General features: G+C 37.5%; 1 protein-coding gene across 1 annotated transcript; it reads left to right on the top strand.

The window, feature by feature from the left end:
• Positions 1-11,378: 11,378 nt before the first annotated feature.
• Positions 11,379-52,107, top strand: LOC149203583 (uncharacterized). Its single transcript, XM_089401926.1, has 5 exons — positions 11,379-11,598; positions 50,385-51,273; positions 51,639-51,721; positions 51,892-51,900; positions 52,013-52,107. The coding sequence occupies exons 1-5, from the start codon at positions 11,379-11,381 to the stop codon at positions 52,105-52,107; spliced, it is 1,296 nt and encodes a 431-aa protein (XP_089258052.1).
• The last annotated feature ends 19,982 nt before the right edge of the window (positions 52,108-72,089 follow it).

Here is a 72,089-nt window from a genome sequence, read left to right on the forward strand (position 1 = left end):
TTTAACAATACAAAACATATATCAGCATACCAGGGTGATTGTATAAAGGCTTGATCAGTCTGTGGAGTCGCCATCTCCTCTTCGTTGTCCAGTTCATTGATGTCAAGAGCTTGGAAATTAGTTTCAGTCATGAGTTTGGCTAGTCCCTGTCCTTTTATCAGTTTTGTAGGCTTGATCTCAATATCATATTCCAAGATGTTGGCTATCCATTTGCCGCTTTTGCCCTCAATTCCTTCTTGAGTTAAAATTTCTTTAACCACATCATTTGGGACATAGGCAATCACATGAGAGTATAGAATGTAAATTATGAAATCCTTGATGGCCTTTACCAGGGCATAAGCTTGCTTTTCCATGATCTGATATTTTAAGGGAGCATCCCTAAGAGCTTTTCTGAAGAAAGCAATGGGCTTCTCACACCCTTGGTCATCTTTTTGCAACAGGAAAACAGCAATTGTATGCTCAGATGCAAAGGAAAAAATGATGAAATCTCTATCAAACCTAGGACTTGTGAGGACTGGTGTGTTTGTCAAAGCTCTTTTGATGTCCTCAAAGGCTTGTTTGGCTTTCATGGTCCACTTGACTTTAGAATCTTTCTTCAGCATATTGTTTAACAATCTTATGAGCTCGGCCAAATTAGGAATGAATCTTCTTAGGAAATTAATCTTTCCAAAAAAAGCTTGTAATTCTTTGATGTTTCTTGGATGAGGCACTTGAAGGATAGCTCGAATTCTGTCCGGGTCAATCCTAATGCCATCTTTTGAAATGATGTGACCTAGGAGCTTGCCTTCCTCTAGGCCAAACAATGATTTCTTTGGATTCAATGATATGCCATATTTTCTGCAAATTAGGAAAACTTGCCTCAAGTGTTCTAAGTGTCCTTGGTCTGATTTTGAAAAGGCAGTAAGATCATCAAGGTAGACTACTAGGAAATCATGGATTTCTTTGGCAAAGGCTATGTCCATTGCTCTTTGAAAAGTGGCTCCTGCATTTTTGAGTCCAAAAGGCATTTTGAGATATTTGAAGGTTCCCCAAGGTGTTGTAAAGGCAGTTTTGTCTTGATCATCCGGGTGTACTAAAATCTAATTGAATCCTGAGAATCCATCTAACAATGAGATCCTAGAAGCTCCCACTACCCTTTGTAGGATATGATCCATTTTTGGTAAGGGGTAATGGTCTTTGAGAGAGACTTTGTTCAAATTCCTTAAGTCAACACACAGTCTTATCTCTCCCGTTTTCTTTCTAGTAGGCACTAGATTTGAAATCCACTCTGAGAACCTAATTGGAGCAATGATTCCTGCCTCATACATTCATTTAACTTCTTTTTCAATCAGAGGGAGAAGGACAGGATTCACTCTTCTAAGCTTCTGTTTAAAAGGCTTTTGATTCTCTTTCAAGGGTATAGTATGTTGGATTACTGAGGTATCATAAGATTTGAGGTCCTCATAACTCCAGGCAAACACATCTTGGAATTCCTTAAACAAGTCAATGTATTTCAATTTCTGATCAGCATGCAACGCCTTGGATAGTTTTACCATTTTGGTATTTTCTGTTCCAATGTTGCAGTCCTCAATTTCAGCATTCAGTGGTTGCATTTTTGGCTTCCTTGAAATATCATTTGAATCAAACAAATCCTCCAAAGGAGTTAAACCTGTGGGCATAAAATTGTCTTTTAGATCAATTACTTCAGCTTCTGCCTCAGCTACTTCATCAAAATATGTTTGCTTCAACTGTTGTAAATTCTTGTCATCAAAAGTAGTTGGATGCAAAATCAGATTTGCTGTTTCAGCAGATATGTTTTGTTCAATTTTGTGCCTTTGTTGTTGGTCATCCACAGTGCTTGTATCAATGTTCATGTTGGAGAATTCCTCTTTCAAAGTGAGGAAGTTATTTATCTGTGTATAATTTTCAAAGATCTGCCAATTTTTAACATTATCAGGGACAACAGGCCTATGTTTAATCTCGGCAGTGAAATGGTGGTTGGGCTCAAAAGGAAACTTGCAAGTGCTGGCAAAAGTTGCCAAGCTATGTGCATGTAAATTGAGCTTTCTAGAAATTTTAGTTAACTGAGATTCCGAGAAGGTGTCAAGTATTTGAATGGCTGCCCCTCTGTAAGCCCTCAATCTCAGATCATTTGTGACAAAATTTCCCTTCATTTGCTATATGATTAGATCTGAATCCCCTAGAATTGAGACTTTAGTTGCACCTAGATTTTTAATGAGTTTGAGACCTAACAAAAGGGCTTCATACTCGGCCATATTGTTTGTGCATCGGAAGTTTAACCTATATGCATGACCTTCAGCCTGGTCATTCTGCATGTTGTGAATCCAAACCCCTGCCCCTGCTCCTAATTTGTTTACAGAGCCATCAAACTCTAAGTACCATAAGATGTCTTGGTTATGATTATCCTTGAGAGGTTTAGAAGTTGGTTCAATGGGCAGTTTTGGGTCATGTAATTCATGTGATGTGTCATCCTCCTTTGTTGTATCAATCATATCAACAGTTTTTTGATTTTGAGCAGCAGATTGTTCATTCAAACCCTCTGTTTGTGCTGCTACTAGTAATTGGATGTCAGTTTTGGGACACATGTCAGCATTATATAAAATGAATGAATCCATGTCGGAATGTATAGCATATATGGGGAAATTTTGGGGCTTTTCTTGACTGCTAACCATGTATTTCATTAGTGTTTCACGGTAATCTCTTTGGCTGTCCAAAGACTGAAATAGTGGCATATGACATGTCTAATTGCAAGGATCCTTGGAGTTTAGCACCCCAAGATCAGGATAACAGCATACCATACTTGGGTGGAATGTCAGCTACTACCACATCCATCAGAATTGTTTTGGTTGGGTATTGGACTAGGGAAACACACAAATCTTTAATTAGGCCAAGACACCTGACTTGGCTTGAATCAAATGAGAACAAATGTTTGTATGGTCTTGTGATATCTAGGTCTAGTTTTTCCATCACAGATTTAGGCATTAGGTTATGTGAGGCCCCAGAATCAAACATTGCATTGTGTAACACTTTGTCATGAATGTTTAAACTTACATAAAATGGAGGAACTCCCCCATTAGCTGTTTTTCCATTAACTTCAGGACCAAAAAGTAATTCAGGTTGATCATCTAAAACATTTACAGCATCCCTATTGTCTGGTATTTGGAGTGACCTATTAATCTGCTGTCTGTATATCTCATGTTTGGCTAATTCAGAGAGAGGAATAGTTATTTTCATCTTACCTATTTCTGTTTCTAAGTTGAACAGTTTTTCTATCTGTGTTTTTGCATTATGGACAACAGATTTTTCCTTCTCAGCTGAACTTTGAGTGAAATTCTCTTGGTTACAAGTGCTGTTATAAATCAGATCTGTTTTGAAATTATTTTCAGGAGTGCTGTTTGAATTTTCTTCAGCAGGATAGGATGCAACTGGCTGCTTTTTTAAGGGCTGTACATCTGATATATCTTCCATAGAGACTTCCTTTGGGTCTGGGCCTTTTTTAGAAGAGGGTTCTAGTGGGACAGCTTTATCTTTTGTTTTCTTTGGTTGTTTAGTATCTTTTGGTTTGATAGTTTCAGGCACGTCTATGGTTCTGCTTCTCAATTTGTACTATTTGTGAACCTCATAAACTGCTGCATCATAGCCTTCCCTAAATTCAAATGACTCTCCTGATTTGGTTTGAAATTGATTGCAATTATGGGCCTCTTGATCTTATTGTGTTAAAAAGACTTGCTGTTCACTGTCTAAACCCATCAAGTTGATGTGAGGGTCCTCTATTGGTTCACTAGATGTCGAGGCTTCAGCATAGTTTTCTTGAAAAGGTGGTCTGATGTTCTGGTCGGGACCAGCCCTTCCAACATTTGGATTTTGATTCTTTCTAAAGTTTGGGTTTCTAGCAGTACTTGGTTGACCTTCCCATGATGACTTTCTTTCGATGGTTTCCACCCTATCCCCAAGTCTGTCCATACCTTTGATGATTGCATCCAATTTTTGTTCAAATGCTGAAGGTTCTTCTTTAAAAGTAGTTCTTATTTAAGCTCTTGCCCTATTTCTTTTAGCAATTAGGTTTGCCTCCACACTAACAGCTATATTTTTCATGTCTGCTAAGGTCAGAGGGGCTCTTTCCCTCAGTTGATATGCCATGTCAAAGTCAAATCCATCAGGGAATTTGATCAAAGCTAAGTCAGGTGGAGGTCTAAGGTTTTGAGGAATAGCATTGTAAACATTGTTGAATCTTGCACAATAATCTAGGACAGTTTCTTGTGGGCCTCTTTTTATGGTGTCATACTCAGATAGGATGTGTAGTGGATCTTTTTTCTTTTCCCATCTATTGAGAAATGATTGGTAAAGAGCATCTGGGTTGGCTATGGAATTTGCAGCAAGTGCTCTAAACCAAGTTCTTACTTCACCTGTTAGACTTTGGACAAAAAATTTCATTCTTACATCATCATCGTCTATTTCATAGTTCTCAAAATAGTCTTGCATTTTCTTGGTATGCTGTAGGGCAGTATATGTACCTGTACCATCAAAATAAGTGATCTTACTTTGATAATCCTGAGGCATAGCCCCAGGATTTCCAGGTAACTGTAAAGGAGCATATCTATTTGCCATATTTACAGGGATAAATGGGACAACAGGAAGGAATGGAACAGCTGGAACAACAGGGACAGCAATGGAGATTTGTGTAGTGGATGGAGGTGTGGAGAATGTGTTTTGAGAGGTGGATGAGGAAGAAGGAGAAGAAGGAGCAATGTGGGGATGAACTGAAGGTTTAACAGGGGTTGGAATATAGTTTTTCTGAACTGTTTCAGGGCTTGAATCAGCAAAATCCTCTTGTTTCCTAAGGATCTTTGGGATTAAGTTGGGATTGTCAAAAACAGTTGGCGGGTCTGGGTCAGGATTTGACCTGGTATAACGAGTTTTCTTTTTTGGAGCCAGCTTCCGAATTTGTTTAGGGTATTTTCTGAGAATTTTAGAATTAGAAAGGAACTAATCAAATTTTTGGAACAACTATCTGTAGCTTAAAACTAGCATGAAGATTGACTGAAGCAGCTTTTATTTACTCCTGTAAATGCAAAGCAAGAACAGTTTCAAAGGCTTCCTGGCTGACATTCAGGCTTCATCTGTAGCTTTAAGGAATAGACAGTGATTGCAACAATTCATTCAGGTCCCCAGTGGAGTCGCCAATGATGTTATCACTCAGGTTGTTCCCTGGCTCCTAAGGGAATACGGCCGAGGTAACCACTAACCAATCTTTTAGCTGCAGGTCCTAGCCTACCTGCAACCAGAGAGGGCTCTCTCTGTATAATTTAGCTTTGTCTTGGAATAATTTTACGCTAGTTATGATGTAATGGGATTTGTTTTAAATTTGGTTGGATGATGACTTCAGTCAGAACTGGTATGCAGCCTCAGAACAGTCTAGACCATTGGGCAATGGAGTCAATGATGGTGTATTGTTGAAAGTATTTCTTGGGGAAAAGGTAATGCTACAGAGCCAGACAGGCATCCATGGAAAAATTCTTCAAATCTGGAATATGATGGCATGAAATCAGGGAATGAAAGGCAGCCAAGGATCTTTCACTATGCTGATAGAGGGAAAATGTGGGAATATTATCTAGGAGCACTTAAGAATTCCTAAACAACATTCATAATGAGAGAATCAATACAAACATGAGCAGTTAAGAATTCATATTTATGATTAATTATGAAGAAAACACAGTTAACAACAGAGATTGAGCAGAGGGTGCATTCAAGCAAGTCCTGAACTATTCTTCTTCTCTATTGCTAAGATCATGAAACATATATGTGAATTTAGCAAACACAGAAAGACAAAACGTGGTTTAGGATAACTTATTGTTCCATTAAACAACACAGGAATTCTGTAGCAGAACGCAGATCATCACTTTCACATCCAAACAGTGCAGACACCATGAACTTCACCAGCCATTTGTATTATAAAGTCTGAAAATTTACAGTGCAGCTCTTAGAGAGAAAATCACCAACCCCTAATACGTTCTGTGGGGAGGTATATATACAAAAAATAAGATACAAAATATCTAGTTGATGAGTTAATAACTCATAACTTCTTTACCAACTCTTGAGAAACAGTAGCTGAAAGAGTAAATGCTGCAGTAAATATTAATGTATTAGTTGTCCATTTTGTCAGAGAATTTTTTACTTTTGGGACTAATTAAGTCGGCTGGGGCTGCGCTTTTAAATCTGCGTTTTTTTCCTTTTCGGGCTTGCTGTCCTAGCACTTTGCCGAGTCACTGCTTCAACCTGCTCTGCCTGTTGCTTTCATGCTGTGCCTGCTACCTGCGTACTTAACTCTGCTGACATGTAGACAACCTGAGGTTGACCAAAAAGAGAAAGGACCGAGATTACTTTGGCAAAATTTCTAGCATTGCTTGCCACCAATTTTCTTTAGGCAGTTGATGTCTTCGTATCTTTATCAATGTCTCATCTGCCTCGGTATACCTATAAAAATTGGGTGGGACCTCAAACAAGTGATTGATTTCATGCTCAATGTAAAATAAATTTTCCAGCTTATCATAAAGGCTCTGTCCTGATGAAGGTCCTGTTTCTTCTGAGGTACTTGTGGATGCTGTGATCTGATTTGAAATAAAGTTACTCATCCTAGTGGCATACTGCTCACGGGTTAGTAGTCTTCCAACGCTGGTTAATAGGCTGGGAAATCCTCTGCCTTGCAATGCTCCAATCCTCAGCTTGTAATCATCTACCTCTGCCTGCATTTCCTGACATTTTCTTTCTAGATTTTGTACAAAATTGCTTAGGGTCAGCACCTTTTTAGCTGTCAGAACATTATCTGTCCTGTTGCTGATATTTAATGCTGCCAACTCCTCTTTGGTATGAGTGTTCAGGAAATGGATCATTCTACTAGCCTGCTCAGGCATATTTCCCAATGTTGCTCTAGCCTTTTGATTCTCAATTTGAGCTAGGCCTATTAATTCAATCTGTTCATGCACAGTTCGGATTGATTTCCATTGTCTAGTGATAGAGTGGTCAATTTTGGTCCACAAAATCTTTTTTATTTCAGCTAGAGTCTTTTCCAAATTCAGCTCCTTCTCCAAGGCCTTTATTTTGTCGTTCAGGGCCTTAATTTCCCTTGTCTTTTCAGCTACTGTCACCTTGGACTTATCGTAGCTCACTTCCAGTTTGGCCAACTTTTCCTTAGTGTCTTTTATCTCTGTTGCCTGGCCTTCCCGCTCTTTGACAGCTTTCATCAATTCATCCATGCTCATGCTAGACTCAGGTACTGTTGTTGTTGTTGCTGCTGTAGTTGTTGGGATGACTGGAGGGACTGCTGCTGCTTGTGTAGCAGGAACAGGGACATCAGTTGAAACTGTTTGAGGTGGCTGGGAGGTCGACTCTCCCTGCTTGCCTTGGATTATTCTTTCCAATTCTTTCTCCATCTAAATTATTCTTTGGTTCATTCTCATCAATAGATCCATTATATCCTCAACATCTTTTTCTTGCACCAGCTCTGCAATTTGAGCGTGCACAATAGAAGGCAACCCCAATTGTTTTCTGAGGGCAGCAATATCATCTTATTTTTTCTTCATAAGGGCTCTGACACCCTTGGGATCCTTAGGATCATGTCCTAAGTCCACAATAATGTCCTGCAATGTTTTTATTCTGTTGTCTTTGGCTGTGGAGGACATTCTTTCCAAATCTAGCTGAGTATTTGTATTCTTCAAAGATTCCTTCGATTCATGGGCCAGCATGGCCTTGTCTGCTAAAGTGGCATACACCATCTCACCTGTCTGCTTATGCAACTCTATTTGATCCATGGGGTGAATGTCCTTGGCAAGGACTTCTAGATTTGTCTTCACATAATCTGCAACTGACTGTGGCTGCTGTACCTTAGGCTTGAAATGGCTAAGAATCATTTTTTCTTCTTTGAAATCATATGCTGCCATCAACCTCTGTTGTTTGGCAGGTGTTGCCTTAAGGAATTGATCATATAACTGTAGTCTTAACAACTCATTCTAAGCCTTGATTTCCATGAAAGCAGTTTTGATACCAGGTGGCCGCTTCCTTTGTTGTGTTGAGGAAGATACCTCCATACCACGTTGCCTCTCTTGCTCTTGCTGGAAAGAGTTGGTAGGTGTTTGCTGACCTGTTTCCCTATCTCTTCTTGGACTTTCTAGAACCTCTTCACTGACTTCCTCCTCAATTGGAGAGTCAACCTTTTGCCTCTTGGCTTCGGGCTGCTGGGTAGACCCACTAGCAGGTGTAGTTTCTTCTCGGTCTTGCTTCTTACCTCTTTCTTCATTAAACGGTGTTTGTAAAGCTTGCACTTGCAGTGCCTTTGGTTGCTGTGGAGGAGCTTGTTCTTGAGTTTGCTCCTTTGAAGTGGCAGGTTGTTCTGCAACTATTTCTTGCTCGGCATCCATCACTTCTTTTCCTTTTTCTGTAACTGTGGCTGATGTGGACGGTCCTTGGGCAGCTTGTGAAGCTGCAGCTGTAAATGGGCCTTCTCCAACTTGTGGTGGCAGTTTGAAAGTTACCTGGTCAAAAGAATCTAAGTCAAGAGTTTTTTCTAAATCTTTGACATTTTGCTCCATAATTTCTTCTTGAGTAAAACTCCTCAACTAGTGTCCTTGCCAGCCACTCATCTTTGTTGGAATATTGTTCAATTTGTGGAGTTCTACAGTGCTTATATGCTATCAGCCTATATTTAACTCTTCTGACACTGATAAAGCCATCCGGGTCATAAGGGACCCACCAGAAACTCCTTTTCAATTTAAATTTATCCCTCAATATTTGATCAGCATTCTGCTAGCCTTCTTTCTTGTTCATAATGAAGGGGCCTAGATGGTCTTTGAATTTCAGGTGAGATTTCTTCTTGGCACTATGAAAATGAGTGAGATCAGAACTAATGAGCTGCCTATAGTATTCCAAGGCAAAAAGTCTCATTGGCACATACCTTGGGAGCCTGTAAGGACAGAGCTCACAGCCATAGATTCTAATGACAGTGTGATTTTGGTAGAGATACCAATCACCTATTTTGTAACTCCTGGATAGCTGCAAGATCTTCTGTATGTCATATGATAATCTAGGAAGAGGAGTTATCATTAGGAGGCAGGAGACTGGGTATACAAATTGGTCAATAAACTCACAGTAGGAAAATGGAGAGTTTTGAACCTCATGAAAAACTGATGACCAAAAGATAACAGACCTTCTTTCACCCTTAGAGTCCAACTTTTTGATGGGGCATTGGAAGCATTCAGACTGGTAATACATGAACAAATGGTAGATATATGATGAATATTTGAAGACTCCCTCCCTATCCAGCTTCACTAGCTGATCATGTATTTTATTGGCTATGAATTTGGCATAGTTATACTTGTAAGCAGGGGGTTGTCCTGGACTATATGCAGACAATAAAACCAACACTGTTTCATCAATGAGCTCACTTGTTTTAAAACCCAGCATGGAGGAAATCATATCTACAAGCAGCTAGCCCACCTCATTGAAATTGTCATATAAGAAAGGAGGTGGCCCTGTAGGCTGGCGGTCTGCCCTCATGAATGTCTTGATAATTCTTGCAATCTCAGAGCCGGAAAGCTTGGAGCCTTCATCCAGCAAATAGTTCATAGATAAAGGAAACAATAGCTCATTCTGTTTGAAATTTAGCATTTGGTTGATAGAGTCAGGATTAATATGAAAAAGTATGCTCCCAGATGGAGACTTAACAGCTCTCTGAGTTGGTTCATAGTTCTCAGCACACAGATGGATAATCTCAGGAAAAATATTAACAGAGGGAAGGAAGTAAAAAGGAAAATTGGACTCCCATATACCATACATGTCACAGTTGTTTAAAAAACTGTTTCTCAATTGGCAGAAGGTCTGCAAGTGATTCCTACCTCCAACCAAATCTTGAATAAGGTAATCTCTATCAGCAAGAGGCATGGCTTCAAGCTCTTTGTTTGGTGGATTCATAGGAGTGATACTAAGAGCTATTGGAGTGGCCCTTATAAAACTTTTTTGATGTTATATTTGGACTGAAGTTTTAGAGCAGTAACAGACTAAGGATAACTGCTTATGAGGATTTATAGAGGGGTTGTAGAATGAGTTCAACTGAGCCCAAAGTATTCAATATCTGTAACTGTGGTGGAAAAGGCAAACTTTACAGAGTTTGGTTAAGGCTTTGTTTTCACTTTAACAAATTCTCTGGATTGAGGGACTGTAAGGGAAAAATGCAGAGGGGAAAGGGATTATTACAAATCAATGTACTGACATTTTTTGGTGGAATGAGGCGAAATGGGATAATGCCGAGCTGTTATGGAATTTTGTCGGGAACCCGAGCTTAAAAAATGAGTTTTCAATGGTAAATTTGCAAACGGGCGCAGGTTTATAGGGTTCTTCTTGAGGTAGGGGTTTATCAGTGGATCTTTGGCAACATTTAGGTGGGCAGAGTCGTGTTGTGCTCTACAACAACCCCCCATTTCATATCATGTTTATTCACAAAACTATCATATGAAATGGGTCCCTTTAGATTTTGATTGGTATCAATGTTGTATTATTTAAAAAGGTCCGTAAACGAAATGAAAACATTATATAAAAACCTTTTGAAAAACCCATTTTGATCAAATAAATCAATCTTTTATCATTGCGATAAAGCGATAGCAAGATCACATATCGCAATGACATAGGGAACATAAATAAATGGCACATTGGTTTCCGCCGATGCGATATCGCTATCGGCTATCGGCAATACTCTATACGCATTCTTAAAGCACCCCAAGCCATTCACCCCGATGCGATGCGATATCGCAATTGGCAATTAGCAATACCCTATGCATATTGTTAAGGTGCCCAGGTAATGCAGCCCGATGCGATGCGATATCGCAATCGGAAATCGGCGATATACGATCCATGTCACATATAATGCTTATACTCCTGACGCGATGCGATATCGCTATCGGCGGTCGGGGGTTTCAAATGGTGTCAATATAAGAGGTTAAGCTCCCCCGATGGCTGATTGCGATAAAGCGCAGATTTCAAAAAAGTCGTTAAAGTGGAGGGCTATTACGATCGAATCATATTTAAAGCTTGATCTGTTAAACAATGATTCACCTACGATCAACCGCCAAAACATCCACAGCACGCTTAAACAGGTCATTCGGCCGAATAATGATATAATGGGTATTTAAGGATTGGCAGGTTTTAAACGGCCATTTAATGTAATTGTAAGATCTTCCATGGATTCTATCCGCGGCCATTTTTAGAGTTAATCTCTCACCACGCTTTGATCAATATATCTTTCCCACATTGGATTTTCATTATCATTTCTATGTGTTACGTTTATTTTCGCTCCTGTGCAAAATTCTTCCAAAGCAGAAAACTCAAACAAAATGGGGAAGAAGTCCAAGAAAACTACAGTCGCTGCTGCTGCGCCATCCACAGCACAAGCCATCGCTGACCCAACAAATAAGAAGAAGGGACTGATATCTGATACGACATGCGCTGGTCTCGGCAGAGCTACTTGGAAAAGTTCCTACAACTTGATTGAAGCCGAAGAACCTGAAGTGACAACAGTCCGAGCTACTGCGGATTCAACCCGGAAATTTGAGGGTACTCTAAAGGACTTAGCTGACTCCTTCCTTCATCGGATAGCAGCTAGGGAACAAATCCTCCCATATACGGATGTGGTGTGGTGGTCAATTGAGGAAATCCCAATCATGGATAGGACTTTCAGCACCATAGATGGGAGAATTTTCGGGTCATTCAAGGCTGATGATTTGAGGCAAATGTATCATTTGCCTGAGCCAGAGAAGAAATACAATAAGGCGTTCCTGGAGAAATTCCGAGATGAGAACGAAGTTGAATCCGAACCCATCCGGGATTGGAGACAAAATCCGGCAAAGCACAAACATGAATCTTCCGGTAAGTACTCGGTTGATTACTTGGCTTCTCCTTATTGCTACGCTGGAATAATGATGTGTAGATTGTGGGGATTGCATGACTCTTCTAATTTCACTATAGAAATGGTTCCCTTAATGGAAGCGGCATGCAACAGTATAATAATGGATTGGGCCACTATTCTCTCAGACAAACTAGCAACAGCTGTGCTTGAGTTTAGAGGTAAAACCCGTATTTCTGAGAGGGTAATTCCCCCATTCTACTACAGTGCCTATATTCTAGATACCCTGTGTTTTAACTCTGAATTCCCTGTACTCGGCTGGAGGTGGACATCACAAGACCCCATGCCTATTCATATATATCATCAGAAATTATGGAAATCCTCTTATAAGCACCATTTGTACCAAGTCTGCAATGGCTTTATGTTGCCTATTTATTATTCCATTTTTGATAAACCTGCTCCCAAGATTTCCTACCAAGCGTAGATTGATTTAACAGCAGTAGGGAGATGGTTCGGGTAGGAGAAATTTACTTATATTAGAGTTTTCGGTAGCCAAGCCAAACCTCATGTCCTCCCTTTATACATACCTGATAAACTGCTGGCAAGGGAAATCGCTTACCAGATCATTGCTGAGAGTGTTACACAGACTCTCAAGAAAAATAAGAAGCAGGGCTGGCCCTCTTTTCCTTTGAGATGCGGTGTCTATACCTTGCATGATCTCAAACATGCAGAAAAAGAAGCTACAAAGATTCAATCATTAACTCTAGCAACTCTCCCTAATAGACAATTTGATCCAAGCAAAGTTGCCTATAATGCACTAAAACAGGCCAAATTGTCAAAATTTGATCATAAAGAAGATATGTTTCATGACCTGTTCTCCTCAGCTGAGTCAATATTGCAGGTTAAAGGATTGGCCCGAATGAGATATCAAGATGAAGGGTTAGTTGAATTCAATAGGCTTAGAGAGCAGAGGTTGCAAACTCTGCCTCTAGATCTATTAGCAACAACCCCAACAACATCGACAAGCGAGCCTGAACGGGAGTAGTCAAAGCAACCTCTGCCTACAACAAAAGAACAAGGAAAAACACAGGAGGAAACTCAGACTAAAGAAAAGGAGAAAGTGCAGGAGGAGACCCAGATGAAAGAGCAGAAGCAGACCAGCACTGAAATAAATGTGGATACACATATTGATCCCAAATTGCTCCAGGAATGGAAGCAATTTGATTCTACTATCAGTGGTCTGGAATGTTCAAAGAACACCGAGTCTTCAAGAGCAGCAGACACACAGGAAACCACTTCACAACACGTTCAAAGTGGAACCAGCGGCCCACCCATTTCAAAAGAGGTAGAAGTAATACCAAAATACCCCTCCGATCAAATCATTTTGCAGGTAGAAGAGATTCCTCCCTTGGATGTCTTCTACAACCCGAGTCATAAAGATGTAGTAAAACGACAGAGGAAAAGAAGAAGGACTGATCAACCTTCCCTTTTCCCAGAGCAGACAGTCACGGGCAATGTGGTTTGGAAGGAGGAATTCGACCCCTCTGATGACCTGACAAAACTGTCTCAATACGCTAGAGCCTATTCAGCAGCGACAATAGACAAGGCATCAGAAGTAAGCCTTTTGTTAAAAGCAAAGGACCAAGAAATCTTCTCATTGCAGGCACAACTAAATGAAGCAAAACAGAAAGCGGAACAGGCAGAACAACAACTGTTGACGCAACAGCAATTAAACAATTAACTAACTCAACAATTGCAGGCAGAGAAACAGCGGGTTGACCAAAGCGCAATCCAGAAGCAAAAAGAATTGTCAGAGGCCTTAGCACAACTGAAGGTGGCGAATGAGAAAATGCTGAAATCAAAAGATGAGCAAATTGCTCAACTATCAGCATAGATTGAAAAGACAAAGGGCGTTCCACAAGTAGCTGAATTCAGAATAGAAGCACTACAGATAAATACTGCATTGATAGCCCAAATTAAGCTTCTATGTCAACAAATCGCCCAGGTAGAGCCCCTATGTGAATTAACGGCATCCATAAGTAATAAAGTAGACAAGGCTAGGACTGAACTGGATCAGGCTGAAGAAATGATAGTTGCATTTCTCTACTGGCAAGATACTGATAAAGGACAAACGGCTAATTTACCAAGAATCTTAGAGTCACATAAAGATATACTCTTTACATAATGGCAGTCCCAGTTAATGAAAGCAGAGAGGGTAGTTTCAAGATGCAAATCAACTTCAAGCAATTTGGTTGAATTAGTTAATAACACCCTTTACTTGTCAAATATGATTGCCCAATGCACGCCAGGAAAATTTACAGCAGTAAAAACATTGGAGCAATCATGCTATCCAAATTTAGAGGAAAAAGGAAGATTAATTGCTGGAATTAACAGTTTAACCTGGGACACATATTGGTTTTTCTTGGTAAAACCACACACACAGAGAGCCGCCCTCAAGTGCCTTACGGATGCAATCGGGTATATTATCCCCGATATTCAGGATGCCACATACGCCGCACAGCTCAGCTCTCGCCTCAACAGACCACCCGAAGTGGAGCCAATGCTTGCTACAAGTCAGCTTAGATTTAAAGGCAAGCAACCTACTTGATGATTCATTGCCGCCGACTGCCAGATTGCTAAAGAAAATAGGATCAAAATCAATTGATACCAGTTTAGTAGGATTTCAGTTTTGTAGATAGTTATCTTAATTAGGTATTTATAGACCCTTTCATTGTTTTGGAAAGGGTCGTAAAGTTTTGTACTTGACTTAAAGACTAAAGTCACACTATTTTGCTTCAGCCATATTCTTTTATAAAACTCGACCAATTATTCTAATTTCAACATGGCAGCTTTTATGCAAATGTGCACTATTGTCTTTGTTTGAAAGCATCTTTGCATTGAAGGAAGAATCATAGATAGCGATTGATATTGGGAGTGTTTTATCAGCTCATATGGTACTATTATCTATGTCTGAGTCCATTCTTTTCATATGAATTGTTATTTGATTTCCTTTGCTATTATCGAATATATGTATGTGTTTTAACAGCAGTTCTGTATTCTTTCCACTATTGGATGTTTATGGTATGCTTTTCTTTTAATCATATATATGTTGATGATATAAATGAGAAGTGTAGTAATATTGCTTTAATCGCTTTGCTTAACTATTTAAGTGAAGTAATCCTTGAATAAATTAATGTCTATGTCTGTCAGATGGAGTCATCTATATGCCTGTTTGTAAACATAGATCATCAAGCGCTACACTTAGAGAAATATAATCATTCCCGGGATTAGTAGTAGTTAGTTTATTTTGCCAATAGATTAAGAAATTTTCCTATCGTTAGATTAGTCAATCAATTATCCATTCATCCCGTTTATCCATCACTGGGAAACTGCTCCCATTATCCCTAGTCGGAGCCACCATTCCAAACGGAAAAGGAGCTGTACTAAGGTTCGGACCGGGTGTTTATCCCCCAATGTTGTTGCAACGATTTTCGGGGCATCAACATTTTTGGCGCTAGAAGGAGGGCCTCAACTGTGAATGGCAAACAAACCCAAATCTGCAGGCCATTCTAAGAGTAATTCTCCCTCCATATCTCCTCGTACTTCCCAATTGCATGTTGGTTCTCCAGTATCCAAACAAGAAGAAGAGGAATCCATCACCACTGCTCAAACCCATCATACTCCAGAACAACTAAGTCTTGAATCCCCTGAAGTCCAGTCTCTTATCCACAAACTTCAGAGCTTCTCGATTTCCCCACAGAAATTTGAGGTATCACAAAGCAGTGCTACTTCGTAGTTCAATCTACGTCATCCTCTCACCAGACTTCAGAGCGAAAAACTCGGTATTGAACCCACTGAGTTCCCTTTACCCAAAAGTAAAAAGGAGAAAAAATATACTGAAGGATCTGATAGTGAAGAGCTTTCATCTACATCCTCCATTTCATCTTCCCCTCTGCGAAGTCAACCATCCACTCCCCCATTACATATTGTTGTTCATCAGGGATTAGGAACTCTAACATCCCAACCTGTTCAATCCTCAACATTATTTCCTTCCTAGACATTTGGAATTCCAACAGTAGTATCATCTACTACTGCTGTTATAATGGCAGATCCATGGACCAGGCCTGGTGCAGTCAACATGCCTGCACCATTGCATGCATTACCAGATGCTCCTGAAAAGTGGCTACCCAAGTTTAACCCAGATGATGGGACCCAAGCTGAGGAACATATCAATAATTTCATGTTGGCAGTCAACTTGAAGGGAGTAACAGAACAAGATGTTGTTGTTAGACTTTTCCCTTACACCTTGCAAGGATCAGTAGGATCCTGGTATTTCTCTTTACCCTCTGGTTCCATTACCAGTTGGAATACTTGCCAAGAGCAGTTTCTTACTAAGTATGGAGATGATAGGTCTTTGGCTACACTAATAAACGATCTCTCCAATCTTAGGATAGAGCACAGGGAACCAATTAAGGAATTTAATGCCCGATTCAATAAAATTTTGAATAAAATCCGGACAACCTCCAAACCAAGTGAACAAATCCGAAGCGAATGGTATATAACCACCCTACCTGCCAATATAGCCATTTTTGTAGATAGGGCTGGGAAACCTACCTTAGCCGAAAACATGAAAGAAGCACTTGTTGTGGAGAAGCGCATTAATGCTCTAGAAAAGAAAGCTGCTCTGGAAGACAGAAAAGCCAAAAAAGTTTCTTTCAAAGATGATTCTAGGAAGAAAACCCCAAAAGATCCATATGACATGGAGGGTCTGCAAAAGGTCCTCAAAATGTTGTCAAACGAAATGGTTGAAATAAAAAAGCAGGTAGCCGAAACCTCAACCAAAAGACCCTTTAGGACTTATAAGAAAACATAATCAAAGCCACCGAATGTCATATCTAATGCAGATTCAAATCAAGAAGAAGAAGAAGAAGAAACAATCTCATCAACTGATGCTGAAGAAGAAGTTGTTGAATGTCATGGAATGTGGGATTTTATACTGCCTAACTCCGATACAGATAATGAAGAAGAAGCTTTTCCTGTCACTACTAGGAGTAAAACTACCTCCGAACCTGTTCAAGCAACTTCAAAGAAAAGGAGTGCTGGTGCTGCTACAACAAAGGAAAAAGTTCCTACAAGAAAGTCGCCTGCAGCAGTTCCCCAAAACCAACCTTCAACCTCTAATACTCCCTCAACATATAAAACAGTAGTGGTATTCGATTCAATGGAATACAATATTGTTGATGACATGAAGAAAACTAAGGCAAACATTACCATGTTTGAACTTAGTAAATTAAAACATCAGCAGAAATTGCTTCTCAAAGAATTGAATGTTGTTCCTTCTTCACCTCTTCCCAGTGCTAAAGTGGCAAATGGTTCAGGGCAACCTCCTCCCGGTATGGTTGAAGCTACCGATGCAATTCTGATTGGAGATAGATCAAATTCTCATACCCCACCTTTCCTCTTGACCTATGAGATTTACAACAGAAACCTGCACAGCTATTTAATTGACTCAGGGGCATCTTCTAACATAATGCCAGCTTCAGTTTGTTCCAAACTGAACATTGAACCCCAGAAGTCTATTATTCATATTGTACAGTTGGACAGGACCAAAGTACATGTTTTGGGAGAAATTAATTCCGTAACTATCAGGTTATCTGCTGATCCCAGAGTAGTACAGAGGATTGATATCCTAATAGCCGATATACCTGAGTTTTACGGTTTAATTTCGAGTAGGGATTGGTCTGAGAAATTGCATGGGTATATTTATACTGATTGGTCACATATGTGGCTTCCCTACAAGGGTAAGCCAAATCAAATAAGGATCGATCGGGAAAAACATATGACCGATACAGTTACAGAATTCGAACAAGAAAACCAACCGGTGTCATTCAACAACAACATTTTGGGGAATTATTCATCAGAGTCATTCTTTGGCAACTTCGTTGCCCAACCCTCTCCTTTCTCAGTAAACCATTCTACATCTTAGATCAAAAATTTTTCACAAACAGATCGATCAAGATGTTTTAATGACACTGGGGAAAATGAAAATAAAATTGTTAATACTTCTTTATTTTGGTCTTCATATTTTGATGGCTATAAGTCCAGCGAGGGCTCAGGAGCAGGTTGTATTTTGGTTAATCCACAAGGAGAAAAAACAATGTTGTCCTGTAGGCTAGAATTCGAATGCACTAACAATACAGCTGAGTATGAAGCCTTAGTCCAGGGACTATATAAAGCAATCGGTCTTAAAGTGCAATATTTGAAAGTATTCGGCGATTCTGAAATTATTGTCAAACAGGTGAGGAATGCAATCCATTGTCTTTCAAATCACCTCAAGCATTATCAATCGCTAGTACAAGAACTTACCTCGCACTTTTCCGCATTCAACATTTCCTCCATCCCTAGGTCTCAAAACTTGGCAGCCGATCTGCTAGCCAATGTAGCTTCCAAGCTCCTACCTTCTGAAGACTACAACCCAGATAGATTTTCTGTAGAATTGCTTTTTAGGCCCTCAATTCCTGAAAATGTCACTAATTGGAGAGTATTCAACCATGATGAGGATATTTTACAATTTTTAAATTCTGAAAAGTCCTATGATGATCAAATTATCGAGGAAAATGACCATGACCTACAAATGAAAGAAACGCCTCAGGAAAATTCAATCCCTAAGCCTGTGGTAAAGCTGGAGGATCTTTATGATATCAAAGACAGGTTTAAACCTGTAACTAATGCAAAGCTCCAAAGTTCTACCCTTAGGTTTGAATTGATAAATCTGGGCACTGAGCAAACTCCTCAAAACATTAACTTAGGACTAGGACTTTCCTTGGAAGAGAAGGAGGCATTCATTAGACTGTTAAGGAAAAGTAAACAAGTTTTTGCTTGGAAATACGATGATTTGAAGACATATGATACATCCATTATCCAGCATACCATTCCAATGCTTCCCGATCAGAAACAAATTCAGCAGAAGTTAAGAAAAATACATCCAAACTTAGAGAGTCAGATAAAATCCGAACTTAACAAACTCTTGAAAGCCAATATTATTTTTCCTGTCCGACACTCAAACTGGGTCTCTAATATGGTGCCAGTCAGAAATAAAAATGGCGACATTCGGATTTGTATTGATTTCAGAAATTTGAACAAAGCGAGCTTGAAAGACAATTTCCCATTACCTACTATGGAGCAAATACTCCAATCAGTAGCAGGCTCTGAATTGATGTCCTTTCTAGATGGTTTCTCAGGATATAACCAAGTCCTGGTCCATCCTGATGACCAACTTAAAACCACATTCAGAACAAAATGGGGAACATATGCATAACAAAAAATGCCTTTCGGACTTATAAATGCAGGAGCGACATTCCAAAGAGCGATGGACATAGCTTTTAAAGGGTTGATTAATAGAACAGTAGTCGTCTATTTAGACGATATTACTATATTCTCTAAGGAGAGGTATAATCATTTGCATGATCTAAATCAAATCTTTCAACGTTGCAAAAGATATGGTATTTCTCTTAACCCTAAAAAGTCTTTCTTTTCTCTTGATCAAGGGAAGCTCTTGGGCTTTATTGTGTCTAAGGATGGCATTTATATTGATCCTGATCGGATCAAAGAAATCTCTGAAATCCCTTTCCCACATAATAAAAAATCCATGCAGTCATTTTTAGGCCAAATCAATTTTGTTAAAAGAATTGTTCCAGATTTTTCTCAAATTATTTTGCCACTTCAAACAATGATTAAGAAAAATTCAGTCTTTAAGTGGGGATCAGCAGAAAAAGAAGTGTTTGATCTAATCAAGCAATCAATAATCAATGCCCCAGCCTTAAATACTCCCAATTTTTCTAATCATTTTACATTGTATACTATCGCATCCAACTTGTCTTATGCCACAGTACTCACGCAACTAAATGATCACAATCTGGAAGCACCCATTTCATTCTTTAGTTCAAATCTTCAGGGTGCTGAATTGAATTACTCCGAAGTAGAAAAACAAGCCTTTGCTGTATTTAAAGCAGTCAAACATTATAGACCCTTCCTTTTGAAAACCCACACAAAAGTTATAGTTCCTTTCCCCGCAGTTAGGCAGCTATTAATCCAAAGAGAACTGGGTGAAAAAAGGGCAAACTGGGTCACAGCGCTTCAAGAATATGACTTAGAAATTAAGCCAGCAAAGATTGTTAGAGGCCAAGGTTTTTGCAGGTTATTGGCAGGAGCATCCAACATTCCAGAATCAGGTGATACAGATCAAACTGAAGAAATCAACCAGATAAGTATTATTGATTCTAAGTCACAATATGTAGATTTAATCTTTTATTTGAAAAATGGATATGCACCTCCTAACCTGTCTTACAAAAACAAAAGGGCCATTAGGTTAAAAGTGAAAAATTTTACGATTATTGATGATGTGCTTTTTAGGTAGAATTATGATTCAATCCTATTAAGATGCCTTGAGAAACCTGAAGCACAAAATGTTTTGCAGGAATTACATGATGGACCAGCAGGAGGACATTTTGGGGCTGAAACAACAACCCACAAAATTATTCATGCTGGATACTATTGGCCCACTCTGTTTAGAGATGCCCACGAGTATGTAAGGAAATGCCGCAATTGTCAAACTTTTAGTGGAAGACAACGAAAACCAGCTTTCCCTCTGCAACCAGTCAACATTGAACAACCATTTGAGCAATGGGGATTGGACATCATTGGGGAGATTACTCCACCTTCTTCCAAACAGCATAAGTATATCCTTACTGCTACCGATTATTTTACTAAGTGGGTTGAGGCAATTCCTTTGAAGATAGCAAATTCTGAAGAAATCATTGAATTCATAGATCAATTCATCATTACCAGGTTTGGTGTCCCAAATGCTCTTGTTTTTGATAATGCATCTTACTTCTCAGGAAATGCTATGTTTGATTTCGCTATTAAAAGAGGATTTAAATTGAAATATTCTGCTAATTACTATCCCCAAGGTAATGGTTTAGCAGAGTCTACCAATAAAAATCTGATTAAAATCATTAAGCGAACTATCGAACAAAATCATAAAAACTGGCACAAATCCTTAATGTTCGCATTATGGGTTGATAGGATAACATAGAAAGCTTCTATAGGATCTTCTCCATTCAACCTTGTGTATGGAAAAGAAGCAGTACTACCCACGAATCTTGTTCTTCCTTCTCTAGCCCTAGTTCAGTTCATTGAGGAAAGTCCTTCTTCTTCTATTCAGCTTAGACATGATCAAATTCTAAAACTAGAAGAGGAAAGAGAAAAAGCCAGGGTTATTCATGCCAAACATCAGCAAATCATCGAAGCCGCTTTTGATTCAGTCTCATCCGGTTCAAAACAATTCCAAGTCGGTGATTTAGTTCTGAAATGGGACAAAGCCCATGAGGACAAGGGAAAACACACCAAGTTCCAGAAGATGTGGCTTGGACCATTTCAGATCTGTGAAAAGATAGGCCATTCGACCTTTATATTGCAAGATTTATCAGGTTCGAGAGATTCTCTCCCTGTTAATGGCCTTATCTTGAAGAAATTCTTTAATTGAGAAGGTAACCCCTTCTCCTTTTTTTTAGTTTAATAGAGTTTTGTAGTTTGTAGGATCTTTAGAAAATAAAGTTGTAAGGTATCTCCCTTTGACCTTTGCTGGATTTGAAGATTGCTCAACAGAAGTAGTATGGATATTTGCTTTTAAATAATATAGGTCTCAACCAAAAGGGATAATTTCTAGGAAACTAGGTATCATTGTATTCTGAAACCACACTTCAAGTTTTGTGAACTCCTCTCAAAGTTTAGAAGTATTGTAAATCATTTTCTGTTTTCAAATTGGTCACAAAAGGTTATCAATATCAAGATAGAAGCTAATCCAACTTCAGCATCTTCAACTCCTACCCTGTCATCCATTTACTCTTAAGGAGAAAATTGTCCATCCCATTCACTAAATTTTATGATTACTCAGAGTGTAATTCTAAAATATTTGATATAAAAGATAAGAGGTCTTATTACAAGACTGCTTACCATGATCATCGGGAAATAGTTTAACCGACATTACCAATACTGCATACCATAACAGGGTAATGGCTTAGAATTATAAGACAAGGGGTCTCATCACGAGCCAGCTTGTTCGGTTAGATTACTACCGGTGAATGGCATTGTCAATAGCTGGCCACCAAACCAGGATAGTGGCTTTTTATCTTATCAATAACAAAAAAAGGAAATGAAATACAAAATATGAAAACATGTTTTGAATTCATTCTGTTAATCACACTCTTAATTGATGGAACAATGGAAAATAGCATGGTTAAAAGGTATCCCTGTCGAAACTATGAACGTTTGCTGGCAGCAGAGGCTCTACCTATGACAGACGAGTTCACTATAAAAGCTGATTTGGAAAGGTTTTCTGTTTTATCATTATAAACCAATAGAGGCCTATTTAAAACTTAGAATGTATCTATTTTCTCAAAAAGAGAGGAAATTAGCAAAAATAGTTTCATTTTTACTTGGAATGCATATATACCTAGTTATATTAGAATTTTCCCCTTTGATTAGAACTCTATTTTGAAAAAGTTTAAGTATTTCTATACTTTTCAGAGATAACTGGTTCTTCCAGCGAATCGCCAACTGTTGTGCTCTACAACAACCCCCCATTTCATATCATGTTTATTCACAAAACTTTCATATGAAATGGGTCCCTTTAGATTTTGATTGGTATCAATGTTGTATTATTTAAAAAGGTCCGTAAACGAAATGAAAACATTATATAAAAACCTTTTGAAAAACCCATTTTGATCAAATAAATCAATCTTTTATCATTGCGATAAAGCGATCGCAAGATCGCATATCGCAATGACATAGGGAACATAAATAAATGGCACATTGGTTTCCGCCGATGCGATATCGCTATCGGCTATCGGCAATACTCTATACGCATTCTTAAAGCGCCCCAAGCCATTCACCCCGATGCGATGCGATATCGCAATCGGCAATCGGCAATACTCTATGCATATTGTTAAGGTGCCCAGGTAATGCGATATACGATCCATGTCACATATAATGCCTATACTCCCGACGTGATGCAATATCGCTATCAGCGGTCGGGGGTTTCAAATGGTGTCAATATAAGAGGTTAAGCTCCCCCCGATGGCCGATTGCGATAAAGCGCAAATTTCAAAAAAGCCGTTAAAGTGGAGGGATATTACGATCGAATCATATTTAAAGCTTGATCTGTTAAACAATGATTCACCTGCGCTCAACCGCCAAAACATCCACAGCACGCTTAAACAGGTCATTCGGCCGAATAATGATATAATGGGCATTTAAGGATTGGCAGGTTTTAAACGGCGATTTAATGTAATTGTAAGATCTTCCATGGATTGTATCCACGGCCATCTTTAGAGTTAATCTCTCACCACGCTTTGATCAATATATCTTTCCCACATTGGATTTTCATTATCATTTCTCTGTGTTACGTTTATTTTCGCTCATGTGCAGAATTCTTCCAAAGCAGAAAACTCAAACAAAATGGGGAAGAAGTCCAAGAAAACTACAGTCGCTGCTGCTGCGCCATCCACAGCACAAGCCATCGCTGACCCAACAAATAAGAAGAAGGGACTGATATCTGATACGACATGCGCTGGTCTCGGCAGAACTACTTGGCAACGTTCCTACAACTTGATTGAAGCCGAAGAACCTGAAGTGACAACAGTCTGAGCTACTGCGGATTCAACCCGGAAATCTGAGGGTACTCTAAAGGACTTAGCTGACTCCTTCCTTCATCGGATAGCAGTTAGGGAACAAATCCTCCCATATACGGATGTGGTGCGGTGGGCAATTGAGGAAATCCCAATCATGGACAGGACTTTCAGCACCATAGATGGGAGAATTTTCGGGTCATTCAAGGCTGATGATTTGAGGCAAATGTATCATTTACCTGAGCCAGAGAAGAAATACAATAAGGCGTTCCTGGAGAAATTTTGAGATGAGAACGAAGTTGAATCCAAACCCATCTAGGATTGGAGACAAAATCCGGCAAAGCACAAACATGAATCTTCCGGTAAGTACTCGGTTGATTCCCTGGCTTCTCCTTATTGCTACGCTGGAATAATGATGTGTAGATTGTGGGGATTGCATGACTCTTCTAATTTCACTATAGAAATGGTTCCCTTAATGGAAGCGGCATGCAATAGTATAATAATGGATTGGGCCACTATTCTCTCAGACAAACTAGCAACAGCTGTGCTTGAGTTTAGAGGTAAAACCCATATTTTTGAAAGGGTAATTCCCCCATTCTACTACAGTGCCTATATTCTAGATACCCTGTGTTTTAACTCTGAATTCCCTGTACTCAGCTGGAGGTGGAAATCACAAGACCCCATGCCTATTCATATATATCATCAGAAATTATGGAAATCCTCTTATAAGCACCATTTGTACCAAGTCTGCAATGGCTTTATGTTGCCTATTTATTATTCCATTTTTGATAAACCTACTCCCAAGATTTCCTACCAAGCGAAGATTGATTTAACAGCAGTAGGGAGATGGTTCGGGGAGGATAAATTTACTTATATAAGAGTTTTCAGTAGCCAAGCCAAACCTCATGTCCTCCCTTTATACATACCTGATAAACTGCTGGCAAGGGAAATTGCTTACGAGATCATTGCTGAGAGTGTTACACAGACTCTCAAGAAAAATAAGAAGCAGGGCTGGCCCTCTTTTCCTTTGAGATGCGGTGTCTATACCTTGCATGATCTCAAACATGCAGAAAAAGAAGCTACAAAGATTCAATCATTAACTCTAGCAACTCTCCCTAATAGGCAATTTGATCCAAGCAAAGTTGCCTATAATGCACTAGAACAGGCCAAATTGTCAAAATTTGATCATAAAGAAGATATGTTTCATGACCTGTTCTCCTCAGCTGAGTCAATATCGCAGGTTAAAGGATTGGCCCGAATGAGATATCAAGATGAAGGGTTAGTTGAATTCAATAGGCTTAGAGAGCAGAGGTTGCAAACTCTGCCTCTAGATCTATTAGCAACAACCCCAACAACATCGACAAGCGAGCCTGAACGGGAGCAGTCAAAGCAACCTCCGCCTACAACAAAAGAACAAGGAAAAACAAAGGAGGAAACTCAGACTAAAGAGAAGGAGAAAGTGTAGGAGGAGACCCAGATGAAAGAGCAGAAGCAGACCAGCACTGAAATAAATGTGGATACACATATTGATCCCAAATTGCTCCAGGAATGGAAGCAATTTGATTCTATTATCAACGGTCTGGAATGTTCAAAGAACACCGAGTCTTCAAGAGCAGCAGACACACAGGAAACCACTTCACAACAGGTTCAAAGTGGAACCAGCGGCCCACCCATTTCAAAAGAGGTAGAAGTAATACCAAAAGACCCCTCCGATCAAATCATTTTGCAGGTAGAAGAGATTCCTCCCTTGTATGTCTTCTACAGCCCGAGGCATAAAGCTATAGTAAAACGACAGAGGAAAAGAAGAAGGACTGATCAACCTTCCCTTTTCCCATAGCAGACAGTCACGGGCAATGTGGTTTGGAAGGAGGAATTCGACCCCTCCGATGACCTGACAAAACTGTCTCAATACGCTCGAGCCTATTCAGCAGCGACAATAGACAAGGCATCAGAGGTAAGCCTTTTGTTAAAAACAAAGGACCAAGAAATCTTCTCATTGCAGGCACAGCTAAATGAAGCAAAATAGAAAGCGGAACAGGCAGAACAACAATTGTTGACGCAACAACAATTAAACAATCAACTAACTCAACAATTACAGGCAGAGAAACAGCGGGTTGACCAAAGCGCAATCCAGAAGCAAAAAGAATTGTCAGAGGCCTTAGCACAACTGAAGGTGGCGAATGAGAAAATGCTGAAATCAAAAGATGAGCAAATTGCTCAACTATCAGCACAGATTGAAAAGACAAAGGGCGTTCCACAAGTAGTTGAATTCAGAATAGAAGCACTACAGATAAATACTGCATTGATAGCCCAAATTAAGCTTCTATGTCAACAAATCGCCCAGGCAGAGCCCCTATGTGAATTAACGGCATCCATAAGTAATAAAGTAGACAAGGCTAGGACTGAATTGGATCAGGCTGAAGAAACGATAGCTGCATTTCTCGACTGGCAAGATACTGATCAAGGACAAGCGGCTAATTTACCAAGAATCTTAGAGTCACATAAAGATATACTCTTTACATAATGGGAGTCCCAGTTAATGAAAGCAGAGAGGGCAGTTTCAAGATGCAAATCAACTTCAAGCAATTTGGTTGAATTAGTTAATAACACCCTCTACTTGTCAAATATGATTACCCAATGCACGCCAGGAAAATTGACAGCAGTAAAAACATTGGAGCAATCATGCTATCGAGATTTAGAGGAAAAAGGAAGATTAATCGCTGGAATTAACAGTTTAACCTGGGACACATATTGGTTTTTCTTGGTAAAACCACACACACAGAGAGCCGCCCTCAAGTGCCTTACGGATGCAATCGGGTATATTATCCCCGATATTCAGGATGCCACATACGCTGCACAGCTCAGCTCTCGCCTCAACAGACCACCCGAAGTGGAGCCAATGCTTGCTACAAGTCAGCTGAGATTTAAAGGCAAGCAACCTACTTGATAATTCATTGCCGCCGACTGCCAGATTGCTAAAGAAAATAGGATCAAAATCAATTGATACCAGTTTAGTAGGATTTCAGTTTTGTAGATAGTTATCTTAATTAGGTATTTATAGACCCTTTCATTGTTTTGGAAAGGGTCGTAAAGTTTTGTACTTGACTTAAAGACTGAAGTCACACTATTTTGCTTCAGCCATATTCTTTTATAAAACTCGACCAATTATTCTAATTTCAACATGGCAGCTTTTATGCAAATGTGCACTATTGTCTTTGTTTGAAAGCATCTCTGCATTGAAGGAAGAATCATAGATAGCGATTGATATTGGGAGTGTTTTATCAGCTCATATGGTACTATTATCTATGTCTGAGTCCATTCTTTTCATATGAATTGTTATTTAATTTCCTTTGCTATTATCGAATATATGTATGTGTTTTAACAGCAGTTCTGTATTCTTTCCACTATTGGATGTTTATGGTATGCTTTTCTTTTAATCATATATATGTTGATGATATAAATGAGAAGTGTAGTAATATTGCTTTAATCGCTTTGCTTAACTATCTAAGTGAAGTAATCCTTGAATAAATTAATGTCTATGTCTGTCAGATGGAGTCATCTATATGGCTGTTTGTAAACATAGATCATCAAGTGCTACACTTAGAAAAATATAATCATTCCCGGGATTAGTAGTAGTTATTTTATTTTTCCAATAGATTAAGAAATTTTCCTATCGTTAGATTGGTCAATCAATTATCCATTCATCCCGTTTATCCATTATTGGGAAACTGGTTCCATTATCCCCAGTCGGAGCCACCATTCCAAATGGAAAAGGAGCTGTACTAAGGTCCGGACCGGGTGGTTATCCCCCAATGTTGTTGCAACAATTTTCGGGGCATCAACAAGTCGTTAACTTGGGAATTTACAAGCTTCAAGCATGAAAACGGAGAAAAATGGGAAGAACAGGGGCAAAGAGCTGAAATTGGCAAATACCTGGTTAAAATAGCGCCAAGGGCAACTGGACTGGTCCAATGGCGAATGGTGGAGACGAATTCGAAGGTGGCAGCAGCTCAATTGCTTGAATTTTGAATTTTGGAGGCAAACGGGCGAAAATGGCAGCAGCAGCTCTCCACTATGTCCAATGAAAATGACTAACAAAATGGTTGAAAACGCATATTTTTATAAAAATTTGGCATATTTGCGCTTTTGGCGCTTTTCCGCGATGACGTCAGCATGACGTCATCGGCGGGTCCCGGGTACGGCAGGATGACGTGGCATCTGACGAGGATGGCGACGTGGCATAGGACACGGTGGCAAGGTGTGGACGCTGGCGGATGAAGTGGCAATGACGTGGAGCAGCGGCGGGGACGCAGGTTGATGACGTCACGAAGACGTGGCGCTGACATCAGAGGCGGGGGAGCGGTATCCGGTTTCCTCCCGCACCGCTTTTCAACGTAGGCGGTATTGGGGGAGGGGCCTCCAATCATGCCGGGAGGACGACACGGGGCGGCGGTACGGCAGGGAAACCGCCCATCCCCCGGACGTTAACCTCCGGCAGATTGGGGCTTCAGATTGACCGCCCACCGTTGATCTGGGGGTCGGGGAATCGGATGGCAGACGGGGCGATCGAGGTGGCGTGCAGTTAGGCATGGGACCCGCCCAATATATTAATATTTTATTGCAAGCGGAGGGGGGTCCAAACTTTGGATAATTGGTTTTTTATGGGTTATGTGCCGGGGGGTAATCAATAATTTAATGTTTAATTAAAACAGTTAAACACTAAACCTTGGGAACGTGACTGCGGAGGGGTAGAACTATAAGGTTTTGATGGGTAGAGGAGTAGGTATAGGCTATTAACCTAACCAAAGGTTAGATTAATCCCTAGGGTTGCGACACGGATGGGTTCATAATAGTCCAAAATGGACTATTATTTCCCAAAACTTTGTTAGAAAGCTATAGTGCTTTTAGGGTAGGATATATAGTATTTTTTTGGAATTTTATATAGTTTTTTGTAGCAATAGGGATGGGAGAGTAGTTAGGGAGCTATACAATAGAATTAGAAGTTAATATGAGTTTGTGAGGTGAAAGAGTAGGGCAGAGGCTAAGTTTATGGACTGAAACTTAGACATAAGAAGTGAATGGAATGTGGAGGAGTGATTTTACACAAGAAATGTGGCTTCTTTTCATTGAGGGAAGTCAAAACTTGACTTGATATTTTACAAAAATGAACTAAAAGCTGGACTTGTTGGGAAGATCCCAAAGTCCTCAAGGGGGTGTTAGTAAGAAACTTTGAGGGGGGAGTGAAAGGGAGTTAGACATGCTTCCATAGTTCTGCCATTTAAACAACTGCTTTGACATTTATGTGATTGATGAGATGAGCTCTGATTGATAATACATGAGGTGATCAAAACCTTGCTTCTGCAACCTCAAACTACCTACCCAGCCTAATACACCTAACATTTTTTCTTCCTTTTGAATGGGTGCACTTAGACTTGCAAACCCTGATTATCCTCTTTTCTTTTGACTGCCCTCCTATCTAAATCTACCCTTATCTCTTCCAAGGGCCCAGATTAAGCAGTTGGGCTCCTTTATTTCTCTACCTAGCTACTCATCTGCCAAGCTTGAGCTGTTTGGACAGACATTCTTTCTCTATTCTACAACAACAATTTAAACATGGCATGGTCCAGGTTGCACTATTGGGCCACCCATTAAGTGTGATAACAACAATACTTGCACATTGTGGACTAGCAAATAAGGTAGTAGTGGCATTTTGACTGGCCACTTTCCTGGTCTTTCTTTGGGGTTCATTTTTATTTTTCTTTCTGACCAATTTACTCTTTTTTCCCTTTGATAATTCTTTTAGGGCATACCCTCTTCACATTTTTTAATTCTGTCTCTCTGCATAGAAAATATGGAACCTTTGCAGCATCAAAGATGAACATATTTAGCACTTCCCAGGTCAATCATGAAAATTGAAACCTATTGGTAGAGGAACCTAACACATACCTGGTGGTATCTAGATCTCAAGTTGATATTAGAGAACATTGTTGCTCCCTTCAACTGATCAAACAAATCATCAATCCTTGGTAATGGGTGCCCTTTATTGATCATTACCTTGTTCAAATGTGTGTAATCAATGCACAATCTGAGAGTACCATCTTTATTCTTTACAAACAATACTGGTGCACCCCAAGGCGATACACTTGGCCTAATGTATCCCTTGTAAAGCATCTCCTTTAACTACAATTTCAACTCTACTAGCTCTGGAGTACTCATCCTGTAAGGTGCCTTTGATGTTGGTGCTGCCCCTGGCACCAACTCAATAGAGAAATCTACTTCCCTGTGAGGAGGTAACTTTGGAATCTCTGATGGAAACACATTCTGATACTACTGCAATACAAGGTACCTCTTGAATATTTCTGCATCCTCAACATATTTAGCCTTGTCACTAGGTATATGTACTGCAAACATCACAAAACCTTTTCTGCAACTAAGCTTAGCCTGTGTAGCGGTAACCATCCTCACTAATGTAGGCTTCTTCTTTCCCTACAAAATTTTATTTTCCCGATTATCATTCACACACTTAATGGCATTGTTAAAGAAATCCACTTTGGTCCCATGAAGGTACAACCAATCCATACCCAAAATCATGCTATACAATCCCAATGGAAGTACATTCAAATGTGTTGCTTTAGGCATACCATTTAACTCAAACGCGCAAGCTATTACCCAATGGTGAACTCTCTTCTTTATACCTGTAGCCAACTGTGCCAACCAAGATTATGCATGCATTTATTTTCTCAAACCACACTTATCCACCAGGTCAGGATTAATATAACTATAATTAGATCGAGGATCAATCAAAATAGAAACAACTTGATCACAAATATTACCATCCATCTCAATGATAGATGCCTGATGATCCACCTGCTTGTTGTCCACAACTGCATAAATCTAAGGAATGTTATGACCAACATCCCCAACTATATGTTCCTCCTTAGCACTATATATCTGGGGTCTACCACCTTGATACTTTGGACAGTCCCTCTTATGATGATCCTTGCCACATATCTAACATTGCAATGGTGCTCTACCATTGCCTCTAGTCTGTTGCTCTCCATGTCCCTTCTCAAATATACTAAACTTCTTGTAAGGGACTACATTTTCTTTCTCACTTGCATCTTGAGGTCTTCCTCACTTTGGTGGCCATTTTCCTTTAACTTTATCATTTCCTTTGAATTCATGCTTAGGCTCAACTTTGCGCTTCAATTGCTCATAACAATTTTTTAGCTTTCGAAAGGCCTCCTCCAACGATCTAGGCTCATCAAACTCAATCCAGTTTTTTTTGCTACTGGTAGTCCAATGATGAATCTCTAAACCTTGGCCTTCTCCGTCTTGAGGTAAGGAACATATATGAACATCTCCAAGAACCTTCTAGTATACTCATCATCTGTCATGGAACCCATATGAAACTCATAAAAATCCTTAGCTCTATCAGCATAGTTCCTTTCCGAAAAATACTTCTACTTAAGATCGTTCCAAGTCAAGTCATTTTCTCGAATTCCTTTAACATTCTTCACATCTTCCCACCAAATATGTTCTTTCCCTTTAAGACTGAAAGTGGATATCTTTACTTTCATGTCATCTAAGTAATCGCGCAACCTAAATAACTTCCTCATACCAAGCAATCATGCCTCTACATCCTATGATTTCTTCATATCTCCATCAAATGTAGATGGTTTTGCTTTATTAAACTCATTCAGAAAGTAACCCTTGTCACTCCTCCTGTAAGAACGATAATAAATACGATCATAATGCCTATTAGAACTAGAACTAGAATAGTACCTGTGTCTATCACCCCTTGTATCCAGAGTATCCAAGGACCTGCCATCTCTGATTGTGTTTTCTCCAACCAACTTGTACTCACCATGAGACCTGGTGCCACATGCCCCATTAGTTCTGTCCTACTACTCATGGCTGATCCAAAGTGGTCCCTGTCACTGCAATTATGACAAACTCTGAATTATCACTACATTTAAATATGCGTGTTTCTCTTGTGCCTATATGATTATGTCATTGTCTACCTTGCAACTCCTTATTTCTACCTTTAAGATTCTCAGTGTCTCTGCCAAATCAGAAGAGTGCCCAACATCACACTGCTCATCTGATCCATAAGGATAGTCTCAGGAACTGTAGTCTACAATCTTGCTAGTCATCTTTGATATTCTTCCTACAAGGTATATCATGTCAACTAAACCAAATCAAAATAAAGTAACGTACCTTAGAATAATTCGGGGAGGATACCTTTTATGCAAGATCAACAAATCAACGTGATACATGTATAACATAATCATGATAGCATATAGAAATATAACACATAAGAATGTAACCATATATCCATCATTCTAACTAGAGTTCAGTCATCAATGCATGCAAATATCAACTACACATACCATGACCTCATGCATGACAACAACCATGAGATGATTGTACACTTAACCATATGTGAACACTAATGTGCGTAAACAACATGTAACCAATCATACATTGATGATGACACACTTCAAAACAACAAAATCCTCCTTCAAACGGTGACATCACTACAACCATGACCAACACCATGGATATGCAACAAGAATATAGACCACAAGGATGATTAATACATGGGCAACCAGCATGAATGCATGACCAACACACGACCCATCCAGTCTGAGGGGTGAACCATGCTCTGATACAACTTTGTAACACCCTCCTCCAACATCTGCCCAAGTAACCATCCAATCAGAAAAAATATGTGACAATAAGTTACTATGATATGATTTGACCTCCTAAGTCACCTTAAGGGAGTGGAACCGATGGAAACACACCATACATACCTTCCACATCAACAACAAGACTCCCAGGAACCATCCCAACCACTCAGGTAACCAACCCCTGGGTCCCACTGAGTTTTTAGACCATTAAACCCACAGATGCTCCCTTGATATGGACAAGCATGTGTCCAGAAGGCTCCAGACACTCCCACAACATGGGTATGCATGCGTATAGGGAATTTTCTTCCCAATTATGGGCTTGTGTCTCCGGGATTGAGCCACTTTTCAAGGCCCAGAGCCCAGGTCACTCCCCATAACTTAATGACACTATCTGAATTCCTAAAGTACATGACCACAATAATTACAAATCAAAAACTAACTCTAGGACTAGGCCTGACCATCCCCAACCGGGACTGACATTCTATCAAACACTTGGCATCAATGAACTCTATAGTAAATGAATACAAGACATAGCATAAATGACTAATAACTTATATGAGACTTGACAAGAAGGATCTGTTAGTGTCAGTCCTTGAAACCTTCCACCAGTGATCAAATATGCTTTTACAAAGTGGTCTTAGGGTGTCAAAGTCAAATTTTGTCATTTCAGTGAGTCTTCAAGTAAAATTTGGTCACTATGTATTAGGTCTAGGGTTTGTTTTCACTCTTTCCAAAGTTTTCAAAGTGTTGGCCCATGTCACCATTCAGTTGAGTGTACCATCATTCAGAGAGTTTTCATCATCATTTTAGGTTCCAATGGGTCATTTTACACCTTGTTCGTGTTTCAGTTGTACTGGGTAAGGCTCATTTCCCTCTCCTAGGGTTTTGAAGGTAATTTCTCTTGGATGGTCAAATCATCAACAAAACTTGTATCTTGATGCTCATTCACCTTCCCCTATCCTTAATGTACCTTCTTAAGCACTTCCCATCACTGATATCCCTCAAATTCATCATTTTCCCACAAACCCTAGCTTCTTGCTACAATTTGACAATTTTCTAGGCTAGGCTTGTGTTTTTCCCTTTTGAACCCCTTCCCCTCACTCAAAATTTGAAATTTCACTTTCCCCTACTTCCTAACATCCCTCCCTACTTCCCAAAACTTTCTCAAGAATTTAGAAGCCCCTTATCCCCTTCATTTCACTTCATTTCGACAAATCCCCTGTTCCACACATCGGGATAGGTTTTACTCAAATGATGTTTCTGAGCAAGAAAAAATGAATTTGGAAATAGTGAGAGAGGTTTTTGTCCACAATAGGCCAAGGAAGAAAAACCTCCTTCACGTTTTACACAGGTGTCATGGTTTTAAAGAAATGTCAAAAATAAAGTTGCCTCAGGAGAGTTTATGCACCTCTAGAGTGGCCTTGGGCAAATCAAGATTTATCCTCGCTTGGTTGGCCAAATGACTTGCTTGATGCATGAAATGATAAATAGACACAAATATATTTCCAATGAGCTATCATGAGCTCAATTTGGAGTTGAGGAAGACCTTCTAGAGTTGACTGCAACAACACTCTACATTTAGGCAACGTCATTTTGCACATTTTGACCAGTCTTGGGATATTTGACTTTTGATAGGGCAAATGAACTCCAAATTGAAAACTTCAAGATTTTTTGAAAGGAGTACTCAATAATATTTCCAAAAAGCTATCCTGCACCCAATTTTTACACAGGGAAGTCCTCAAAAATTGGTCTGCAAAAGGGCACTATGCATCAAATCAGTGGCGCTGCGCATCAAATTTTGCAACATAGGAAATTTCAGCCCGTGGCACTGCGCATTGAGTTGGCCCACTCTTTTGCCAAATGGCTTGTGGTTTTGGATTTAGCATTAAAAAACAATGAAACCCAGAAATTTTCATAAATTTTGGAGAAGATCTTGGTCACTTAAAGGGCAAAAAACACCTAAAAAATTCCCTCTCTGCCACTTTTTGGACCCACAGGAAGCAGTCTTGGGAGAAATGATTTTTGAAGCGGAAAATCAACTCCAAATAAGAAAATTAAAAGTGTTCCAGAAACTAGATAGGTGGATATTTTCAACAAGCTATCTTGGGCATGATTTGGGGAAGTACAAGGCCTCCAAAAGTAGCCTTGAAGCCGCGCTGCGCATCACGCAAATTTTTGCCAATTTTGCCTAAAACTCATAATTTCGCCCAGTTTCTTCAATGATTGAATTTTCTTCCTTTATTGGTAAATTTATGCATGGTAAATGATGTGTTTGATGTAAATGTTGATGAAAATCACCTCATAGGGTAGATACATCAAGTTCCAAGTGGTTTTGAACTGTAATGAATTGGTTTCCTAAGTTTTAGAGGCAAGCTGTTCCACTGCCTATATTCCTGTTCTTAGTTTAGATATGGTTGAAACCACCCATTTTCTCATGGATTCGACCCTGATAGCTAGCATGAGTGGCTTCCTTGCCTATATTATGTAGTTTTTTAGTCATTTGTAAAGGTTGGACTTTGGCAGAAGTGTTGGACTCACTGAACATTTTGTATCAGCAGTTTGGCAAGGAATAAACAAGGTTTCACAACTATTTTTGTGGGATTCTTGTGGTAGTGAGTTTATGTATTGTTTCTTATATGTAATGAGTTTCTCTGATGTTTTATATGTATCCACATTTCTCTCTTTCTTCTAAACTAAATTAATCAAGGTGAATAGACAAAATACACTAAATTTACAGTGCTTTGTCTTGGGAATGCATTTAGTTTTCAATGTTTTCACTGTTTGAAGAGGATTCATAGTTTCTTATGCCCTCCTCAACTCCTCAGCTATCTTACTCTACCATATCAATCCATTTCTAGTACATAAACCCTTGTCTACCTTGCCCCACAGGACATGACTGTATACCTGAGTTGATTTCCCGGACCCAATCTTCCTTCTCCAATTGATCCAGCAACCAAACCTAAAATCAAACCAGAAATATTGAGCTACTATAACTAGCCTAAAATCTACATTAAATTCAATAATCTCAAGCCCTAATTGCCAATATCCTAATTGATATTGACAAGGAGAGAGCCCTCTCCCGACCTGGTAGGGCTGGCTACCAGGTTAAGTGTGGTTTGATGTTACCCTAGACCTGCCTTCCTTCAGCCTGAGGTAGATTTAGACACTAACATAGTGGCGCCATACTGGGGAACGTAGTTTTATGTTCCTCAACAAAATGTATCAAGTTCATATCTGATTGTTGATGGTGGACAACAATTAGACACCAGAAGGTTGAAATCATTCACCTGGCGACTCCAGTGTCGAAGAATCCCAAGGTTCAAAATTTTTATGGCAACTCCACTCTTCAAGAACCAGTAGCCTGAAGAATTTCTTGGTGAATTCATTGTTATCAAAATGGATTCGCTGGATCGAAGGTATGCTCCCATGAGCCAAGATCACATTCCAGGTTTCCCAAATAAAATTCCGAAGGTAGATTGGCAAAGGAATTTGCCTATGTTTAAAGATGATGATAGGAATGATGCTGCTTTACATCTAGTTAGATTTCACATGCATATTCGCAAGTTGAAGGTTGATTTTCCTGAAGACTGCTTGATGAAGATATTCATGGCCACTCTGGAAGGTGAAGCCTAATCTTGGTATGAAAGTTTGCCACCTGCTAGTATTTACTGTTTAAAAGATTTTCATACCATTTTCTTTGAAAGGTATAAAGAATCTTATCCATCCTTAAATTTCGTTTAGAACTATGGCAAATATGTTTATAGTTTTATTGAAAATCTTGAGGAAGTATATGAAGATGATGACTTCATGGACGATGAGATCATGGAAGCCCTGTATGAAAATCCATTTCAAAAGCATAAAGAGAGTGATACTTATCAAGATGATCAGGAAAATTTGCAGCAGGTTCAAGATCTTAGTACAATTGAAAATGATGAAAGAGAAGGTCTTACTTCCGATCTGCTCATAGCAGAAGACAGTATGCAGGGAAATCAAGTTTCAATTTCAGATTGTGATAAAGTCAAGTTGACTAATTTAGATCTAGATTCAGATCATGATGATGAAGAAGATTCAGATCGTGATGATGAGGAAATCATTGAAACCAGTCACTTTGTTACACAAGATCATAATCAGCATATAGTAGCTTCTTCTTTGCTTGAAGATGAAGGAATTTTGCATCTTGATAGTCAACAGGAATCATATAAAATGAATCAGCAGTATGAGGAAAATTTGTATACTCCTTTGTTTGAAATTAATGAAGACAATCACTGTTTGAGAAAAAGAAAACAAAAAGTATTATCTCCTCTGTCTGAAGATGAGATAGATCAACTCCTGAAAGGTCATGTTACAGCCCAAGCTAATGCAGGTTTGCAGTGTGAACATGGTCAAGAAGGTGTTGGTGAAGCTTCTTCCACTTTTGAAAATGATGATAGTCTTGAAATTGGCTTTATAGATCAGCGAATAGATAATGTTTTCCTTCATGAAGATGATATGACTGTCATGTTTGATAATATTGAAGAATGTTTTCTGTTTATGAAAGACTTAGATTATGACATTGAGGAGTGTGAGCCCAAGAGACACAGTATTGCAAAATTCAAGTCATAATTTCTAATGGTCAAGGAATTTACAGCTAGCACTTAGATAGCATAATCTTACACTCCTCTATGCCTTCCTATCAATCAGCAACCAACTGTTCTTTCATATCAAAATGAAGGGAGTACTTGTATCTTTGTTGTTGGATCTCAAGACGAGTTAGAGCTTTAGGACTTTCAAGATCCTTTCGACATTCTTTTGCAAGCACTAGAGAAGATGGATGTTTCCTGGTTCGTTAGCATAAGCCTTGGTTTCAGTTGTTATTGTGAGTTGCCTACATGTACATCATTCTACCCGCTCGGTGAAAGTGAGAGCAGAATTTCAGTGAGTAGCCATCTGTTGGATTGGTTACATTGGAAGGCCCACTTCACATGATTGTACATATTTCATCAGTAGGCAGGTGGTTGTCATCATGATTTGAAGCCCTCAAATCTCAATGGACTGCTGCCATTAAAAATCTTTGTAAGTACTTGTTTTAGTTAAGTAAGTCTTGAGTCATTTTTTGTTTTCGTTAGTTTCGAGATAGTTTCAGCTGCTGAGTGTCTAGTTTCAGCTGTTGAGTGTCTAGTTTCAGCTTTTGAGTGTCTTGTTTTAGTTTTGAGTTAGTCTTAGTTCTTAGTCATTTCAGTTATGAGTCTTGAGTCTTGCGTCTTGAGTTTTGATGTTTTTGTTGCCAAGATGTTGATTCCATATTTCCCAATGGATAAGGCATTGGTCTGCTCTCCCAAAGATCTGTGGTTCTTGGCACCTCCAAGGAGCTACCATCCCCATTGGAGCCAATGTTAGTGTCAGTCTTTGAAATCTTCTACCAGTGATCAAATATGCTCTTACAAAGTGGTTTTAGGGTGTCAAAGTCAAATTTTGTCATTTCAGTGAGTCTTCAAGTAAAATTTGGTCACTAGGTATTAGGTCTAGGGTTTGTTTTCACTCTTTCCAAAGTTTTCCAAGTGTTGGTCCATGTCACCATTCAGTTGAGTGTACCATCATTCAGAGAGTTTTCATCATCATTTTAGGTTCCAATGGGTCATTTTACACCTTGTTCGTGTTTCAGTTGTACTAGGTAAGGCTCATTTCCCTCTCCTAGGGTTTTGAAGGTAATTTCTCTTGGATGGTCAAATCATCAACAAAACTTGTATCCTGATGCTCATTCACCTTCCCCTATCCTTAATGTACCTTCTTAAGCACTTCCCATCACTGATATCCCTCAAATTCATCATTTTCCCACAAACCCTAGCTTCTTGCTACAATTTGACAATTTTCTAGGCTAGGCCTGTGTTTTTCCCTTTTGAACCCCTTCCCCTCACTGAGAATTTGAAATTTCACTTTCTCCTGCTTCCTAACATCCCTCCCTACTTCCCAAAACTTTCTCAAGAATTTAGAAGCCCCTTATCCCCTTCATTTCACTTCATTTCGACAAATCCCCTGTTCCACACATCGGGATAGGTTTTACTCAAATGATGTTTCTGAGCAAGAAAAAATGAATTTAGAAAAAGTGAGAGAGGTTTTTGTCCATAATAAGCCAAGGAATAAAAACTTCCTTCCCTTTTTATACCGGTGTCATGGTTTTAGAGAAATGTTAAAAATAATGTTGCCTCAGGAGGGTTGCTGCACCTCTAGAGTGCCCTTGGGAAAATCAAGATTTCTCCTAGCTTGGTTGGACAAAAGACTTGCTTGATGAGTTAAATGATAACAAGACACAAATATCTTTCCAATGAGCTATCCTAAGCTCAATTTTGAGTTGAGGAAGACCTTCAAAAGTTGCCTGCAACAGCACTCTGCATTTAGGCAGCCTCATTTTGCACATTTTGACCAGTCTTGGGAGATTTGACTTTTGACAGGGCAAATGAACTCCAAATTGAAAAATTCAAGATTTTTTGGAATGTAGACGAAATAAGCTTTCCAAAGCGCTATTCTGCACCCAATTTGGACATAGTTAAGGCCTCCAAAATCGGTCTTCCAAAGGGCACTGCGCATCAAATCAGTGGCGCTGCGCATCAAATTTTGCAACATAGGAAATTTCAGCTGATGCGCAACGCCACCGGCACTGCGCATTGAGTTGGCCCACTCTTTTGAAAAATGGCTTATGATTTTGGATTCAACATGAAAAAACAATGAAACCTAGAAAGTTTCATAAATTTTGGAGAAGATCTGGGTTACTTAAAGGGAAAAAAACACCTAAAAAATGCCCTCTCCGCCACTTTTTGGACCCACAGGAAGCAGTATTGGGAGAAATGATATTTGAAGGGGAAAATCAACTCCAAATCAAAAAATGCAAAGTGTTCCAGAAACTAGACAGGAAAGGCTTTCCAACAAGCTATCTGGGGCCTGATTTGGTGAAGCACAAGGCCTCAAAAATCAGCCTTGAAGCGGCGCTGCGCATCAGGCTCAGGGCGCTGTGCATTAGGCAAATTTTTGCCAGTTTTGCCTAAAACTCATAATTTCGCCCAGTTTCTTCAGTGATTTACTTTTCTTCATTTCTTGGTAAATGTACGCATGGTAAATGATGTGTTTGATGTAAATGTTGATGAAAATCACCTCATAGGGTAGATACATCAAGTTCCAAGCAATTTTGAACTGTAATGAATTAGTTTCCTAAGTTTTAGAGGCAACTTGTTCCACTGCCTATATTCCTATTCTTAGTTTAGATATGGTTGAAACCACCCCTTTTCTCATGGATTCGACCCTAATAGATAGCATGAGTGGTTCCCTTGCCTATATTATGTAATTTCTTAGTCATTTGTAAAGGTTGGACTTTGGCAGAAGTGTTGGACTCACTAAACATTTTGTATTAGCAGTTTGGCAAGGAATAAACCAGGTTTCACAGCTATTTTTGTGGGATTCTTGTGACAGTGAGTTTATGTATTGTTTCTTCTTTGTAATGAGTTTTTATGATGTTTTATATGTATCCACATCTCTCTCTTTCTTCTAAACTAAATGAATCAAGGTGAATAGACAAAATACACTAAATTTACAGTGCTTTGTCTTGGGAATGCATTTAGTTTTCAATGTTTTCACTGTTTGAAGAGGATTCATAGCTTCTTATGCCATCCTCAAATCCTCAGCTATCTTACTCTACCATCTCAATCCATTTCTAGTACATAAACCCTTGTCTACCTTTCCCCACAGGACATGACTGTATACCCGAGTTGATTTCCCGGACCCAATCTGCCTTCTCCAATTGATCCAGCAACCAAACCTAAAATCAAACCAGAAATACTGAGCTACTATAACTAGCCTAAAATCTACATTAAATTCAATCATCTCAAGCCCTAATTTCCAATGTCCTAATTGAGATTGACAAGGAGAGAGCCCTCTCCCGACCTGGTAGGGCTAGCTACCAGGTTAAGCGTGGTTTGATGTTACCCTAGACCTGCCTTCCTTCAGCCTGAGGTAGATTTAGGCACTAACATAGTGGTGACCATACTGGGGAACGTAGTTTTATGTTCCTCAACAAAATGTATCAAGTTCATATCTGATTGTTGATGGTGGACAACGATCAGACACCGGAAGGCTGAAATCATTCACCTGGTGACTCCAGTGTTGAAGAATCCCAAGGTTCAGAATTTTTATGGCAACTCCACTCTTCAAGAACCAGTAGCCTGAAGAATTTCTTGGTGAATTCATTGTTATCAAAATGGATTCGTTGGATCGAAGGTATGCTCCCATGAGCCGAGATCACATTCTAGGTTTCCCAAATAAAATTCTGAAGGTAGATTGGCAAAGGAATTTGCCTATGTTTAAAGATGATGATAGGAATGATGCTGCTTTACATCTGGTTAGATTTCACATGCATATTCGCAAGTTGAAGGTTGATTTTCCTAAAGACTGCTTGATGAAGATATTCATGGCCACTCTAGAAGGTGAAGCCCGATCTTGGTATGAAAGTTTGCCGCCTGCTAGTATTTACTGTTTAAAAGATTTTCATACCATGTTCTTTGAAAGGTATAAAGAATCTTATCCATCCTTAAATTTCATTCAGAACTGTTGCAAATATGTTTATAGTTTTATTGAAAATATTGAGGAAGTTTATGAAGATGATGACTTCATGGACGATGAGATCATGGAAGCCCTGTATGAAAATCCATTTCAGCAGCATAAAGAGAGCGATACTTATCAAGATGATCAGGAAAATTTGCAGCAGGTTCAAGATCTTAGTACAATTGAAAATGATGAAAGAGAAGGTCTTACTTCCAATCTGCTCATAGCAGAAGACAGTATGTAGGGAAATCAAGTTTCAATTTCAGATTGTGATAAAGTCAAGTTGACTAATTCAGATCTAGATTCAGATCATGATGATGAAGAAGATTCAGATCATGATGATGAGGAAATCATTGAAACCAGTCACTTTGTTACACAAGATCATAATCAACATATAGTAGCTTCTTCTTTGCTTGAAGATGAAGGAATTTTGCATCTTGATAGTCAACAAGAATCATATAAAATGAATCAGCAATATGAGGAAAATTTGTATACTCCTTTGTTTGAAATTAATGAAGACAATCATTGTTTGAGAAAAAGAAAACAAAAAGTATTATCTCCTCTGTCTGAAGATGAGATAGATCAACTCCTGAAAGGTCATGTTACAGCCCAAGCTAATGCAGGTTTGCAGTGTGCACATGGTCAAGAAGGTGTTGGTGAAGCTTCTTCCACTTTTGAAAATGATGATAGTCTTGAAATTAGCTTTATAGATCAGCGAACAGATAATGTTTTCCTTCATGAAGATGATATGGCTGTCATGTTTGATAATCTTGAAGAATGTTTTCTATTTAAGAAAGGCTTAGATTATGACATTGAGGAGTGTGAGCCTAAGAGACACAGTATGCCAGAATTCAAGTCAGAATTTCTAATGGTCGAGGAATTTACAACTAGCACTCAGATAGCAGAAGCTTACACTGCTCTATGCCTTCCTATCAATCAACAACCAACTGTTCTTTCAGATCAAAATGAAGGGAGTACTTGTATCTTTGCTGCTGGATCTCAAGACGAGTTAGAGCTTCAGGACTTTCAAGATCCTTTCGACATTCTTTTGCAAGCACTAGAGAAGATGGATGTTGCTTGGTTCGTTAGCATAAGCCTTGGTTTCAGTTGTTATTGTGAGTTTCCTACATGTACATCATTCTACCCGCTCAGCAAAAGTGAGAGCAGAATTTTAGTGAGTAGCCATCTGTTGGATTGGTTACATTGGAAGGCCCACTTCACATGATTGTACATATTTCATTAGTAGGCAGGTGGTTGTCATCATGATTTGAAGCCCTCAAATATCAATGGACTGCTGCCATTAAAAAGCTTTGTAAGTACTTGTTTCAGTTAAGTAAGTCTTGAGTCATTTTTTGTTTTCGTCAGTTTCGAGATAGTTTCAGCTGCTGAGTGTCTAGTTTCAGCTTTTGAGTGTCTTGTTTTAGTTTTGAGTTAGTCTTAGTTCTTAGTCATTTCAGTTATGAGTCTTGAGTCTTGCGTCTTGAGTTTTGATGTTTTTGTTGCCAAGATGTTGATTCCATATTGCCCAATGGATAAGGCACTGGTCTGCTCTCCCAAAGATCTGCGGTGTTCTTGGCACCTCCAAGGAGCTACCATCCCCATTGGAGCCAATGTTAGTGTCAGTCTTTGAAACCTTCCACCAGTGATCAAATATGCTCTTACAAAGTGGTCTTAGGGTGTCAAAGTCAAATTTTGTCATTTCAGTGAGTCTTCAAGTAAAATTTGGTCACTAGGTATTAGGTCTAGGGTTTGTTTTCACTCTTTCCAAAGTTTTCCAAGTGTCGGTCCATGTCACCATTCAGCTGAGTGTACCATCATTCAGAGAGTTTTCATCATCATTTTAGGTTCCAATGGGTCATTTTACACCTTGTTCGTGTTTCAGTTGTACTGGGTAAGGCTCATTTCCCTCTCCTAGGGTTTTGAAGGTAATTTCTCTTGGATGGTCAAATCATCAACAAAACTTGTATCCTGATGCTCATTCACCTTCCCCTATCCTTAATGTACCTTCTTAAGCACTTCCCATCACTGATATCCCTCAAATTCATCATTTTCCCACAAACCCTAGCTTCTTGCTACAATTTGACAATTTTCTAGGCTAGGCCTGTGTTTTTCCCTTTTGAACCCCTTCCCCTCACTCAACATTTGAAATTTCACTTTCCCCTGCTTCCTAACATCCCTCCATACTTCCCAAAACTTTCTCAAGAATTTAGAAGCCCCTTATCCCCTTCATTTCATTTCATTTCAACAAATCCCTTGTTCCACACATCAGGATAGGTTTTACTCAACTGATGTTTCTGAGCAAGAAAAAATGAATTTAGAAAAAGTGAGAGAGGTTTTTGTCCATACTAAGCCAAGGAATAAAAATCTCCTTCATAGTTTACACAGGTGTCATGGTTTTAGAGAAATGTCAAAAATAAAGTTGCCTCAGGAGGGTTGTTGCACCTCTAGAATGGCCTTGGGAAAATCAAGATTTATCCTAGATTGGTTGGCCAATGACTTTCTTGATGAGTGAAATGATAACTAGAGACGAAGAGCTTTCCAATGAGCTATCATGAGCTCAATTTGGAGTTGAGGAAGACCTTTAAAAGTTGACTGCAACAACACTCTGCATTATGGCAACCTCATTTTGCACATTTTGACCAGTCTTGGGAGATTTGATTTTTGGTAGGGAAAATGAACTCCAAATTGAAAAATTCAAGATCTTTTGGAAAGTAGACTCAATACGATTTCCAACATGCTATCCTGCACCCATTTTGGATAGTAGGAAGGACTCCAAAATTGGTCTGTAAAAGGGCGTTGCGCATCAAATCAGTGGCGCCGCGCATCAAATTTTGCAACACAGGAAATTTCCGCTGATGCGTAGTGCCACCGGTGCTGCGCATTGAGTTGGCCCACTCTTTTACCAAATGGCTTGTGGTTTTAGATTCAGCATGAAAAAACAATGAAACCCATAAATTTTCATAAATTTTGGAGAAGATCTGGGTCACTTAAAGGGAAAAAAACACCTAAAAAATGCCCTCTCTACCACTTTTTGGACCCACAGGAAGCGGTCTTGGGAGAAATGTTTTTTGAAGGGAAAAATCAACTCCAAATAAGTAAATTCAAAGTGTTCCCGAAACTAGACAGGTAGAGCTTTCCAACAAGCTATCTTGGGCATGATTTGGTGAAGCGCAAGGCCTCCAAAAGCAGCCTTGAAGCGGCACTACGCATCAGGCTTAGGGCACTGCGCATCAAGCAATTTTTTTCCAATTTTGCCTAAAACTCAGAATTTCACCCAGTTTCTTCAGTGATTGACTTTTATTCCTTTCTTGGTAAATGTATGCATGGTAAATGATGTGTTTGATGTAAATGTTGATGAAAATCACCTCATAGGGTAGATACATCAAGTTCCAAGTGGTTTTGAACTGTAATGAATTGGTTTCCTAAGTTTTAGAGGCAAGCTGTTCCACTGCCTATATTCCTGTTCTTAGTTTAGATATGGTTGAAACCACTGCTTTTCTCATGGATTCGACCTTGATAGCTAGCATTATTGGTTTCCTTGCCTATATTGTATAATTTCTTAGTCATTTGTAAATGTTGGACTTTGGCAGAAGTGTTGGACTCACTGAACATTTTGTATTAGTAGTTTGGCAAGGAATAAACCAGGTTTCACAGCTATTTTTGTGGGATTCTTGTGACAGTGAGCTTATGTATTGTTTCTTCTTTGTAATTAGTTTCTCTGATGTTTTATATGTATCCACATCTCTCTCTTTCTTCTAAACTAAATGAATCAAGGTGAATAGACAAAATACACTAAATTTACAGTGCTTTGTCTTGGGAATGCATTTAGTTTTCAATGTTTTCACTGTTTGAAGAGGATTCATAGTTTCTTATGCCCTCCTCAACTCCTCAGCTGTCTTACTCTACCATCTCAATCCATTGCTAGTACATAAACCCTTGTCTACCTTGCCCCACAGGACATGACTGTATACCTGAGTTGATTTCCCGGACCCAATCTGCCTTCTCCAATTGATCCAGCAACCAAACCTAAAATCAAACCAAAAATCCTGAGCTACTATACCTAGCCTAAAATCTACATTAAATTTAGTCATCTCAAGCCCTAATTGCCAATATCCTAATTGATATTGACAAGGAGGGAGCCCTCTCCCGACCTGGTAGGGCCAGCTACCAGGTTAAGCGTGGTTTGATGTTACCCAAGACCTGCCTTCCTTCAGCCTGAGGTAGATTTAGACACTAACAGGATCACCACTCTCTTCCCTTAACTGTTTTGACATCAATTAGGTCTTGCATCCATTATCCTTTAGTTACAAGTAAATACATGAAATAACCATGACAATAAAAAATCATATAACCATGCTTATAACCAACATTAAACCATGAAAATAACAATGATATAATAGCCATTAAAGCCACATATTAACAAGTACAAAAGCAAGAGAACTTAGCTTTCATTAAATATAGGTAAAGCCGACCAGGTTCGTGACTTCCATGTACCACCTGACAGTAGACATGGATGAACCAAATATTCCTTTCAGCTAGTCACCCCCATGCTATATTTGAATCATGAATGTGGGATCTCATGGATATTCGATCCACAAAAAACCAAGGGAATCCAGAGGTTAAACCACCTCCACCCTCACCAAACCATGATCTCACCAAAACTAGCACCAAGAACACAAAACCAAACTCAAATTGGAATGCCTCCAGACTCCATCACTATCCTTGAGGAATTTTCTGTCTCCTTGTCTCACAGGATTTACCACAATCCACACCAAATCACTAGGTCCTAAATCGACACACCAGTCTCTCAGGCTTTACCACAATCTACACTAGATCACTAGGCCCTAAACCGAGACTCCACCGTCATGCTTTACCATGTATCCTGCCAAAACTAGTCAAGGGATTCCTAGGCCTTTTGGTTTTTCTTAAGATCACCTATGCCCTAGATTCCGAAACCATTCAACAATTCCAAAGCTCAAAACCAAGAAAACAATCCCATCACAACATGGCTATCTAGAAAAAGGAAACACCAGGCTGAAAACCATTGTCATAACCTGGAAAACCCATGCCACCAACAACAAGAGAACCATATACCAACATGTAAAGCCATGCATATCAAAACCAACTAGGAAATCACGCATGCAATATGTTACCTTCAATTATTCTTGTTGAAGCTACTTGATCATGTTCTTCCTTGCTTGATATTTTCTTTCCTTCCTTTCCTTTGTTTGCATTTTCCTTCCTTGCTCCAAAGCTAGAGTGCTCCAAGAAAAATCTAAGTGTCCAAGAGTGTGTGAGAGAGAGAGAATAATGAGAGAGCTTCAAAACTGAACTAACAAAAGGTACGAACTGGTCCTCAAAAACCTTTTTATCAATTAGGTCTCTATTTTCTTCATTTTCCATTATTTTCCTTCATTTTCCTCCTCACATGCAATCTGTGACCTTTCACCTTCCTTTTCTCCTAATTTCCATTATTTTCATAAATAAATGTGCCAAAAATGCCTTTTTGCATTTTTAATGCCTTAGCCATTACCTTTGCCAATTTCCTTAGCCATAAACACATCCAATGATGCCCACTACGATATCTTTGCCCCACATTAAACTTGGAATAAGTGTCCATTAACTCTAGTCTTATTTTCCCTTTATTAACTTTTATTACATGCACTTTTAACCAGGGGTGGTTACATATTTCCACTATCCATGCTTGTCCCAACATCCAAAAATCACACTGGTTTCATTATGTTGTTGCATCCTTCAGCATTGTCTATCCATAACATAAGAATATGCATAGTTATAAGAACATAATATCAAAATCATATCTACATGATACTAACCACATAGACCTTTCAGGGCTACTTTCCCACTTGATTCCTCATAAAACTAGGAATCTTTTCATGCCATTCATCTACATAAAGAAATCATTCTTCCATAATAATGATCCCTGACGACCCTGTCAGACAATGGAATATATATATATATATATATATATATATATAATCATGATCAAAACATAATTATCAGTGTACATAAGGTCAAGGTTAAGCGAACTTCCTTTATCCATGCAAAGCATGCACAACATTGAAAACAACAGTTCCCAACTTAGCTAAGGCATATGATACCTAAAATCCATTTACTTTACCTTTCTTATCACCTTTCCCATGATTTTCCTGCCACTGTCCATTTACCCTAATGGACCCATCAGATTCTTACCTTCAGATTCCCTTTATTCATGCATCAGGCTTCATCCGGGTTTGACATTACTTGTTGGGTTTCACTCAGTTGTCCCCAAGATTCATTAACTTTCCTCTTTCCCCAACCAATTCCCAAGACCCTCAGAACATAAAAGGAAAGAAAAAGAATAGAAGATAAATAAAACATCAAAAACCAAACAAAAATACAACACCACAAACAAAGTGGCATGGCCGTGCACTAGTCATAGTCAAAATTGCAAATCAAGCACAAAAAAATCACAAAACGTCGAAAGCACAAGAATTTCAACAGACACCATGAATCAACCCCCATGGCATCCTATTGCTTCTGAGGGTTCATGAGTGAAAGCTCAACCCAAGCCTTTCTCAAGATCTATGGTAGTCTCTTTTGCCATGCAAATCCCTGCATCATACTTCCATAAATACAAAACTGTCAGTGAATTAATAAATATAACGATATATTATTTACCTTATCCTTCTTTACCCTGCACACTTCCCTACAACTGAAAACCTGCACATATCATCTATCAACGGATTCCAATTCCCTTGAAAAATTAAATTATAATTGGAAACCAACTATCATGGCTGCATTTGATCAACCATCTTCCATGTGGCTTCCTCGACCCATGCTTCTATGCACTTTAACTTTCTCTATTGCTCAATCCCTTTGCATGAGGTTATTTTGTCGCAGGATGCATTGAGGCTATGCTTGGAACTATCCCTCTAGTTCCACCTTCAATCTTGATAATAAACACCTAATGATTTTCCTTCTTGTCATCTACCATTGCATCGATCTAGTGAATGCTTTGACCTACATCCCCAACTTCTTGTGCCTCCTGCACATTATAGATATGAGGTCTGTCACGCTTCTGTTGCACCACTCTGATATTAAGGGAAATCCTTCCTGTGATGATCTCCACCACATGTTCAACACCGCAATAGTTGTCTACCATTTCCTTTATTATGTTGCTCTATAGGCTGAGACCCATGTCCTTTCTCAGCTGCATCTTGAGATCTTCCTCTCTTCTCAAGCCCTTTTCCTTTAGTTTCTCATTACCATTTCAATCATGCTCGAACTTAGGCTTGCGCTTGAATTTTCATAACAACACTTCAACTTCTTGGTGTATTGACATAGTTACAGATGAAATGGGAACTATTACGTCAAAACGGGTTCTCGAGCCCAAAAACCCCCAAAAAACATGAAAAAAAAACCCAAAAATGAAAATTGTTTATTTCAGAACGATGTTTTTTTTTTAGGGTAAATTTTTGACATTTTTTTAAAATGGAAGTAAAAGCCATTTTTTTTTAGAAATGGAGGAAAAAAACACCCTTAAAAAATTTGTTTATTTTGGAATAACAAAAAAAAAATCGGTTTACAATTTTGACATTTTTTAGCAATGGAGTTAAAGAGAAAATATCTGGACTTTGAAACACTGTAAAATTCCAACAATTCTCGGACATGATGTTAAAGATAAAATATCATGTCTCAAATTTTGACTATTTCCATCCATGTTGTTAAAGATAAAATATCTTGACTCTAAAAAACCTTGAAATTGTAATTGTTTTCGACCATAACATTAAAGATAAAATATCATGACTTAGAAAAACATCAAAATCTTGAAATTTTTTCAACCATGCAATTAAAACCAAAGATTATGACTACAAAAAAAATTAAGTTTTCAAAATATTTCAAGCATGACATTATGAAAAAAATTTATGACAAAAAACTTAAAAAATGAACACACGAGTAATTTATTTTTTAAATGAAAAATATATAATGATTTTAAAATATTAGCCTAAGACAACTCGATACATTGCAAAAAAAATTATAAATAAACCATCAAATTGACACGCTGTGTAGGTGAACTCGACCCGTTGTAATGAAAACTTAAAGACCAACCAGGAAATTGATACATTGTGCGGACAAAGTCGATTCATTATAAAGAAAATTTTAAAATCAACTATCAGATTGCCCATAATGGGATTGGGTTGTTAGACGAGCATCGACACAGACCCTATAGAAAAAAAATGAAAATAAGAAAATAAATGTATAAAGAAATAAAAATGAAAAATACAAAAAAAAACAAAAATTCAGATATTGAAAAAAAAAAAAAAAAACCACACAAAAAAATAATACAAAAGATATATTTTTTTAATATTGATAAAAAGAAAAAACAATGAAAAAAAACACAAAAAAATAATAAAAAAAAGAAGCAAATTTTAAATATTGGAAAAAAAATAAAAACAATAAAAAAAACACAAAAAATAATAAAAAAGAAAACAAAAATTCAAATATTGAAAAAAAACAAAAAAACCCCAAAAAATAATACAAAAGAAAAAAAATAAAATTAAAATATAATAAAAAATTAAAAACAGTAAAAAAGACACAAAAATAATTAAAAAACGCTAAAAATTCAAATATAGAGAAAAAAGCAATAAAAAAAACATATATATATATTTTAAATACTAACAAGAAATAAAGCATAAAAAAAACTTAAAAACATGACAAAAAAATCAACTATAAAAAAAAAGAGACAAAAACCTAAAAAATGTAAAAATAAACATAAAATAAACTTATAAATATAAAAAATTAGACAAAAAAATAAAATAAAAAATATCATAAAATAAGTAAAAAAACAGAAATAAACACAATTTAACAAAAAAAAAAATAAAAACATTTTTTTAAAATAAAAAACATTTTTTTTTTTAATATAAAAGCATTATTTAAAAAAAAATATATTCTTTTAAATAATTTTTTTTTAATCACAACATTTTTTTAAATAAAAAAAAAATACATAACTAAAAAATTAAGTTGAATTAGAAAAAATTTAAAATTAAAAAAGAACAATCGAAAAAAAATTTAAAAAAATCAAAACAAAATAATTAAAAATTAAAATAAAAAACAATTAAAAAAAACATTAAAAAAAGAAAAGTAAAAAAAAATTAAAAAAAATTGTAAAAAAAAATTAATAAAACCAAAATTAAATTCCACCACCCCCAGGCAGGGTTGGCCGTGGGCGCGGGCAGAGAGGCGGCTACACGCCGTCCAGCCACCCCCGGGCGAGGTTGGCCGCGGGCGAGGAGGCAACTGCATTCAGATTCAAATGTTATTCTGATAACCAGCCTATAGCTTCCAATGCTACACTTACCCAAAAATTACACTCAGCTTGTGATGTTCTAAAATTGCATCTATCACTATAAAATCTTGGCATCCATATCTCTAACTTAACTCTTAAAATTGCATCTTCGACTGTAAAATCTCAAATATCTTGCTATTTTTTTGTGTTGATGTTTTTCTCTCCATTGAAATTGAGAATACCTTGTCTTGATATTTCTTTAGATTGGCACCTGAAACATCTTGAAGCTCCGAGAACTTTACAAGGCGATGGTTCAGGACTTCAGTCCTCTCAGCAGCTACTGAATAGGGAATTGCCTAGGTTTTCTCGAAATAATGGTACCGACCATCATATGCCCCGTAGTTCTCAATATGATACCAATATGGCACCTCAGAATGGTTCTGAGCGAGAGGGGCCCAAGCTGGAAGACTTTCTGGGCGATGCATCTTTAGGGAACCAATACTCCACCAACCATGAAGCCCACTCACAGGCAGGTCTCGATGGTATGTACTATGCTGGGGCTGGATTCCATAGAGAGCACAATAACGAGAAAATAAATGTGAACCTTCCATTCATGCAATGCAGGCAGAGAGAGGTCCCTAGCCCTTGGATCGATTCTCAATCTTATGAAGCCCAACCGAGGTCTCTGCAGATGCAGCAGGAGCACCATGATCTTTGCGAGTTTGTCCAAGAGTCCCAACAGATGCCTTTTCAGGTTCAACTTGACCCAAATTCTAATGATACTATGTTTGCGGATTGTAGCCTTCAGCTTCCACCGGGGTCGGGAATGGTGGGCTTATCGGCACTCAAGACGTGGTTGAGACAGAACCCATCTAATGCGGATCATCATAAGGTTGTTCCTTCGGGGTCTGGCAGTCCGGGGAAATCGAACCTGGGTGGTGGATTAGGGGATTTTCAGTCTCTTACACTTTCAATGAGCCCAGGGTCTCAGAACAACTCGACTATTATTTCTCAGCCAACCATCATCGATCAGTGTACTCCGGTTGAAACCAAAAAGAGAGGCACAGGAAAAGCGGGCACCAGGGAGCCCGTTCCTCGCAAGTCAATTGACACTTTCGGCCAACGGACTTCTCAGTACCGCGGTGTGACTAGGTAGGTTTATCATAGCTGTTGTTCAATGTTATTCTTCACATTGCTTTTAAAGCTCTAAAGTGTTTTCCAACATTGGTTAAGGGTTAGTGAGATATTGGTCGAGTAGTAATGATAATGGTTTAGAAGTTTACTAATAGTTTGAAAGTTTACTAATATTTATAGCCAATTTAAATGCAACTAAAAACGTAAACAATGGTTTGCAAGTTTACTAATACCTACAGATTTTGTGTAACCTAAAACAACCTAAAACCTCAACCATGCTTATGCCAATGAAGCAGCTACCCAAAAGCTATGCCTCTTACAAATATAATGATAGATTGGTTACAATTGCATGGAATTTTGATGAAGCACTTTTTGATATGCAGGCATCGTTGGACGGGTCATTATGAAGCGCACTTGTGGGACAACAGTTGCAGAAAGGAAGGGCAAACTCGCAAAGGGAGACAAGGTATTTTTATATGTTATCTTTAGTTCTATGTGCTTCAGATATTCTACTACTGAGAATAATTCCATCTATAGAACATTTGTTGTTGTTGCGATTCTGTTGTATAATTCGTCTCTTGTCTGTGGTGTTTCTGCTTCATTATGAATGGTGGCGCGCTTACTTTCGGCCTGCAGTTTATTTGGGTATGTTTCCTGCTTATGAAAATCTATTTACTTCACAGGAAAACGAAGTTGGTTTTGGGTTCTGCTTGGATTATAAATTAATTGGAGCAATTTATTTGTCTCTGGACTTCAGGAGGTTATGACAAAGAAGAAAAAGCAGCAAGGGCATATGATTTGGCAGCTCTCAAGTATTGGGGACCATCAACACACATCAACTTTCCGGTATAGTCAGCATGCCATGTTGAATTTGTCTGTAAATTTAGTGCAAATTTTAGGTATTTTACCCATGAAACTACTGGCATACATAATTATCAGGATGTCGTCAAGCAAGCTTGTCAGCTTGGAGTCGTAAGCCTTGGTTATGAAGTCATCAATAGCATTCCTAAATTTCAACATCGTCAAAACTTAAAGTCATAACATAAAATAAAATTTTGGGAATCGGCCAGCCACCCCCCGAGAGGGGTTAGTCGTGGGCGTGGGCAGGGAGGCGACTGCGTGCAGGCCGCCTCCCTGCCTGGGCCTGTGTCCAACCCCGCCCGGGGGGTGGCGGAATTTATTTTGTTTTAATTTTGGTTTTTCTATTTTTATTTTTTTTTGAACTTTTGTTTTTCAATTTTTTTTACTTTTTTTTTTTGTTTTAGATTTTAATTTTAATTTTTTTTTTTAAATATTTTTTAAACTTTTTATTTTTATTTTTTGTTTTCTAATTTAAATATTTTAATTTTTTGTATTTTTAATTTTTAATTTTATTTATTTTTAATTTTAATTTTATAATTTTTATGATTTTTTTTTTAGTTTTTAAATTAAACTTTTTAATATAATTCTTTTTGTCAAATTTTTATAATTGTGTTTAGGTTTTTTTTTTTAATTATTATTATGTGGTTGTAATTTTTTTTTAACTTAAAAAAATCGTTATGGATGTTTTTTTTTTATTAATATTCAAATTTTTTCTTTAAATTTTATGCCTTTTTGAAATATTTTCCTTTTTTAATTTATTTTTTAATATTTTTTTTTTATTTTTACAATTGAAATTTGTTTTATTTTTACATTTTTATGGGTGTTTTTTTTTTTTGTTTATTTGAGTTTTTTTGGTCATGTTTTTTATTTATTTTTTTATGTTTTATTACGAACATGAAAATCACAAACATTTAAAAAAAATATCCACACTTAATACATTACAAAATTTAAAGTGTAAAAAATAAGCCCTCTAAACAAAAAGGGTTGATGCTGCATCAACCCTTTTCAAAATCAAGATGAAAATCACTAACATTTAAAAAAGGTGTTCATACTTGCTACATAAAAAAAAAATTAAAGTGTCAAAAATCAACCCTCTAAAAAAAAGGGGTTGATGCTGCATCAACACTTTTCAAAATCAGCATGAAAATCACTAACATCGAAAAAAAAAATGTTCATACTTGATACATAAGAAAATTTAAAGTGCCAAAAATATGCTAAAAAAAAAAGTTTATTCTAGCATCACCACTTTTCAAAATTGGGTGATTTTTTGCTACCTCAAAAAAACGGGTACCAGTTCACTTTCTCGTTTGATCGGTAACTATGTTTATTTCTCTAAAGACCGAGGCTCATCAAACTCAAGCTGATATGTGAATGATAATGGCAGTCCACTTATGAACCTTTGGATATTTTCTTTCTCATCCTCAGTTCATAGAATTCCTTGGCCATTCCATCATAGTGCCTCTCAGGCAGACACTTATTCTTGAAGATTATTTGAAGCTCATCCCACACATCCATGCTTCTACGTCTTCTAACTTAGTCAAATCACCATAAAAAATAGGAGGCTTGGTGTTATTGAACTCTTCTAGAAAATACTCATTCCTATGATGGTGATGGTGATGGTGACGATGTCTCCTGGAAGTAGAACTAGAATAAAATCCATGAGTGTTAGCCCTCCTATCAAGTGTATCTAAGAGTCTTCCACTCTTCATTGTATCATAACTATCAATTCTATACCTTTTCTGAGACCTACTTCCATTTGCACCATCAGTACTTATTCATGGTTGTCCCCATGACTAATCCCCAATGGTCCCTACTTCTACAAATATGAAAGGCTATGGAAGATGACTACATTGACCTCTTCTTTCTTTTCTTGAGATTTGGCAAGACATTCACATGCCTCAATCAACCTCTGATTATCTACCTTGCAACTTACGATCTCTTCCTTCAAGCTTCATAAAGTACCTGTTAGATAAGAGAGTCTCCCTCTCCCTGCTGGTCAACTGATCTCTCCCATCCCACCAATGTCTCTTCCAACCTGTACAGAGAGTCATATGAACTATACTCAATTATTATTCTCTTCATTCCTATTCTTCTATGGTCCTGCAAAAATACCATGTTAGATAAACCAAATAGAAGACAATCAAAATCATACCTCAATGTATCTCAGGGGAGGCTATTACATCTGCACAAGTCAGTCTAGATTAGCATGATACATAATAATATCAAGAACTTAATTTTCATGTAAGAAACCACAATGACAATAATCATCATGCATATGACCACAATGCATATAAAAACAAATTAAATATCATGCATGAAAACTAATGCATGTGCATATGACCACACTAATTAACTAGCATATATCATGCATGTAACCACAAAAATAATAAAATGATTGGCATACATATGGCCCCAATGCATATAACATCAATTAACCATCATTTGTGTGTGCCAAACACATAAACATGACAAAATTATTTTACCTCGAGGTCCAATGCTACAACCTCGCTTTGATACCACTTTGTAACACCCAACCCACATTTACCCACTTTCACAAGCTCTCCAGGGTAAACATGAGCTAAGAGTTACTATGGCATGAACCAACATCCAAGTTCCAGATATGCAAGTGGGATATACAAACCAGAAACATACGACAACCTCCCAGGAGCACCACATCACCTAGATACAAGACAACATCTGTTGATGACCTTGCCCTCAGTTGGAACTAACTTTTCCCTGACCCTACATCCTAGCTACACACATGCCAAGCTATGCATTTGGTTGGAAATCTCCAACTGCATGCACATACCTTCCATTGTGCGGTTGCAACAAGATCTATCAGTTCAAAGTGTGCGACTACAAAATCAATGCCACTTTTTTAGGGCTAGCCTAGAAGCCACTACCAAAAATTGCCCAAAACTATCCATAATCAAGTCTAAAACAAACAAAACTATGCACAGCTAAGTGACTTAGGCTCAGATCTTGCCCAAACATGCCTAATACATGATAAAAATTTCAAAAAACATATGGTAAACATAGTAGCTACAAGTCATGAATGCATATCTGATCATTCTCTCATTCATTTCACTAAAGAATCATCAAGAAGGATCACTGTCCTTCTCAAGCTAGCTGCATCAAACACTTTTTAGCTCATACATTCATGTACCATTCAATAACTTATTGACTCATGAACAAGATACATAACAAGAGCACATCATTTAACCATGCCTATAACCAACATTTAACTAGAATAAATCGATGATAAACCAACCATGAAGTCAACATAATAACCATTACATGTGCTCATAGATATTAATAATAAATAACACATAATAACACATGCATAAAGCAAACCATGTCAAGGACTTCTATGTACCACCGAGCCATAGAATGGGATGAAACAAATATTTATTTTAGCCAATCATCCCCGTGCCATATTCCAAGCATGAATGTGGGATCATAAGGGATACACCAAAATAGAACCAACCAGGGCCTCCAGAGGTTAAACCACCTCAACCCTCAACCACAATGATTTCACCTAAATTGGTCCAAAAATCACCAAAACAAAACAAGCTTGGATGCCTCCAACTTATTCACCATACCCAAAGGAATTTTTCTTGTCTCCACCCATCCGTCAATAGTTCCATGAGAAATCCCATCTCTACCCTTGACCCTTGGGAATTTTCTTGATACCACCTCACTAGGATCTAAAATATATTGGCCATCCAAAGATTAAATCAAAACAATGAACCACTATCAATCAAGGAAAAACCCATTCTAATGATAGAAAAATAACCAAATAACCAAATGCATATACCATGGATTCAAATCCCCACATGCTAAATTACACATGCCCATTGTTACCTGTAAATCCACAACTATTTTCTGCCCTTACTTGTTGTTGTCCAAACTTCCTCTTTCACTCCCTTACTTTCCTTGCTTGTCCTTTTCTTGCTTTCTTGTTGTCTCTCTTGGAGTTTGATCTCTTCCTTAGCAACACTAAAGCTGCCAAAGTTGAAAATCAATCAAAACTTTATCAAAAGTTGTCAAGTGATTCTCAGGTTCCTTTTTATCAATGATGTCTTGTGTCTCTTCCTTCCCCTTTCCTCTTTTCTTTCATTTTGCTTTATTTTCTCTCCAATTTCCCTTGCATGCATATTTTTTCCTATTCATCTTCCTTTTCTCCTATTTTCCTTTATTTATTTGATTTATTTCCATTAATTTCCCTTTTCCTCTTACCAATGCCAATGGCAATGGCAATCTCCATATCCATTAAATAAACCACAAGTGACCCACAATGTGATGTTTTTCTCCTCATTTAGTTTGGAGTACATGTCCCATGACCTTGGTTGATTTTTTACCTTTTTACGTGGAAATATAACCCAAGGTTGCTACATTAGCCTTGTCCTAAGGAATTTCTTAAATAGATTTCCTAAGCCTTCTTTGGAATCATCTAGATCTTAAAGGATTTATCCACTTAGACTTAGGATTTAATTTTTCCTTTTCCTTTTAATTTTTATTTTCCTTTTGTAATTTTAAACCCCATCTAGGTCTGAAACCCATTCTCTTGATTTGTTTGCCCACAAAATCGTTTGTGACCAAATTCAGACAAACCCTCCTCCTAGGGTTTTGTGGATTACCTCCAAAACTACACAATTCGACACTCCCTCTTAACTAGGGAGGTACTTCCACTGCTTGGAAGTCTCCAGTGACACTACCCCATATGGAATCCATCACTATATCATACCATGTAGAACAAATCATTGTCATTCTAGTGTCTTTGCCTCACCAGAACCTAAATATCTTGAACTTCCTTAGGGTTGCTCCCTCTAAATCTATACTCCCTCTCAACATGCATGATCTCCACTGGCTCACACGCTTCCATGTGCCCAGTCTGATCCACTGGCCCTTCAAAGTAGCTTTGATAACATGTTGATTTTTCATGCCACATGAGAATTTGGGTTAGTTCTTAAAATATGTGACACAAACCTACTCAAGTGCCTCAACCATACTACATTTCATGGTGGAAAATTACACATCAGTGAATCAACTAGTGCATATCACAATTTTTTAAATTTTCAACCCTTCTTCATTATATTAACAAACTATAATACAACTATCTAGGGTTCCCGTACTAGGGATCATGGCCCTCATACACACTAATACCAGTACATACAACTACGGCTTGGTTTATGTCATGTTGAACACTAATATACCCTAAACAAGACATCCTTGACCTACTTTCTTATGTGCCACCTCACAACCCTTTCAATCCACGTGTCTTGAACATAATTGTTGGTCCAACTGTTCCCAATATGTATCTCTCCCTCTATCAATGGTCCTACTCTTTTAGGTCATTGAACATGAATCCAATATTCCCTCTAGCTAAACATTTTTCCATCAATGATTCAACACATAGGGCCTTATTTCGAGTTTGTTCACAACTCTGTTTTTGAAAAAAAACTTGATTTCCCACTGCTACTCCTTAACTCTTAGGGACTTCTTCCCTCTATTTCCTTCCTGCACTTCTCCAATGAAGATGGGATTTGGGCATGGAGGCTGCCCAGTATGACTGTTAAACGTCCTTCTCAATTAGTCAACTTAGGGTTGTCAATTTGGCTCTCTTGGCTGATCATATATTGGGCTCAACTTCTCTACCTCTCCTAGTAGGATGGTAGCCCTTCACAAGGCATGAACTTAGGGAACAATGGTCAACCATCTAATAATCCTCCTTCCTATATTTAGTCTACCATACATATGTCTCATCTCGACACTAATTTTGAATGGTAACTCTATCTCATATTTTCCCAACTCCACTCATCTCCTTAACTGATCTAGGTTAAGTTTAAGTTGCCCTTTGTTTTACAATAGCTCTTGTTGGCCCTCAATTTTGGTCCATTTTTGCTTAAGGAAACTTACTTAAATCTTATATTATCCATCCATTTTCCATCACATCCACCTCATTTTGATGTATTTTATGCATATTCAGGTATTTAATTTTAATTTTGCAATTTCTAGAAGTTTTTATGAAAATTGAATTTCAAGTGCAATTTTTGGACAGAATCAGAAATTCCCGTAATAGCTATATGGATGTCATACTTGCTAGACACCTAGGTTCAAGCTAGATACATGTATAGAAAGATTGGGAACTAAGACTGAACTAACTCCAATTGGTTCGGTCAAAACGAGCTAAATCAGGGCCGGTCAAAGCTGGTCAAACAGGACTAGTCATCCAGAAAATCCCTAGGAAATAAGACAATTTTATGACTTTATGGGATTGTCCATATTTTTAGAGATAGATTGGATGGATTCGAATTGAATAGATGGATATGAGTAGATAGAGTTGTTAGAGAGACTTTATATCAGTTTGTTTCATGATCTTCTATTTAAAGCCAAACTTTGAAGGCTTATGTGTGTAGTTTTTGTATAATCTTATGCTGAGACATTTGAATATTTGAAGTTCATTTGAAGAACTTGTTCTACTTCCATTTTGCTGTTCATTGGTTTGGATGAGTGACTGAGCTTTCAGTAGTTGATAGCATCCTCAAGTGTGCAAGGCAAGGGTGGAGGGCCCCCACTCCAAGCTAAGTACACTTTATTGTTAAACTAGCTTCATTTTCATGTACTAGTTGATTTAGAGTTATTTACTTGTTTTGTTTCAAATCTGATTTATGTGTAATTATTTATATTGCTGATGAATCTTAGTTTGTTTATCACATTTATAAGAAGGGACAACAAAGCATTCAAGTTGAATTCTCCTTCTGTTGAATTAATGGATCAAAACTAGAATTCATCCTTAGTGTGCTCAAGCAGTTTTATGCAATTTCAGTTTTCCAACAATAGTATAATGATGAATGATTTGTGATGAGGAATACCAAAGATCTCTTAAGTTAGGAGTCTCCTTCATTGTTTATTCATGCATCTTGAGCTGTTGTTAATTAATGATTTTTTTATTTCTATTCATTAAGCAATATTGTAGAAGGATACAAATGGATCTCTTAAGTTAAGAGCCACTTCATCTCACACACATTGTAGAAGTGAAATAGAAATTGTTTAAATAGATTTATATTTGTAATATGCACTTCCTTAATTCCTTATATTTTATTTTCTAAGCTTGGCTACATCTGATATCCATACATTGTGGACATGCCTCCAAGTTTTACAAACTTGGATTGATAATGAATACTTGTGTTAATTTTTGTTAATAAATTAGCTCAACATTTTGGTGCCATTGTCGGGGAGGCATTCATCAACATAGTCAAATAGAAGATAAACAAAAACACTAAAAATTTGATAAAACAAAAACAATAAAAATTCAGTTATGTTACATTTTTCTTAGTTATGTTTTTTTATGCCTAGAAATAGAGATCCTAAAGGTAGATTTATTAAACAAAACCCCCCATCAATAGAAGTAGGACCATCAAAACTAACCACACCAGTTGCTGGTAAACCAACAATAGAGGAATTAGAAGAAAAACAAAGAACATGACAAAGATTAACTTTAATTGAAAGACAAACTTTGTTAGCCTGGGAGGTGAAAAGAAAACAAACTCCAAAAGCAACACCTACTTCAGGAAAACAAAAAGAAATTGTTAAAGTAAATCAACTCATTTTTGAGTCCATAGATCAACCTATTTTCGAACAACCTGAGTCTCAAGTTGACATTGGAATAGTTGAAGCTATGACAGAAGAAGGGCACGTATCTATTATCTTTACTCCTGAACAAAGACTTGAATATGAAAGAAAACAAAGAGAATGGAGAAGACAAAGAGAGGAAGATGCAAAAAGAGAAAATGATAGGAAGGGAGAAGAGGATAGGAAAAGACAAAATGATAATGAACAGGAAAATGTTGGTGATCTGGAAGCTACTTTTGGCTTTCCAATATTGGATACAAGTGCAATATTAGGAGAAGATGTGAAAATGAAAAATATTCCACCTTCTATATTGCCTAATTTTTATGGAATGTCAACAGAAGATCCTGATTCATTTATGTTTGAATTTGACATCTTGTGTAGAACTTATGGATACACAGATGACACACACAAACTTCATCTCTTTCCTGCTACTTTGAAAGCAGCAGCCTTAAAATGGTTCATGGGTTTAGGAGAACGAACAATAACTTCTTGGGATGAAATGAAGACAATATTTCTTAAAAAATACCAAGCCTATTGTAGGCCTAGGGACTCGAAAGAGGATGTTTTCAGAATGACACAACAAGAAGATGAAATTTTAGAAGAATACTTAGAAAGATTTGCTTATAATCTACAGAAATCTAAACAACACTCACTGAACCAAAAAACCATTCAAACAATCTTTCTCAAGGGCATAAGAGATGAATACCTTGACATTCTGAATGTAATGGGCAAGGGTGACATTTCAAACATGCCATTTAATGAAATTGCAGAGTTATGTCAAAAATATTCTAGAGGAAGAACAAAATACGGAAGAAGAGATGTTAGTTCAAAAGCAACAAAATCAGCAGCAGGAGGGGTAACAAGAGTAGAGATAGGAAGTTTGCTGTCAAACTTCAAAACTGATCTCCTAAGTACATTAGGGACACAAGTAGATGTTCTAAAAGCAAATAAAAAGAAAGAAAAACAAGAACAAATCTTAGCAATATTTTGTCCCAGAACAATATTTCAGAGGTAGCACAATAGGAGGCATCAGGGTCAGGAACAGGCTATACAACAGGGGTAAGGAGGTCCAATAGGAAGAAACAAGCATGAGGACATGCTTGAAGATCAACAAGGGGAAGATGTTGGCCCTCAATTTTGGTCCATTTTTGCTTAAGGAAACTTACTTAACTCTTATATTATCCATCCATTTTCCATCACATCCACCTCATTTTGATGTATTTTATGCATATTCAGGTATTTAATTTTAATTTTTCAATTTCTAGAAGTTTTTATGAAAATTGAATTTCAAGTGCAATTTTTGGATAGAATCAGAAATTCCCGTAATAGCTATATGGATGTCATACTTGCAGGACACCTGGGCTCGAGCTGGATACATGTATGGAAAGCTTGGGAACTAGGATTGAACTAACTCTAATTGGTTCGGTCAAAACAAGCTAAATCAGGCTCGGTCAAAGCTGGTCAAACAGGACCAGTCATCCAAAAAATCCCTAGGAAATAGGGTAGTTTTATGATTTTATGGGATTTTCCATATTTTTAGATATAGATTGGATGGATTCGACTTGCATAGATGGATATGAGTAGATAGATTTGTTAGAGATACTTTATATCAGTTTGTTTCATGATCTTCTATTTAAAGCCAAACTTTTAAGGCTTATGTGAGTAGTTTTTGTATAACCTTACGTTGAGACATTTGAATATTTGAAGTTAATTTGAAGAACTTGTTCTACTTCCATTTTTTTGTTCATTGGTGTGGATGAGTGACTGAAGTTTCAGTAGTTGATAGCATCCTCAAGTGTGCAAGGCAAGGGTGGAGGGCCCCCACTCCAAGCTAAGTACACTTCATTGTTAAACTAGCTTCATTTTCATGTACTAGTTGATTCAGAGTTATTTACTTGTTTTGTTTCAGATTTGATTGATGTGTAATGATTTATATTGCTGATGAATCTTAGTTTGTTTATCACTTTGATAAGAAGGGACAACAAAGAGTTCAAGTTGAATTCTCCTTCTGTTGAATTAATGGATCAAAACTAGAATTCATCCTTAGTGTGTTCAAGCAGTTTTATGCAATTTTAGTTTTCCAACAATAGTATAATGATGAATGAATTGTGATGAGGAATACCAAAGATATCTTAAGTTAGGAGTCTCCTTTATTGTTTATTCATTCATCTTGAGCTGTTTTTAATTAATGATTTTTTATTTCTATTCATTAAGCGATATTGTAGAAGAATGACACAAATGGATCTCTTAAGTTAAGAGCCACTTCATCTCACACACATTGCAGAAGTGAATTATAAATTGTTTAAATAGATTTATATTTGTAATATGCACTTCCTTAATTCCTTATATTTTATCTTCTAAGCTTAGCTACATCTGATATCCATACATTTTGGACATGCCTCCAAGTTTTACAAACCTAGATTGATGATGAATACTTGTGTTAATTTGTGTTAATAAATTAGCTCAACAGCTCCTATATTGCATAGATCTGGGACTTTAATTCTTCCCTCACCTAGGGCTTATAGATTTTCCCTTACACAATCATTTACTTGACTAATATAGGGCTTGCAATGTATGCCCACTTACATCTCTTAAGCTCCTTTATAATATGTTGATATAGGGCCATTATGATAGTTGCTAACAACCCTCCTCACTGTTATTTGACTATCATACAACTATCCAACACATATACCATCACACTATTAAATTCATCAATCATGGAGGGAGACAAATCATACCTTTGCAAGATGTTTTCTACAACCCTAACATAATTGAGTTTCTAAGAATATTCATGAGTAATACAACCTTCTTTAGAGATCATGTTGTATGCTCACTGTTGGGTCTCCAAAATATCATTTTTTTCATCATCTTTTAATTACATTATATTATAACCTTACACTAATACCATTTTCATGATCATATATGGGTTTATCATTATTATTTTCTAAAGCATTATTTTAGTATTTTGAGTGAATTTATGGTTAAATATTAGAAAAATAACATGTATTCACTTATATATAAAAGTTGGATGAGTTTTTTGATGTGTGTAGGCATATTTGAAGATTCCAGCAAAGTCATATTTGGACTCTAAGTCTCAAATTCGAATTTCCTCTTCAAACTCTTGAAGATTTGAGGAATATTTGAGATAATAATTCAAACACATTTGATGGAGAAAAATCATGAAAGTTTTGATAATATTTCTTATCAAATATTTTAGAGATTTGTGAGAGGATATGTAGAGATGTTACTTGCTAGATGTTAACACATGGTTGTAACCACATGAGATATTTGTGGATCTAGGAGAGATTTGTGGATCTACATTTATTAATTAATTATATTAGTTTTTTGTATAAATAGGTGTGCCTTCTATTAATTATTCAATACCCTTTTAGATTAATATTTCGTTTCATGTCATTTAATTTATTTTTATAGAGTATAAATTTCTTTCATATCAATTTATTTCTTTTAGAATTGAAAGGTAAACTCCTCACATATATTGTGTCGTATACTTCACAAGTTTTCGATCCCTGATTGGCAATTTAATATAAAGTAGTTTAAATCGCAATTAAATTACCCAACATTTTTGGCATCATTGTTGGGGAAGTATACATAGGATTTTTCTTTCAATTTAGATTGTTCTTTAATTTATACAACTTTGGAAAAGAGAGATGGTACAAAAAGAGGTAAGAACTTGTGCATCACCATTGTGAGGTCTTTCTTAACCTTAGTTTTTGAATTGCATCTCTTTCTTAGTTACATCAGTTTAATTTCATTCATTTTATAGTGCATTCTAGAGGTAGATTCATTAGAGATCAAACTTTTAAAAAAAATCAAATTCATAATCACCTACCATTCCCACTATATCATGTGGTGCAGTAAGAACCACATCACCATCCACATCATAAGTTCCTACTTTTGCAGGTAGAAGAAGACTACCTCTTGGAGGTGGAAGACGTGGTAGAAGAGGTAGAAGAAATGGATGGAAATGATGACAATGAAGGAGATCCCTTTGGATTTCCCATTCAGGATATTGATATAAATGTTAAAATGAAAAACATCTCTCCATCTATACTTCCCAACTTCCATGGTATGAGATCAGAAGACATGGAAATATTTCTTTTTGAATTTGAAATACTTTGTAGATCTTATGATTACTTATTAAATGCTCAAAAATTGAAATTGTTTCCAACTACATTGAAGGATAGAGCTCTTAAATGGTTCATGTGTTTAGGGACTAATTCAATAAGATCATGGGATGATATGAAAAATATATTTCTAGAAAAATATAAAGACTATTGTATACATCATGATCTTAAAGAGGAAATCTTTAAAATGAATAAAAAAGAAGATGAGAGCCTTGAGGATCTGGTAGAGAGATTTATGTATAATGTTAAGAGGGAAAAATTACATAATTCTGGATTTGATACATTAAAAACCCTCTTACTTAGAGCAATTAGAGACGAATGGATTGATATTCTTAATCTAATGGGTAAAGGAGATGTTTCTCTATTATCGTTTGAAGAGATTTGTGAACTATGTAAGCACATATCAAGAGGAAAAACAAAGTATGGTAGATCCCCTCAAGATTCAGTAAGTATGTCAGCATCAGAGTTGGTAAGTTGAGTTGAACTTGGAAATTTTCTTGATAATTTTAAAGTATATATTCTTGGTAATTTAAGTGAACATATTGATATGCTAAGAATACAAAATAAACAAAAAATTGAAAATGTTTTTTGTCTATAATTTGTGTCAAGCTAGGAGGTAACTCCTAAAATCAAATTGTTTCCATGCATTAAGATTGATCATAGATATATACATGGAGGGAGAGACTCTTGGGTTTCATCTCCCAGTGTCTCTTCATATTCTAATTCTCATTTTATATTTACAATATTTACATGGATTTACCTAATCTGAAATATTAGGTATCAACATTCCCCCCCTTAATCTGAAGGGGTGTTGGTGAGTCCAAGCATCATTCTGAATCTTTCAAAGTTTTATCTTTTAAGCGCTTTGGTGAAGATGTCTACAATTTTCTCATTTGTGGAACAATTGCGTAGGTGGATTGTCTTGGCCTCAACATGATGTCGAATCTGATGGTATTTTGTATTCATGTGCTTAATTTGATCATGGAACTTTGGGTTCTTGGCGAACTTTATTGCAAAAGTGTTTTCAATCATGAGAGGAGTTGAATGCACTTGTGTCTCCTGAAAATATTCCAGAATTTTCCTAAGCCACACAATTTCCTTTGTTGTTTAAGCTATTACCACATATTATGCCTCAGTTGTGGAATCTGCTAGAACTGATTGTTTGTGTGACCTCCAGAAGATAGATCCTGATCTAAGACTAATAACATAACCTAAAGTAGATACCCCAGTTTCTTTATCTCCATCAAAATTTGAATTAGAGTATCCAATCAAGCTGAAGTCTCCCACCTATGTATACTTAATTTCGAAGTATTGAGTTCCTTTCAATTACTTTAGAACTCTTTTTGGAGTAGACCAATTTCCCTCACAAGGATTTTGCATAAACTTGGAGAGGATTCCAACAACAAATGAAATGTCTGGTCTAGTAGTAGTCAGGTAGTTGAGACTTCCTACGACTTGTCTATACTTTGTTGCATCCTCAAATTATTTTCCTTAAGTGGATGTGAGCTTTAAATTCTATTCCATTGGAGTGGTTAAAGGATTTCACTCAGTCATGCCAAACCTGTTCAATAGATCTCTAATGTACTTCTTTTGAGAGAGGAATACAAAATTCATATTTCAGTTACTTCAATACCAATATAGTAGTGAACATAGCACACGTCTATCATTTCAAAACATTTCTTCAATTCCTTCTTTATGGATGCAATATAGCTCTCATTGTTCCCTATCATCAAAATATTATCTACATATACCAAAAGATATACCATTGTTTTGCCAAATTTCTTGACAAACAAAGTTGCATCATCAATATCATAATGTTTGAAATTGAGTTTCAGAATATGCTCAGTTAACTTCTCGTACCAGGCTCGCAGAGCTTGCCTAAGTCCATACAAGGATTTTACAAGCTTGCATACTTTATGTTCCTGATGCTTCACAAAAAATGCTCTGGTTGGGACATAAAAATATTCTCTTTCAGATCTCCATATCAACAAGTGTATCAGAATCATCTACATCACCTCCATTTTTTCTGGTTGAGCTTCTTATTCCTGTCTTTCCAACCTCATCAGGACGAAAAATTTCAAGTGTCTTTGTCAGCCATTTAGGAGGACCTTTCTGAGATGGGCTAGGCTTCTTAGTTGACTGAGATGGGGCTGAACAAATATTTAGTCTCCCAATTCTATCAATCACATCACTCAAAGTGTCATCAGTAGTTGGAGCTTCATGCAGAGGAGAGAGTGTTTCAGAAGAACATTTGACATATTGAACCAATATAGGAACCCCCCTTCAAGATGTGGAATCTCATTATCAAACTCTTGAAAATATTTCACATGTCTGAATCTATGCAAGTGATCAAGTTGTCACTCAACAACATTGTTAGCCTTAGGAGATTCAAGAAAGTTCACATCTCTAGATATTATAAACTTATTATTGACTTCATCATAGAGACAATGTGCTTTGGCAGTATTTGAATACCCCAAGAAGATACACTTTGTGAATCCTTGCACCAATTGTTTTCTCTATTCCTTAGGTATTAAGACATAATAGGTGGAACCAAATACCCTGAGATGCCTTACTAAAGTAATGTGGCCATACCACATTTCATAGTGAGTCTTATTTTTTATAGAATTAGATGGACACATATTCTTTATACACACAACACATAGAACTTCATCAGCCCAAAACATTAGTTTAACATTCTTGAAAAACATCATGGAACATACCATATTTAAGATTGTCCTGTTCATTCTTTCAGATACTCTACTATGTTGGGGATTATAAGGCACAATTGTTTGATGTTTGATCCCATGCTAGCGAAGATAGTTTTCAAATTCATTTGAATCATATTCTTTTCCATTATCAATGTGAATAGATCCAATATGATATTTTACATCATTTTCAATCCATGCATGAAAGTTATTGAATGTTTGAAAAGCATCATATTTGTTCTTCAATAAATAAACCCAACACATTCTGGTGTAGTCGTCAATAAATGTCATCATATATTTGTTACCATTTGCAGAAGGAACAGTCATTGGGCCACATAAATATGAATGAATGAGTTCAAGTTTTCTATGTACTCTGGAATGAGAATCATGAAAAGACCATTTTTTGTGCTTTCCTATAATACAAGCATCTTATTGCTTAAGTTTCCTAGGAATCGTAAGAAAAATAGTAACACCATTTATCTTCAACAAACGAAGGTTGTCATAGTTCAGGTGTCCAAATCTAGCATGTCATAAAAGACTTGATGGAAATGTACCTTCATCATAGTGAGAACTCTATGAAAAGTTTTGTGCACAAGAATAGGTACCTTGTGTTAGAGTCCTATAGTGATAGGATTCATAATTTTGAATTGGCTAAGGTTAAGCCTTGTAATATTGTACATACCTTTGCTTTCTACAAATGTTTTCCATATTAAAAATTAAAAAATGTAGAGAGGGTATGTCCTAAGAGAAATATCAAAGGACAAAAAGAATAAGAAAGATCAGAAAATGAAAATATATGAACCCAAAAAACAAAAATAGATCATGAAAGTGTGCAAGTCTAAATGCCACTACTATTTTACTGCTTTACTGTCTTAAATAATGGTAGTGTGCAACTTGTTATACATGCCACAACCCATGGTAGTCAAACGGTTTAATCTTGACTATTTCATGCTTTCAATTTTATGTTTATAGTTAGAGAATAAAATATGACTAAACATCTTAATCTTGGCATATCAATAGTTAGGTGGAAAAATAAAATGTGCTCATAAGCTTAATCTGAGCCATAGGATGATATAAGGTTAGAATTAGATAGTTTACTTTTTAAAAGAAAAAGGATTGATAAGGGTCTGCTAGCCTAAATGCACCCAAATAAATGAAGAAAAAATGTTAGGGTAAGTAATGGGTAAGTAGAAGAAAGGTTGTTGAAGTATAAAGTTGATTGCACAAAAGCACATTTATCATGCTTAAACATATCTTTCAATGTGCATGAGCAGTAAAGAAAGCAGAAAACAATGGTTTACAAGTTCATTTAATTAACTCCCCCTCATTCATTTTATCCCTTTACTTACTAATTCCCCATCTACAAGCATGTTCTAGTACTAAAAATCCTTCAAGTCATAAAGGCTCAGAGCATTTCTTTGACTTTTGGTGGGACCGGACCCTTGGCTTAATGACTTATGGACATCAAGTGTTAGAATTCCCTTCATAAAATTCATTTCCCTTCATTACCCTAATAAAAACCCTTTTCCTAAGGTTAAACTCCATTTGCCTATGAAAAGTAAGCAACTCCATGTTAAATTCCATTTCCTTCAAAAAACCCACAAAAAGATTTTATCCTAAGTATAAAGCATATGTGAATAAAATGCACAAACATTACATTTATGCTTAGGGGTATGTTCACTCCGTTAAATTCATTTCATATTAATTTTTTAACATAATTATATAAATCCTGATATACCTTTTCTCGTATATTAAATAAATCCCATATATAAATATCCCAACCCTTAGTTTAATTATAAGCTATAGTTTACCCCCTACTTCATACCCCCGACAAAATCTTCTTAAGTTACCAATTTTCGGTAAAGTTAAGATAATCCCGTCATTAAACCCCGCCTGATCATTTAATCACAACATTAACTCTAAAATAATCCCAAACCACCAAGGATTAAAGCCCCCCCCGAAACCTTTGCCCATTTCATTCTTGCACATTTATCACCCAACTACCATCCGATCATCAGCGCCCACATCTAACGGTTCACAGCCATATCGGGTTCGCCCGATGCCCGACCTTTGCCTGCCCGGTAAAGCATTTTTGCCTCGAACCCCATATGCTACGTGTCACGCGCTAACGTAGATTGAGTGACCCCTCCAAAATACCACCTCCTCCATAAAAGTGATGCGATGGCTTGGGAAACCACCTCCCTGCCCAACCCGATAAACTGCCTACTGTTCATTCGTAGTTTTACCATCCAAAAAGTGATCGTTTTTGAATAAAAAGGCCGAGAAGCCCTATTTCATTTTTTTTGCTCATTTTCTGTGTAAACCTCTGCAAACCATTGCGACACTTGCAAACGCTGAAACCACCAATTGACCTCAAATTCCACTCCTAAACAAGTTGCAGAGACCCCAATCAACCTCTCAGTCCGTACCAGAGCTAATCAGTTGCAGAGAACACCAAATTTGAAGTCAATTCACCTAAACTCTAGCTATTTGAGGATAAATTACCAGACACCCTTTCAATTTGAAAACATTCAGTCTTAAAGTGTTTTAATTAAGTAAAATTAATTGAAAATTACTTTAAAGTTAAAAGCACATACTCGAACCCTTCTGAAAGTTTCCAAATCGCCTTCAAAACCTATGATATAAACCTATACTGCCATATTCAAATCCACAAGAACTGAATTATGACTGCCCCTATCGCCATGGATGTCAGACCTATTGCAACTCCCCATTTGGACCTTGACCACCTTCCCCTGGTAGACAAGGATTTTCAAATCAAAGACACAGTTGCCCAGGAACTCCTGCTAAAAATTCATTGTTGGAGAAAAGACCGGTATCTAAACCATACTGATGACATTGGCCTTTCGGAGTCCAATTTTCCCAAGTACCAGTTTCCTCAAGTACATATTTTCCCTGAAATTATGCACTTATGCCATGCTTGTTACATTCCCAGTGAGAGGGCTATAATGTCCCCAGACAAAAAGATCTTGTTTTATATCACAGCTAAGTCAATCAATGAGATGCTGCAAGTTCAACTAGGTCCCAACCTGACCCCACTCTCCATTGGGGATTTGTTAGACCAGTATTCCAAATTGAGTCCATCTAGACTCGCCCAAATATTACGAACTTTGATTTTAGAGAAGCAGGATATTCCTACAGATCCTCCTCCATATGTTTCTGTAATTTTCTCTGAAGGGGGTAAGAAAATTATAACGATGATATCATGTATTCTAGGATATACCATAGATGAATTCACTGATGAGATCATCTTGGCCTTCATGTCCATTTTCACCCCAGGAAAGCCTCCTGCTACTTTGTATAATTATGCCCAATTCATAGCTGAAAGGATGCATGAGCAATTCACCAGAATGCACAATGAGAGAGTATTCAAATACTCATCTGTTCTTTACCACATGTTTTTATACTATCAGTCAGACAAATTTCCATTCACCCACCAGAAGCTGGATACTAAAGGTCAGCCCACGTCTGTTATATTTTGGACCCCACTTTTCCACATGTTTTCATCACCATACACCTATACATGCTTCATTCACTCTTTTGTCCACCCAGTCATGACCATGCTGATAGGAAGCCCTCCACCTAGAATAAATCAAGAGATCAAAAGAATACTCCAAATGTCTAAGAAAAGTACAGTGGGAGATTGGTATCTTTACCAAAATAACACTAAAATAAGTATCTATGGATGCCAGCTTGCCCCATACAAACTGCCCAAATACCTCCCCATGAGGTTAGTTGCTCTAGAGTATTATAGGAAAATAATGAAATCTGATGAGATCAACTTTGTCTCAGCTAAGAAAAAGAGTCAGTTCAAGGTCAAAAACTAGTTAGGCCCTTTCATTTGCAATTCTAGAGAAGCAGGGAAGGAAGGAGATCAAATTCTGTGACAAATGAAGCTTCAAACAAGTTTCATGTAGAGGTATGACCCTCAAGTGTTTATAACCAAACTAAGGGAAAAGGCCAAATTGGGACCTTATATTCATCACCCTATACCAGAAATAGAGAGACATGCCAATCAATTTGAGTGGGTAGAAAACACTCTCATAGATAGGGATAACACAAAGGTAGATGTTGAGAATCCCTTGATTGATTTAGAGAGACATCTTGATGAAAACTCATTTCTGCAGGTACTACAACAAGAAATAACCATGAGCACCCCTCCTATTATGTAGACTCATTAGAATGAGGAAAAGAATCCAAAAAGGAACAGAGAGGAAGGCTCAATCTCAGGTATGGAAACTTCCAATATGTAGTATGAAGCCAGCCAGAGTAAGAGACCTAGGCTCAATCCTGTTTTAGAACAGGAAGACACAGAAGGCTCAGTAGAAATAACCAATGTTGATCCATAGTTGAGCAAAGGCATAACCCCATCTGGGGAAACACATGAGCCATCTACATCACAGACTCAAGTTTTAGAAAGGCAGCTCAGTGTAGAATTGTCCTCATTCAACAAACTTGTTGATAGAGATAGAGGCATCAAGGGTAGTTTTAAGGAAATTAAAATGAGAAATGAGCAACTAAAGGCATAATCCTATGCATAGTATCTCAAACTTACACCCACCAATCAAACTAGGTTGATTTCAGATTTTGACATCAAGGAAGGAAAGATGCAATGTCTTTCATAAAGCCAACTACACAACAACCAAGAACATCAGCAGATTTCAAGAAGATTGATTTTGAGGTATTGGCAAGGGATATTCATCCCATTGACCAAATTGAATTTCATAAATAGGCTGGAGAAATGATTTACTCCACCCTTTCAGGAAAATCCATAGTTGCACATCAGTTGCAGAATTCATTGAACAACATCTCAGCTCAGTATCAGTTGGAAAAGGCCTCCTCACAGGCCAAAGACACCAGAATCAAGTCTTTGGAAGACTTGATAATTGAATTGGGACCTGATCCCAAAGACATCAAGGCTACAGAATAGTTAATTAAGAAGAAGAATGATGACAATGCTTCCCTTAAAAAACAGTTGAAAATACCTCAACTACAACATCCCCAGACACAGGGAATATTCGAAAGCTAGGCTAAACATGAAGAGTTTATGGACTTAGTCCTAAAACTAAATGATCAGTTGAGGGAGACAGAACAAGAATTGTACAACTTGATCTAATCAAAGCAAAATGACCTTGGCACCACCTCGATGAATGTTATCCCAACAGTCACCACGACTATTCCATCCACATTGGCTCCCACAGCTCCAATAGCCACAACATAGCCAGTTTCTACAACATCAACATCAACAGCAGGTACAGCAGATAATGAAGCAACAAAATTGATTAAGGCTATGGAAGACATGTCCATACAAGCCACAGAAATGAATAAGCTCAAAAAAAAGTGACAAGCTTGGAAATTGATTACAAGCTTGACAAAATCATGCACAAAGAAGAGGTGCAAAAGGCTACTAGGATGAGTGAAAGGATGAAAGCCTTAGAAAATGACTTAACACTGGAAAAACACCTTGGAC

Source organism: Pinus tabuliformis, chromosome 2_1, assembly GCF_031772625.1.
Source record: "Pinus tabuliformis cultivar Carrire ecotype Pingquan chromosome 2_1, CPIR1, whole genome shotgun sequence".
Classification (NCBI taxonomy): Eukaryota; Viridiplantae; Streptophyta; class Pinopsida; order Pinales; family Pinaceae; genus Pinus; species Pinus tabuliformis.

Excerpts from the sequence above, each read along its gene's own strand:
- LOC149203583 (XM_089401926.1), top strand. The coding sequence starts at position 11,379 with ATGGGGAAGAAGTCCAAGAAAACTACAGTCGCTGCTGCTGCGCCATCC. Across the intron at positions 11,599-50,384 it reads TTCAACCCGGAAATTTGAGG|ATTGGCACCTGAAACATCTT; the intron begins GTACTCTAAAGG and ends ATATTTCTTTAG. Across the intron at positions 51,274-51,638 it reads CAGTACCGCGGTGTGACTAG|GCATCGTTGGACGGGTCATT; the intron begins GTAGGTTTATCA and ends TTTGATATGCAG.